This window comes from Miscanthus floridulus, chromosome 6 (genome assembly GCF_019320115.1).
Source record: "Miscanthus floridulus cultivar M001 chromosome 6, ASM1932011v1, whole genome shotgun sequence".
In the NCBI taxonomy this organism is placed as follows: Eukaryota; Viridiplantae; Streptophyta; class Magnoliopsida; order Poales; family Poaceae; genus Miscanthus; species Miscanthus floridulus.
Window position 1 is genome coordinate 72,954,564 of NC_089585.1, and position 72,089 is coordinate 73,026,652.

The 72,089-nt window shown below is 47.5% G+C and overlaps 2 pseudogenes; both read right to left on the bottom strand.

Moving 5' to 3' along the window:
• Positions 1 to 879: 879 nt before the first annotated feature.
• On the bottom strand, positions 880 to 30,804 carry LOC136456140 (rust resistance kinase Lr10-like; annotated as a pseudogene).
• A 4,767-nt stretch (positions 30,805 to 35,571) lies between these two features.
• On the bottom strand, positions 35,572 to 38,166 carry LOC136458382 (uncharacterized; annotated as a pseudogene).
• Positions 38,167 to 72,089: the final 33,923 nt, after the last annotated feature.

Below are 72,089 nucleotides of genomic sequence, written 5' to 3' on the forward strand. Positions count from 1 at the left end.
TTCTTGTTATTGCTTTGCAAAATGTCGTGTCAGTTGTGGTTAGACTCATGCCCATCCATTATACATCCATTCGCATTTTAGATCTGCAATGCCTGGGAATACAAATGACGTATTGACTACTTTATAGAATGCTACTCTTTGTTCTCCACCTTATTTTGAATTTTTGCCTCATTGAGTTGGAAAAGAACATGTACTGCAGAAAGGGCAGAACAGGATGGAACTAAATCATGGCAAGATCATTAGGAATTGAAGCAAAAGGACTCTTTAAACTATTACACACAAGCCAAGTCCAGTTTTTTTTTTTTTTTTTTGCGAGACCCGGTTACAAACGTAGACGCTCACATACATGAGCTTACACTCACCCCTATAAACACACGCATGCATACGTTACCCCTATGAGCACCTCCGAAGAATTGAGATGATCGACTGGCAGATCTCGAGATTAACGAAGGCACCGCAGACGCCTCGCTGTTGACCAGCACATCACCTACCATTGAAAGAATAGGGCCGTAAAATCCTGGAATAAATCCAGAAAAATACGAGCACCCATATTAAGTCGGGGACTTGAACTCAGATGGGCAGGTTCCACGGTAAGAAACCCAACCAGCTGAACTGCGCATAGTTCGCCAAGTCCACTTTAAATCTGATGCGTTGCAGATAAGTACGATGCGTTGCAGATAAGTAGCATACATAGCGACAAACCGACAAGTTACTATTAATGCAGCAGATACAGATACGGTGGAACAATCCAAATTTTCATGCAGGCACTATACACTACTCTGCAACACTGGAGGAGCCAAGTTTATGTCTCGAATATTCAGTACATAATGACGATGTATTCTCCATTTTTATGACACTGGATGACTTTCAGAATTCAGGTTAGACGAAAGGCTTTGGGGGCATCTGCAGATTCTCCAACCTCCCTATTAACATGTTCACCACTTTTGTCATTGAGGGTCGATTTCTTGGGTTCCACTGAATGCAGCATAGGGCCACCATGGCTAGCTGTCTCACCTTTTCTTTCTCTGCTCCAGCCATTTCCCTAGAAAGTACCAAGTCCTGCCCAGTGATTACTCTCTCAAAGATCCACTCTGGGAGGTAAACTTCAGTTTGGCTGACAACACTTGGGTCTGAGTTCCTCCGTCCACTTACCATTTCTAACACTAGCATGCCAAAACTGTCGCGGGGTTGAAACCGTGGCAAACATTGTTGTTCGAGTCGGTGTCAGAGTACAGGTCTCCGGTGGCTCGGGTAGACTCAAGAACACAAGAATCACAGAGAGGACGCAACGGTTTATCCTGGTTCGGCCAATCGGTGCTTTACGTCCAGCAGCTGATAATCCTTATACTCAAAAGCACCCAAAATCAGAGGGTTACAATAGGGTTGTAGAGAGAAGATTTGGTAGGGGTTAACTAGGTGCTAATCCTAAGGTTGCCTCGCCGCCGGTGGTGCCTTCCCCTCGTCGGAGAGGAGGAAGATGACGGGATACGGTGGAGGAGCTCTCGGTGGCCCTCTCTATGTTGCCTTGCTCTCGATGCTGACTAGAGGCCAAAGAATGAAGTGGAATGATCTGTCTTCTGATGATCACCCCCTCCCTAGGTCCGACCTTATCCCTTATATAACGAGATAGGTCGGGTACATAGTGGTTTGGGGGAACGAGTCTATGTTCTACATGCGTCGGAGTCCAGGAAGGCCTTGCGGCGACGCGTTGTGGACCGTGGCGGTGTTGTGGAGCCGAAGAAGCCTTGGGCGTCGTCTGGCTGCTCTGTTCGGACACTCTATGTGTCAAGCTGTGTCGGCTTGGACCGACCGCCCCTTGGTGGACCTTCTGGAGTCTTCTTTGCGGTGAAGGAGGTCGGCTCTAGGGGCCGACGCGCGGGCCCAGGAGCCTCTGAGCTCCTGGAGGCCACGGAAAAACTTTGTCTTCTTGTGTCACACCTCGTGTGTGACCTTATTGGGAAAGTGGCCAGCAATGCCGTGCCCAAGGAGTAGCGCCGGGGAGCCCCCGAGCCTCGGTAGCTCGGAACACGTCTTCTTGCGCCCGGGCCTTGACCGGCATCGTTGGCCGGGCAGGAGCCAAGGGTTGGCGTAGATTGGGAGCCTTAGGGCTCGGGCAAGCCCCCAAGCCCTAAGCGAATGCTGCGGCGTAGTCAGGCTCGGTAGGGTTCCTTCACTAGAGGGTGCGCATGAGCATACCTAATGGGTATAGCCCCCAAGCCCTCGGACGATCCTAGAGGCGTTGGTCGGGGGTCTTCTTCGTTTGGAAACCGTTGGACCCGAGGCTTAATATACCTGTATGTTAGGATCTCATCAGGAGCCCCCGAGCCCTTCGTGGCCTCACTTGGCATGATGGCGACAAAGGGCTAAATTCGATCTTCTATTGACCGAACCCTCCATGGTGGGCGTGGCTTCCACTGACAAGGGTGTTGTGCCCTGCTTAGGGCCTTCTTCTCCAATGTGATGGGTGTTGCTTGGCTGTCAAGGCCGAGCGATGATGGTGCTGATCCCTTCATGAGTCTATGTCACACAGGTCTTCGACTTGAGCGAGGGCTTGGCGAACTCGTCTAGGATTTGCTGTCCTTAGGCCCGGGGCGCCCTCCTTTTTGATCAGAGCCTGCCATGCGTTGGGTGATTGAGAGCATCTGGGCTCTAGCTTAGGGCCATCTGATCATCCAGAGCACCACGCCCTTCTGAGGGCTGTGGTAGTAGGTCCCAATCCTCTCGAGATGGCCTTTTGGGGCCGACCTTCTACGGCCATAGATTGGGGTGCGGGGAGTGCATCGAGCCTTGGACGGAGGCCCTCGTTGGGCCCACTACTCAGCGGCCTGCCCCAACTCCAAGGAGTTGGTTGTTTTTTGGGGTGCGTCACTCGAGGGCCCGTTGATCGGGGGGTTAGGTTGCTCCGTCTGGGGAGCTGGCGCATCCCCCGAGGCCATCGTGGGGCCTCCCTATCAGCGGGAGTGGTGGTTTCTAGGCATGTCCCTTCCGCTGACATCTTGAGCAGGCGATTGATAGCGTCTGGGCCATCGTGCCTAGCAGAGGAGTTATGGTGTGCACCCTAGCGCCGTCCCACTTTGTCTAGGAGATGGGATGTCGAGGCCACATGGAGCAGATCTAGCGGAGGAGGAGCCGCGACACTTGGTGCATGCAGCTCTAGGCCATCGATGATAGCCTATGGGCTCGAGGGGAGTCGGATCCCCTTGAGTCCCATGAGGAGGCGTGCATGGAGTGGGCGATGCACGTGGGTCGGCCCCACAGGGTTGGGCCGACAGGGAGGCGGTGGTTCACCTCCGCCTTAGGTCCGGCAACCACCGCCACGCTGTACAATCGCGCGTGGGATCATGGGAGCGTGGCAACAGCCGTTCGTGGAGTACTAAAGCGGAGACAGAAGAGGCAGAGAGGGGGAGTTACCTTCTAGTTTCGGCAAAACCTTTCCCTTCCAAAAAACCTCAGCTTTTGCCTGCCCTCGTACGCCTACTCGACGTCGCTTGCTTCTACTTGCCTCCTCCAATGGTGGAATGGGAGCCCGCGGAAGTGATCGAGGCGGAGATCCAAAGGATGGAGGAGGACAGGCTGGCCTCAAAGAATGCCCTTATGGTGGGCTGGTGCCCTCCCACCATCGAGGCACTGGCGCTGGCTCCTGGTGACTAGGAGATCGTCTCCTTCACCGACTTCCACCGGATGGGGCTCGGCCTTCCTCTGCACCCCTTCGCGTGGGGGCTTCTGTTCTTCAACATCCTCTATCTTTATGACCTGACGCCAGAGGGGATCCTCCACATCACGACCTTCATAATGTTGTGTGAGGCCTTCTTGGGGATCACCCCCCACTTTGCTTTGTGGAGGTGGGTGTTCTAGGTGGTGCCGTCATTCCCCGATGGCACATTCCCGGTGGCTGGGGGTGCTCAGATCTAGGTGCGTCCGCATGCTGCTAGCCGGTACCTTGCCCTCGCCCACTAGCTAGGGTTCGGTGGCCAAGTGCGCTAGCGGGAGAATTGGTTCTACCTCCCCAACTTGGTTCTAGTGCTGCCTTTGTTCACGGAGGAGAGGTCGGGAGGTGCTACTCTAGAGTCATGGTGGTTGTTCCCCCTAGCGGAGGAGGCCACGGACGTCCCTGCTCTCATAGGGGCTATCGAGGCCCTAAGGGCGCAGGTGCTGACCAGGCTAGTGGTGGTGCGCACATTCATCCATGACTGGATCCTCCCACTGAGGAAGCGGGTGCACCCATTGTGGTAGCACTAGGGGATCACTAACCCGATGATGGAGTTCCCCTATCCCATCTCGGGGGAGGGGATGCTCAGGGTGTTGATGATCGGAGCCATCGGTGTGGAGTACCCAACGGAGGGCATGGGGCCACCCCCTTCCACACTGAACACCCCCTCCCATGGGACATATGTTCGCCGAGATGGTGTCGGAGCCCCCTATTCTCCCTTCTAGGGTGGAGTGGATGTGGATGACGACGCCCCCAATGGGGACGCTGGACGTGCCTATGCTGGCGTTCGGTCCGCCTTCGGTGGCAGCTTTGGCTCCTATGGTGGTTCTAGCTACGGTGGTCCGCATGGTGGAGGTAGGTGGAGGGTCATGAAGGCGTCGAAGGAGTCCTGCTAGGCATGGGTGGAGTCCACCCCGCCCATCATCCCCTCAGAGGGATAGGTATGAGTCATCCTTGCTTTTCTTCTCTTTGTCACTGCTTCTGACGTAGGTGTCATTTCCACATGTGGGGGCTTTCCTAGGAGGACGTTCTTCGAGGTCGGTTCTTCGAGCGACGGTGAGCCTCCTCGACGCCAGGCCTGCCTGCTGCCACCCTTTTCGTCGGTGGCTGGATCAGATCGGCATGCTCCTTCACCGAGGGTGCTCTCCCATGGTGCCTCAGTCACATTCCCCGTGGTGGCGGTTGAGGCACTATGGAAGGAGCGGGAGGATGCCCTTAGGGCCACCAAGGACGCCAAGAGTGAGGTCGAGGAGGAGCGGTTGGCAACGGCAATGGTGGAGAATGTTCATGATGTGGTGCAGGCGGAGGTGGCCCGTCTGAGGATAGAGCTCAAAGGTATGGGTCATTCCCTTCCCCTCTTGCTTCCCACCGATGCTGCCCTGTGGGCCATGCTTCTAGTGTTTAGCTTTGATGCCACATGTCCTTGTTGATGCAGAGTTGAGGGAGGAGGTCCATCGCTTAACGGAGCAGCTTCGTGTTACCTAGGAGGAGGCAGGTAGGTTGTGAGCCCTCCTCGAGTCCTAGGGCATGAAGTCGAGGGAGCTTCATGTCGTGGTTCTAGGGGCTTGCCGCACCCTTTCCCCATAGGGCGTGCATGACAACACGACGAAGGTGAATGAGCATCTCCATGCCACACCGTTGTGCTTCTATGAGGCCGTGGAGGATGGCATTCAGTAGGGGGCGGACTCGACATTGGCCGTGGTACACTTTTGCTTCCCTAGCCTGGTGGACATCAGCGAAGTGGTGGAGGGACTCCCCGAAGGCACCAGGTATTCTGACATGGCGTTGCTGATGCCCCACCTAGAGGAGGCCACTAATGCCGTCCTAGCGATCACCCCGCTGGAGGTGGTCCTCCGTGGCCCTTTTCTGGATCACGAAGGGTGATGGTCACACGCGATGCCTCCTACATTCCTACGAGAGAAAAGAGATCGACCAGCCTGTGTTCTATGGTTGAACTGCGGGGTGCTATCCCCAGAACAATTTAATGTTTTTGTAAATACCTAGAGCATACCTTCGCTAAACTCTGAGCAAACGGCATCAAACTCAACCCCAAGAAATGCGTTTTTGGGGTCCCAAGGGGAATGCTACTGGGTTTTATCATCTCCGAGCGTGGCATCGAAGCCAACCCAGAGAATATCTCGGCCATCACGAGGATGGGTCCAATTCAGAACATAAAGAGGGTACAACGAGTTATAGGGTGCCTCGCCGCACTCAGCTACTTTATCTCATGCCTCAGTGAACAAGGTCTCCCCCTCTATCGACTTCTGAAGAAAGCCAACCGTTTTGAATGGACGCCTGAGGCCTAGGAGGCACTTGATAAGGTCAAGCAGCTCCTCACGAAGGCCTCGATCCTAGTCCCCTCGATCGATGGGGAACCATTTATGCTCTACATTGCAGGCACCACACAAGTGGTTAGTGCCACCCTGGTGGTAGAGCAGGAAGAAGAGGGAAACACACTCAAAGTATAGCGTCCCGTGTACTTCGTTAGCTAGGTCTTGTCTGACTCCAAGACTCGCTACCCCCAAATCCAAAAACTTTTGTACGCCGTCCTTATCGCCAAGAGGAAGTTGCGTCACTACTTCGAGTCGCACCCAGTGACGGTCGTGATGTCCTTCCCTCTCGGCGAGGTCATCCAAAATCGGGATGCCATAGGAAGAATCACGAAGGGGGCACTCGAGCTGATGGGTCAGGGCATTTCGTATGCCCCTCAGACGGCCATCAAGTCCTGAGTGCTGGTTGATTTTGTTGCAGAATGGACTGAGATCCAAATGCCACCAGCAGCCATCGACCAAGAGTATTAGACGACATACTTCGATGGATCACTGATGAAGAAAGGCACCAGCGTGGGGCTAGTCTTTGTTTTGCCCCTCGGAGTACGCATGAGGTGCATGGTTCGCATCCATTTTCCCACCTCCAATAATGTGGCCAAGTATGAGGCACTCATCAATGGCCTATGCATCGCTGTCGAGTTGGGCATTCGATGGCTTGATGTCTAGGGTGACTACCAGCTGGTCATCGACCAAGTCATGAAGGAGTCAAGCTGCCACAACGCTAAGATGGCTGCATATTACCGAGAAGTCCACCAGCTAGAGGACAAGTTCGACGGTCTCAAGCTCAACCACATCCTAAGGTGGCTCACTGAAGCAGCCGACATGCTAGCAAAGATGGTGTCCGACCGAGAGCTGGTGTCGATGGGCATCTTCACCAACGATCAGTATAAGCCCTCGGTCCGCTACGAGGAGACAGAATGAGCCAGTGATGGGCCGCCTGCCCTGGGCTCAGGGGCTAACCGACTATCGGCTCCTTCTAACCCTGAAGTCATGGAGCTTGATGGAGATCCAGCGGCAGAGCCCAACCCTCTAGCCGACTGGAGGACGCCTTACCTTGACTACCTCCTCTGTGAGGTGCTATCGATGGACAAAATAGAGGGGATGGTTCCAAAGTGGTCAGCGGTGTGTATCTATAGCTCCACGATGGGATGGTGGGCAAATACATTACTGTGCCGCTGAATACCTTGCTGAAGGGGTGGAATGCCAAGTGGTTTTATATGAAGCAAAGTCATCCTACCATCCTATGCGATGTTGACCAGATTCTAGAGAATTAGAGGAGCTGGTCAGAGAAACCGACCAGTGCCGATATGGAGCTGGTGAAGGAGCACCTCGAGCTAATAAGGGGCATGAAGATGAATGGAGTGGTGGTGGTAGTGAACTTCATAATGCATCGCGTCCAGCCCTACAAGGAGAGGGCTCATCTGGGCTTTGACTTCAAGGGAGATACTGACAGCACCCGAGAGAGGACAGAGAGACTAACGAAGGAAGCTTTGCTACACCGGGCCACTGAACTATTCACTCCAAATGTGTCGTACAGCGTGCCAGGGCAGCCGAAAACCTTCAACTACATGAACCTACCTCCTCAGGTAAAAATCTTGACTGTTGTTCCTGGTGCTTTTTATCCCGTGTCGATGCCGAGCAGTGGACTAATTCGCTTGTGGAAAGATCCATTTGTAGGAACGGGGGGGGGCATACTTCTCGAGCGTGTCGAGGAGTGATTGGCCCAAGGTAGTGGACGCCATGCCAACCACTCAGTCAGAGGAAGGTGCCATCAGCACCTTGTCCAAATCTAAAGGTGAAGGTGCTGGTCAGACGGAGAGTATCCCACTGGTATCGGAGAAAGTTTGGGGGAAAAGGGCGACAAAAGATGAGCTGGCCCAAAAGAAGAGAACAACGGTGAATGTAGCTCCCCGCAAGCTGGGCGGCATCTCACTTGGTGGTGATCGGACCCCTTGAATGCAGAGCACAACGATATCCAAGTGGTCGGACGATGACAAGGCTCCAGTAGCTCCCCCTCTGAGTGCTAAAGCGTCATCGCGCAAGACGTGCACGGAGGTGCAATCAGTGGGTGGGGAGGGAGTCCCCGAGCAGCAGGCGGAGAAGACACCAATGGTGGGGGCCATAAGACCTCTAGCCCAGGACATGCAGGTTGACCCCAGAGTAGTGGCTAGGTGCTTGAGGAGGCAGTGCCAGTTCAGAACCGTTTATCGGGAAGCTGATGTGTAAGTATCTTTGCCTTGGGATCGGTAGCTATCTGTTTTTATAGTTGCGGTGACCAATGAGCTGATCTAATGTAGAATGGGGCGTGCGGAGGATCTAAATCCTTTAGGCCAGACCAGCGAGTAGCCAGGGGCTGGTCCTAGGGTGGAGACATTGCGGACGGACTCTGTCCTAGAGTCCCTAGGCGCTCATCAGTCTACAGAGGAGTCGACCGTCGCTGCTAATGGAGTTGGAGGCGGAGAGCGGTTGGTGACAACGGTGAACGACTTGATGGAGATGGTGGGAGCAACGGCGAGAGCCATCGAATCTTTGGAGGTAGGAATGGGAGCTCCTGACGTCGTGCCAAAGTCTAGGGCGCAGAGGCCGACAGTGTCGGAGGAGCAAGTGGCATGCCTAGAGGTGCCATGGGGCATGGTTGGTCTCTCTATGCGGCCACCGAGCCCCCAGGGAGTGCCACTAGCTATGGAGGAATAGGACGTTATTGAGGGCGAGCTCTATAAGTGAAGCCACATCGGGATCCTACAGCGCCGCATCCCCATCAAACAAGGGAAGCAGTTGCTAAGAGATATCCATGGTGAGGTCTGTGGGCTCCATGACGCACCAAGGACCCTGGTCAGAAATACATTCTAACAGGGTTTCTACTAGCCGACCGTAGTAGCCGACGCTGAATAGATTGTGCGCACCTATGAAAGGTGTCAGTACTACGCTCGATAGACACACCTGCTGGCCCAAGCCCTCCAAATGATCCCCATCATGTGGCCATTCGTGGTCTGGGGGCTCGATATGGTCGGACCTCTCAAGAGAGTGCCCGAGGGCTATATGCACTTGCTTGTCACTGTAGACAAGTTTACGAAGTGGATAGAGGCTCGACCGATCTCTGTGATCAAGTCCGAGCAAGCTATGCTATTCTTCCTTGACATCGTCCATCGCTTTAGAGTCCCAAACTCCATTATCACGGACAACGGCATGCAGTCCACCAGAAAAAAGTTCCTTTGATTCTATGATGAATACCACATTCGTGTCAATGGGGCCACCATGGCACACCCCTGCACAAATGGGTAGGTCGAACGCGCGAATGACATGGTCCTACAAGGCCTTAAGCCTAGGATCTTCAACCGGTTGAACAAGTTTGGTGAACGATAGGTCACGGAGCTCCCCATGGTGCTCTGGATCTTGAGGATGACCCCTAGCCAGGTGACTGGCTACACACCCTTCTTCATGGTTTATGGTTCTGAGGTGGTCCTCCTGACCAACCTCGGCTATGGAGCGCCGAGGGTCAGGGCATACAATGAGCAGGGAGCCGAGGCGTCCCTCGAGGATGCCATGGATCAGCTCAATGAAGCACGCGGTGTTGCCCTCCTCTGCTCGGCCAAGTACCAGCAAACGTTGTGCTGGTACCACAGCCATCGGGTGCGGGGTCGGACCTTCAACATTGGGGTCCTGGTACTCCGCCTTGTCCAGAGCAACAAGAGCCACCACAAGCTCTCTCCGCCATGGGAGGGACCATACGTCATTGTGGAGGTGCTCCGACCAGGCACCAACAAGCTCAAGATCGTCGACGGTGAGGTCTTCATCAACGCCTAGAACATTGAGCAGCTACATCGCTTTTACCCCTAATCTATGCGTATTCTTATCAAAATTAAGAATGACATTTCTAAAATGAAAAACACTTTCTCTTATCAATTTTGCTATCGTCTCCTCGATCTTTAGTGACAACCGACCCCAGCAATGGCAAGGGGTTAGGCCCCACTCAGGGGCTGATAAGAGCATACCTATTCAGAAAACAACTGCTATGCCCGACCCTTTCTCACGTTAAGATCTAGAAGCAAGGGTTGCGGAAACAAACACTGAGTAAAACTGGTCGGACTGCAAGAAACCTAGGCCCCAGCGGCTATGGCGTTTTTGCTCACCTGCGTGATTAGAGTTTTTTTCACCAGCACCTTGAGCTTTACAACCTTAACAATGGAAAGGGTCGGAACACATTAACATTTTTATACATAAAAAGGGAGAAGAGCCAAAAGTCTATCCGGCCATAACAAAAGTTAAGAACTTGTCCACTTGTTACAAGTTCGCCGCCTGGCCTATCTAACTAACTAATTCTTCGGGGGGATGATCTCATCCTCTATCTTGGCAGATAAGTCCTGTGCTAGAGGGGCCACCTCCTTCTCAATGTCCTCCAGCTCGGCGTCGGAGTAGACACGCGCGAAGCCATGGCTCATCGTCGCTAGATCGATGTTCTCATAGTGAGAACGAGCGATCACAAATGATCGATGAATGCCAAAGCGAAGCGCGTCCCTCACGATTTCACATGCTCGATCCATAATCTGAACGGCGTGAACCGCGTACGAGCTCATCTCCACCTCTGGGGCCAGTTCAAGGTCATCAAAGACCACCTGGACGATGACACATAGGGCATTGTGCTTGTCGGTCTCCTTTAGGAGGGAAGCCTTCACCTCGTTGAGCTCCTTCTCTAGGCCATGGCTCTTCATCACCTCCTCCCCATGCTTGTCGTCGAGACCTATCCAAGTCACATACTGATCGTGTCAAAATGCCTACCACGAATTCTAGGAGAAAGACAACAAGGGAAACCGGAGGCTTACCGTCCACGTCCGCCCAAAGCTTGCGCACCTCATCGCGCCACCAGGTCACCTTAGCCTCTAGGCACCGGACCTCTTCCTGGCACTGCTCGCGCTGCCGGGTCACCTTAGCCTCTAGGTGCTAGACCTCTTCCTAGCGCTAACCAACCTCCATGGTGAGCCTGGTGGACACTCCCTCGACCACAACCTTCAGATCCCTCTCCCCTTCAAGCTCACCCTCGAGGAGGTTATTCCGCTGCTGGGCGTCTGCACGCTCCTAGTGAGCTAAGTCATGCTCTGTGTGGAGCCCCTCTATGGCCCAGAGCAAATCATCTTGCTCCTTCCATAGCCGCTCGGCCTCCACGACGTCCGTGCATGCCCTCTCAATCAGGGCCATGAGCTTCTCCCTAGCCTCGCAGGCATCGTCATGAGCATCATTCCCCCTAACTCAGAGGTTGGCCAGCTCCTGGGTGGCGGGGGTAAGCTCAGCCACCTCCTGATGGGCGGTAGTGAGCTGTGTGGCTAGCCCCTTGCTCCGCCATGCCTCCTCGGTGAGGAATTGGCACTTCTCCCGGCTGTGGACCAAAAGGGACTGCGGAGAGGATAAGACTTAGAGGCGAGGAAAGGGAAAATGAGGGTCAGAAGCAGGATCATATCATACCTGGCCAACTAGGGTGATAATGTCATGCAGCGAGCTTAGCACGGTGGTTAGGGCACGAACCATGGTCCCAACCTTCGTGTGGACGCTCCCCCCTTCCCTCTCCTCCACTGTATCATCAAGGGCAAAAAGCGTTGCCCTCGGGTCCCGCTGATCTACCCACCGGGTCTAGGATCCTTCCCACGCGTGCGAGTCACCGTCCATCTAGACCAGAGACCGGGATGGCTCCGCGTCGATCCCAAGCGGCACCAACCTCCCTTGTAGCAGCAACTCCTCCAAAGCGGACCCTCCGACGATAGAGGGGGAGGGTGACATGGATGTAGAGGCCTACCCCATTGCCACATCTACTAAGGAGACCTCGAGTGCACCCGCTTCCATCTGCCCCGCTGTAGGCGTGACCACCCGCACGGATGACGGCTTCAGCTATGCTGGCTCCGCCTATGATGTTGTGGCCATGCTCGGCTGAGCCATGGGTGCCCTAGAAGTGCCCTCCTCCATCTGCTCTCCTATGGACATAGCCATCGGCAGCGCCTCCTCGGTCGACGCCATGGCTACCTCTGCGCCACTCCCGCTTACCTTCGGCGTGGCGCCAGCCGGCTCCTGGTGCATCTGTTAGAGGAGGCTCTTCTTTGGCGCAAGCCTCAGGAGAGTCCCACATCCTCCGATGCTACAAAGGACATGGCGGTCAGTTTATGGCAAAAATTTGTTAGAAGAAAAGGACAAAAAAACTCTTGACTCACCTCGACGCCATCGGACGATGATGTTTTGGGGCCAGCCCGCCCGACCCGGATGCTCCTCATCGGCATGTTGCCGCTTCAAGCCCTCCCTCTACTCGGAGGGTCCAGATGGAGCGGAGAGGCTAGTTCCTGCCGATTCTAGGGGCGCCGTGAGATGCCTGGATGGAGCGGGGTGGCTTGATTCCACTAGCTTCGGGGGCGTGTCCTCACCCTCCTACCCTAGGACATGCCATGGGAAAGGCCTTGCCTACATCAGAGATGGATCCTCGTCCCCGCCGCCTAGATCATCCCATTGGATGAGCGACCCAAAACCATCCCCTCCATCTAGCTCATCCAATTGGACGGGCGACCCAGAACTATTGCCTTCTTCTTCTTCTTCTTCTTCTTCTTCTTCTTCTTCTTCTTCTTCTTCTTCTTCTTCTTCTTCTTCCTCCTCCTCCTCCTCCTCCTCCTCCTCTTCCTCTTCCTCCTTTGAACCTTGCCGCCGCTTTCCTTGGTTCAGCCTTGATCGCTGCTTCACCCATTGTCTCACCTCCTTGTCATCCTTATCCTTCTTCCTTTGCTCATCTGTGTCATAGTTCGCCACCCTCACGGCCGCGTGCTCTGGTAGCTCGATAAAGCCCGGCTCCGGCGGCATCATGGGATGTCCCGTGATTGGGAACACAGCGTCAGACTTGTTTGTCGCCTCCTTGATGCGCTGTGCGACCTCACCGTCATAGAGTGGCCCCTGGGTGAGCACTGTCCCATTGAGCTATGGGCCAGGTGTCATCCCATACAGCAGAAGGACGCGCGCCATCAGCAGCGCCACCCTCCTCGCATGGTATGCCCCGATGACACCGGCCCCGCAAAGGTCATGGCTCCTTAGGGATGTGACGGCCTCGAGGAGGTCATGCATCCTCTTCTTTTTCCTTGATGGGTTGCCCCCATGACCACATCGGCGGTGCCTCTTCGATCAGATGCTCGATGAAGACTGATAAGGGGGCGGTGGGGTCGTTCTTCAAGTAGAACCACTACGCGTGCCACCCCTTGTTGGATCTGGACAGCTGGCAGGGCATGTACTTGACCACCCGCTACCCCCAGAGGTGGATGCCCATGCATCCCATTGGCACTGGGATTTCCCTACCTCTGTACTTCTTCTTAAGAAGGAAGATGGAGAAGAAGTACCTCCATAGTTTGAAGTGGGGTTCGATACCTAGGAATCCCTCACACAGCGCAATGAAGGCCACGATGTGCTGGATCCCATTGGGGTTTAGATGCTGTAGCTCAATCTAGTTATGGTGCAACAGTCTCTAGAAGAACAAATGGGGATGAATCATGAATCTGTGCTCGTGGAAGGGCACGAAGGACACGACATAGCCATCAGGTAGCGCCAGCGTATCCTCATGACCGGGCTTGAGCCACTCCACCGTGTTGGTCCTCCCAAGGAGAAGGCCATGCTTGATGAGGCCCCACATGCATGCATGAGTAACATCGGAGTGGTACCATGACTCCATGGAAAGCGAAGACAGAGGAGCAAGGACTTTTTGGCGGTGGCGGAGAAGCGAAGGCTATGGATCTAGGGCGCTGGCAGTAGATTAGCAAGGACAACAGATCTGAACGATGGCAGCAAAAAGGTGGAGAAGGCAAGGTTGTGGCTTAGTATGTCGAAACATGAAGGGGGAGGCCACTATTTATATGGTGAGGTGAAGCGAGAGGCAAACCGTCCGCCTAAATCTACGCGCCCGCCGCGCCACGTCACATCGCCTCTCCGAAAAATGTCCGCACGCCACCTCTAGCTGCTCCCTTGAAGGACATGCTGGATGACAGTTCGTCCCATTTTGTGGGCTGAGAACCACCATAGGTAAGGAGGGATATGGAGCTAAAAATGCTCCCATAGCCCATTTAGGCCCAGGAGTTCGAAGGTTGGCCCACCGACGGGTTCATAACCGCTCTAGGGCACCTTTGGAGTGAGGGGTGGAAATGGATGGGCCCACTAGTGGCCAGTACCCAAGCATGTGAGCGTCACAGGCATCCCGGCCCATGTTCGAGTCTTGGTCGGTTCACAGTCCATGGTTTTCCCTTGAAGAAAGGCAGCGAGCCCTTAGGATCGGTCGAACAGACCCAGGAACTATATGGATTGGCCATCAAGAATCTGGAGTCGGTCACCAGCTGACCCATGCTAGACCCCCATAATGGGAAGCTAGGGCCCCACTTGGACTAGCCCATTAAAAGCTCACCAAGCACCATGATTCATCCATCGAGGAAAACATGGCACGGCTCAGCCCCTCTATTTTATCGAAAAAATGCTTGAGGGAGGACAATCACCAGATGAGCTGACCCCTTGACTAGACCTCTGTTATGCGCGGGGGCTCAAGGGAAGTTGGACTCGTAAGGAGAATGAATACATAGTCGTATGACGATGGTGGATCAATCGGATCCTAGGGAGAGATCAGAATCAAGAGAAATCTTTTCTGGCCCACCGAATTCAGTAGCTACATGTTCCTAAGGGTCCTATCACGATAGAAGGGAATCACAGCCCACCAAGGCATCCCACGGGTAGCAGAAGATCAAGGACCTTGAAGTCCCTGCATCCGAAAAAGCATACGAAGGAGTATCCCACTCCTCTGTAGGCTCGAGGGCTACTGTTGGGTATCAGTATTAGGGATACCCAAAGAGGAGATCTGAGGACTGTGGATGATAACTTACCTAGATAAATAAGGATGAATTTTAGTCTTGACCAACCCTAAAGGGACGGTCTCTGTCTTGCCTGACCCTAAGGGTAGGGGCCCCGTGTCACCCGACCCCTTAGGCATGGGCCCCATGTCACCCGACCACAAGGGTACGGGAGCCATCTTGCCCGACCCCTTGGGCACAGGCCCCATGTCACCCGACCCCTAGGGTATAGGAGCTGTCTTGCCCAACCCTGAGGGCACGGGCTCCACCTTGCCCGACCCCTAGGGCACGGGCTTCGTCTCGCCCGACGGGACCTGTACCACCTCCAACCACTACGAGTCTAAGGGTACAACCCTGGGGTCAAATTTCTAACACCGGGAGGGAAGTGGGCATGTCTCGATGTGACCTGTGGCCATGTCAGGCCACGCCTGGGGGTTCACATTGCCAATAGTGATGGGTGCGTGGCTACTGTGCTGCCTACTCCCCATACGACCGCTGACTGGCATGTCAGTTCACCATGCCGTCCGTCGAGACGGGATGGGACACCACGACTAGCTAATGATGCCGAGGCATGGCACCAGTGGTAAATAGGAGCCCGACGTTGAGCCATCCCCATCACCATCTACAGTGTCAGTGGGACCCACATGAAGGAGAAGAAGGACGTGGCGGCCTTAGAGGCCTTCTTCTCCCTTGCTTTTCTCCTTTCCTATCTTTGTAACCTACGCCTTCCCCTTTACCTATAAAAGGAGAAGTAGGAGGCCCCAAGAAGGGGCAATGAGCACACGGCTGATGAGCTCAACAAGACTCAACTTGGTTCTATCTTTTCATGAGAGACTTGGGAACTTCTCCCTCTCTCGCCCATTTGTAACCCCTACTACAAACTAGTGCCGGTAACATGAGCAACAGCAACAAACTAGATGTAGGAACATTCTGCCCGAACCAGTTTAAATCCTTGTGTCCTCCGAGCACACCTTCCGGGCTAGATGCGTAGATACAAATTTACTAGCTAATGATCTGAAACACCAATAGGTGGACTCAAGAACACAAGAATCACAGAGGGGACGCAACGGTTTATCCTGGTTTGGGCCAATCAGTGCCCTACATCCAGCAGCTGATGATCCTTATACTCAAAAGCACCTAAAATCAGGGGGTTACAATAGGGTTGTAGAGAGAGATTTGGTAGGGGGTTAGCTCAGTGCTAATCCTAAGGTTGCCTCACCGCCGGTGGAGCCTTCCCCTCATCAGAGAGGAAGAAGACTATGGGATGTGGTGGAGGAGCTCTCGGTGCCGCTCTCTAGGTTGCCTTGCTCTCGTTGCTAAGCAGAGGCCAAGGAATGGAGTGGAATGATCTGTATTCTAATGATCGCCCCTCTCTAGGTTTGACCTTATCCCTTATATAACGAGATAGGTCAGGTATAAGACGGTTTGGGGGAACTACATGCACTAGAGTCTAGGAAGGCCTTACAGCGATGCGCTGTGGACCGTGGCGGTGTCGTGGAGCCGAAGAAGCCTTGATCATCGTCCGGCTGCTCTGTTTGGACACTCTGCGTGTCAGGCTATGTCGGCTTGGACCGGCTTCCCCTAGGTGGACCTTCTAGAGTCTTCTTGGCGGTGAAGGAGGTCGGCTCTAGGGGCTAACGCATGGGCCTGGTGTCATGGGGGTCATCGAATTCATGACTTTGAGGCCCCTAGGAGCACACTAAGCAACTCCTATTCAGGATCAGGTTGAGTGGCACATAGTATTCCAATTATTAACCAACACTGGACCAGTAAATGAAACTTAGCTAATACAATTATATACAAATTAATTAGACTTCCTTACACAAGTTTTACATCCTAGTCCATCCAGTGGACACGGTCACTCTAGCCAACTGATGTTCATACTCAAGATCGCTCTATGAAGGAATCCAGAGTTAACCTGTAGCACGCTTGGAGTCACGCCCATTCCAGGTGCTACTATGCATTGGTGGTCAAGCAATTGCTCAATGCAGTCTATGCATACCTACAAAACAACTTAACGGCTGCACCGTGAGTACATTGCATACTCGTAGGACTTAATTCCAACATATAGTATTTGGTGGATGCATAGGGTAGTTATTAGACATTTGTATAAGTGCGGAAAGCAATGATGTTTATTAAGAGTATGACATGCTATGATCAACATTAGAATTAGAGTATACATCATTATAGCCAAAGTGCTCATAGTCCATCATTTAGTCTACCATGGGTATAGAAAGAAAGAACAACTAAATAGTTCCATCACAAAGGACTTTAGGCTTTGAAGGCTCTGTAGAGGTGTACAACTGTACCCACACAGAAATCGGTACTAACCACCACATCCGTGCCCGGGTAAGGGTTGTCTCACGCTTTCCAACCTTTCCCTAATCCGGCCCGAGTGTCCGACATAATGTTCAACTGGGTTCTCGATCAATGTCCCGGACATTCTCGACCGATGCCACCCCCCTTACTAGTTTCACGGATAAATAGGTCATAACTAGTTACTTGGCTTGTCGACCCCATCCGCGACATGTGGTCTATACGGGTGGTTACTTGGACTTACGTATCCCAATACACGGTCCTTACTACTGCACAAGCTATGTAGTCTGAGATCCCACACTCAAGATTATCACATTAGGGATATTATTCCTTAACTAGATTAGTAAGATGAGTCAAGTTGTACCCTCATTGGTTTTAGTAGTTAATTATCCAGGTGTAGCATCCTACACGCACGAATATGAGTTCCCTTCTCATGCTCGACTTCTACCGTTGCCCAAGCAACTAAGCAATAAGCTTTAAACGTTCTCATTCCTATTGTTAAGATGAGAGGCTTCTAACAAATTATTGAGCTACTCAAGGTGTAAGGTGTGGGAGATCATTATCCAACTCCACATGTCATGCATAACTCATAATGCAACTCAATAAGTATCCAAAGTAGGGTTCATAATATTGTAAAGTGAATGGAATTGATGAGGACATCACTACATCGTCACATACAAGCCAAGGAGAGGAGGAGGTCTAGCATGGGTGTCCAATTCATCTTTCTCATGGTGGAGGCTCAGTCCAACTGAAGTTGGAGCTCATCTTGGGTTCTAGGACCAGTCTATCATAAAACTGGTCACACAAGCGCATTCGGGCTCCGTTTTTGACGATCCACATATGGATGGAAAGCTAATTAGATAAGGAAGACAATGCAACAGGTCTCATGTCAAAAGCCCTTCGGAATCAATAGGAATCGTCGAAACAAGTCAGCGTCCAGAATCTGCCAGGGTGCTGCGACACCGTCTTTTGGTCCATTGGACCGTGTATCGTGTTTGGGCCCATTAGGGGGCGCTCCAGGGGGTGACGTCCAAGATTCTATAATTAGCAGCCGTCGCTCTCCTTAGGGTTTGGGTTTTGTTTAGTTCTTGATTTTCTCATGAAACAGACATCGTTTTGCTGCAACTGTGTCGCCAAGGCTACTTGCTGTGAACCAGGGCCCTAGTTCTTGATCTTGTTCACCTATGGTGATTAGTCCTTTTGAATAAAGACTTGAACTCCTACTTGTTTTCATAAGCCTCATATTTATTTGCAATTTCAGATTGTGTTTATCCCATTCTTGCTTGTGTTCTCGATTCGCTTGTAGGAAAGCCTTCTCAGCAAGGTCAATCGTGTTCGCGTGGTTGATAACCAATAGAGCAGTGGTGTAACAGTTGTAGGGGTCCAAATTAGTCTTGGTTCAAAGCCTATATCATGAATGTTGAGTCTCCACCAATCGACGCGATCATACCTTTTGGAAGATCGGGCCTTGTCTACATCAGGAATGAACAAAGATTTGGGAACAACTACTATTTCATTGATCTCTTTGGATTATATACAAGTGAAGGGTCATGTTGTACAGATGCCGTACAGACGTCATATGGATGTGACTGTTCAGGAAAAGGCAACTATTCACTAGAACAGTCTACTACCGAAGGGACGTGCCCCTTCGTAGTGCTAACTGCTTATACTAACTAACTACTAATTCTCTTCCTCTGTTGATGAGGTCACTGAGTATAAAGAGGTGTTTGTTAGGAACAGACACCGTTTCGTAACACTCCCCATTGATTGAATCTTCTTTGAGATCAATGCAGCTGTATGCTTGGATTCCTCGAAAAACCCTATGGGAAAAATATGAGGAATATGTATGTATAGATATGCTATAAAAACTCCTTTAAACCTTATAGGAAAATAAGGAGAAAATAGCATATATGAGTGTGATTTAAATAAATCACTATGTCATTGGTATCCCATTAAAAACCCTAGTGGGGAAAAATATTGGAGATACGACATATAGATTAGTCCCCCAAAAACCATTTCAAGAAAAATATGAGGAGCAATATAAAGTGATATGTCGCTAAAACTCCTGTAAAAACCCAGTGGAAAAATTAGGAGAAAATATGACGACATATTATTGGTATTGCCTCTTGGATAACTCACTTGAAAAACCTTTTCAGGGAAAAGCCATGGATGAGTTGTGAGGGCAATATGTGTCTTTGATATTTCCCACAAAAACCCCAGTGGGGAAAATAGGAAATATCACACATGCTTATGTTAATATTACCTCATTAAAAACTTTAACAAGAAACCTTGTGAGTAAAACTTATGAAAGAAAATAGTATAATATGATGCTGGTACAAGTTAACATTTAGGAGATATCTCCCCCCCTGATTCTGGCAAATCTCGAAGTCGCCGCATACCAATTCCATGTACCAATTTTTGAAACACAGAAGTTGGTAAGGACTTAGTAAATAGGTCAGCAAGATTATCACATGACTTGATTTGCAAGATGTTTATTTCCCCGCTTTCTTGTAATTCATGGGGATAAAATAGTTTAGAAACAATATGCTTAGTGGTATTGCTCTTTATGTAACCTGTTTGCATATGTGTAACACAAGCGGAATTATCTTCATAGATAATTGTAGGTGATTCAATTGAACCAATACCACATGACTGTTGTATGTGGTTAATCATTCTGCAAAACCATACACATTCTCGTGATGCCTCGTATAGAGCAATAATTTTAGAATGATTAGTAGAGGTCGCTGTCAGAGTCTGCTTAGAAGACTTCCATGAAATAGCTGTACTTCCATGTAGGAATGCAAATCCTCTTTGGGATTTTCTGTTATGAGGATCAAATAAGTAACCTGCATCAGTATAACCAATCATACTGGGATCATGATTTTTCTTGAAGAATAAACCAAGATCCTTTATGCCATTAAGGTATCTGAGGATACACTTCGCTCTCATCCAATGACGGTGAGTTGGGTCCGCACTATGCCTGGTCAATAAGTTCACTGCAAATGCGATATTAGGCCTGGTGCAACTTGCAAGATACATAAGTGCACCAATGACACTAAGATATGGGATTTCTGGTCCCAACATCTTTTCCCCAATATCTCATGGTCTAAATGGATCTTTCCCTATTTCTAAGGAACGAACAACCATCGGAGTTTTATTAGCGTATGATTTATCCATATTGAATTTCTCCAATATTTTCTGGATATAGGCTGATTGATGCACTAAAATCCCTGAAGGATGGTGCTCAAGTTGTAAGCCTAGACAATACTTGGTCTTACCCAAATCCTTCATCTCAAATTCCGTCTTTAGATGTTTGCGTGCTTCTTCTATATCCTTTGGGCTGCCAATGATATTTAAATCATCAACATACATAGATATAATACAAAATCCTATTCGAGATTTCTTAATGAAAACACATGGGCAATCATCATTGTTAGTGTATCCTTTCTTTAGAAGGAATTCACTCAGTCGGTTGTACCACATTCGTCCCGACTGCTTCAAGCCATATAATGACTTTTGTAGTTTTACACAATACATGTTGCGATTTGCGTTTGAATTCGGAATTTGGATTTCATTGGGAACCTTCATGTATATGTCCGAATCAAGTGACCCATATAGATATGCTGTCACCACATCCATCAACTGCATAGATAGATGATTTTGAACTGCCAATAATATTAAGTATCAGAAAGTAATTCCACTCATTACTGGAGAATAGGTTTCATTGTAATCAATACCGGGTCTCTGCGTGAACCCTTGTGCTACTAGCCTCGCTTTATATCGCACCACCTCATTGTTCTCATTCTGTTTCTGGATTAAAACCCATTTAAAGCCTACAGGAAAGACTTTGGAAGGTGTAGGTATTGTAGATGTGAATACCCCTCTTCTAGTAAGCGAGGCTATCTTAGCTTGAATTGCTTCTTTCCATTGAGCCTAGTCCGAGCACTTTTTGCACTCTGCCATGGTCTTGGGATCTGGATCATTGAGAAAGATTTCTACAAATGTTGCGGAGAAGTACATGTCGACAACAGTAGTCTTATGATCGTATGATTCTCTAAAATCTATGTAATTGATGGAAATTTCTTTCACCCCATTATTTGACACAACATTTCTCAAAACTATGGAGTCAGGGTGTTCTGATATCCCAGGATTAGAATTTGGATGCACCATTGATTTGGGTTGTGGATTTGGTCCTGATGTTGGATTTTTATCCACTATTGGGTGTCTACCAACTTGAGGTTGGCTTGGATTTACTGATTTGGAGGATTTAGCCCTCGATATCCTCGGATGCTTACTTGGAGCATTATTCGTAGGAGCGGCCATACTTCTCCCCCTCTTCTTTGGAAGTGGGAGTTGAATGGTTTTTATTGGTACCTCCACTCTTTCGGGCGCATTGCGAGCAGGATAAGAGGATTTAGTGACACTCTTATAATCAGTAAATGCTTCTGGCAGGTTATTTGCAATATGTTGCAAGTTTATGATTTTCTAAACTTGTTGTTCAGTCTCTAGAGTACGTGGATCTAAGGGGGGAATGACTTGGGCATTCCAGATGATTTCCTAGCATTCGTTTTGGTACTTGAAGTCTCCCCCTAATGCCAGGAAATGGTCCTAATTAAATATGCAGTCAGCGTATCGGGCTATGAATAAGTCCCCTGTAAGAGGCTCGAGGTATTTGATAATTGGAGATTGATATCCCACATAGATACCAAGTTTCCTATGTGGGCCCATAGAGGTACGCTTAGGCAGTGAGATCGGTACATATACATCGCAATCGAATTTTCGTAGATGGGAAATATTTGGCATATTCCCATGTACTAATTACAATGGGGAGACTGCGTGATATGCAGTTGGTCGCAATTGAATTAAGTCAGCAGCGTGTAAGATTGCATGACCCCAACATGAAGTTGGTAGTTTGCAATTTTATAATAACGGTCTTGTAATGAGTTTAATTCTCTTAATAAGAGATTCTGCTAAACCATTTTGTATATGGACATATGAGACAGAGTGTTGAACTTGAATTCCCAAAGCAATACAAAAATCGTTGAAAGCCTTTGAGGAAAATTCAGCAGCATTGTCCATTCGAATTGATTGAATTTGATGTTCAGGATTATGTGCTCTAAGTCTAATAACTTGAGCAATAATTTTTGTAAATGCATGGTTATGTGTGGACAAAAGACACACATGAGACCATCTAGTAGATGCATATATTAGAACCATGAAGTACCTGAACGATCCAGACGGTGGTTGTATGGAGCCATAAATATCTCCTTGAATGCGTTCAAGAAATTTTAGTGGCTCATTTTGAATCTTAACGGGCGATGGCCGTACGATCAATTTCCCTATAGCGCATGAAGTGCACATAAAATCTAAAGATTTGGGGAATTTAGCAGTATTTAACTCATGACCATTAGAATTGCTGATAATTTTTTCGCATCATCCCTATACCAGGATGGCCAAAGCGTTCATGCCAAGTTTTGAATGCGTCAACATCCTGAAAATTTACCTTATACGCAACATGCGGTATGGGTTTGATGTATGCGTAGTACAATCCAGATGGAAAAGAGGGAATTTTCTCAACAATTCATTTGCCATGTTCGCTATTTTTAGTAACAAGGAGAATTTCCTCATTATTGTCATCACGAGTTTCCATATGAAAACCATTTTGACGGATATCTCAATAACTTAACAAGGTACGCTTTGAATCGGGATACAATAATGCATCCTCAATTATAATTTGGGTACCCATGAGGAGTACAATAGTGGCACGACCAGAGCCAACTATTGTAGCATCGTGCCCGGCGATTGTCAAAACATTTCCTTATCTTTTTGTAAGAGTTTGGAATACTTTGTTTCTTTAAATATAGAATTAGTGGTACCACTGTCCACTAGGCATAATTCCTTCTCCATCAGATTGACCCCCGTCGAAACTATATATAAATAAAGAATTTGATATGAAACTCTTTGATGATATATATAATACATACTTTATTTATTGAATATCAAATGTGTACAATACATTTATTGGGTATTCAAACTAAATAGTGATGACATTATTAAATATTTACAACAAATAGGACATAAATTATTTTAACTATTATAATCACTAGGACATAAAGACATTAGAATCTAAGCGATTGGGAGCCTATTCAAAGTCTCCAAACATGTCGTTGGATGCATATTCCACGATCATATTCCCCGTATCAGCAAGATCCTCGCCACCTCGTATGTTGTTGTTGCTTGGTTCCATTGGAACTTTTTATGAACAACCAGCCTCATTCCTGGTGGTGTTAGATCGAATGTTGAAGTGGGCTTCATACTTCTGTCCTGGTGACGTATTGTAAAGTGAATGGAATGAACAAAGATTTGGGAACAACTACTGTTTCATTGATCTCTTTGGATTATATACAAGTGAAGGGTCGCGTCGTACGGACACCGTACGGACGTCATACGGATGTGACTGTTCGGGAAAAGGTAATTGTTCACTGGAACAGTCTACTACTGAAGGGACATGCCCCTCCATAGTGCTAACTGCTTATACTAACTAACTGCTAATTCTATTCCTCTTTTGATGAGATCACTAAGTATAAAGAGGTGTCTGTTAGGAACAGACACCGTTTCGTAACACATAATAGTGGGGTGCCTGTCTGTTAGTGCTGCCGATCCTGACGACTCCAAGCTAGCGGTGATGACTCGCACACGATCCTCACAAAATGAGATATCCGAACCTGAAAGGAGAGGATCCAAGGATTGGAGATGATCGCACGATAGATAGGAAGCTAGGAGTTCTACTTGGGATTTAGGAAGAGACATCTACTGTCGAACTATTGCTATAGGATATGATCTAGCATTGGTGACCCATTGGGTACACTTGCTGACTGATCCTCACATTCACTATGACTGATGGACACTCCGTCCTACTGATGGACCGCTGTACCAGGTGCCGAGGTGGGTTGCCTTTGGTTTAGCTCTATACTGATTGGTGGACGCTCCGTGGGAATCATGGAGACTCCAGTAGGAACTGGGTGCTCTCTGGTTCTTAGGTTTTGGGTCGCTATAATTCATCGGACACTCCGCCGTGGTGACGGACGCTCTGATGTTCTCACTCAGCAAGAGACTTAGACTGTTGGCGACTAGACTTTAGGTTTAGCAGACACTCTGTCCTACCGATGGACACTCTGTCAATCGGGCGACAGAACCTATGCTCTTGGGTTCTCGGGTGAAAGCTTGGGGATTCATGCCTATATCTTGGGTAAAGGCCTTCATGCATGTGCAAGGTATTTCTATGGTGACTTAGGTGACTTGCTAGACTCAAGGTAGCTAGGCTTGGCTTAGGTTAACTAGTGTACTAGTGATTCCTTAATTAAGAGAAATCCTAGAGATAAAGAGAGATTGAGATGTAGCATACTTGATCTTTACTCTTGGAGTACTTTTCCACCAAGCCATCCTCATGATCCATCCATGCAAGAGAGAATACTTAGATTAGGGTTGGAGGATTGATCTCAAGATAATGAGAAGCGAGAGCTCTTGAGCTAACCATGGGATGAGAGGTTGTTGAAGCTCAAGTGAGGAGAGGATGAGTGGAGTTGATGGTCTAGTGTTGGGAAATATCTCCCACTCGTGCTGACTTGTGGGCCATGCCCCATAGTGGATGACAACTCACTTCCCACTTCATCTGCTGTCTCTGCATGTTTATCGGATGGTCCGACACATGTAACGGATTGTCCGGTAGTTTCTGGATTTGCTTAACCAAGCTTAGAAACCTGATCTCGTGACTCTTGAGTCCATTTGAAACTTACGGTGTCCTGCTTGAGATTGTTAGGGAATTCCATTTAACAGGAACTTGGGTGACCAAAATGAGAGTATATGATGTATCGTAACTCGGGTCGTTACACCCGGGAGCCTCTGAGCCCCTGGAGGCCGCGGGGAAGCTTTGTCTTCTTATGTCACGCCCTGCGCGTGACCTTGTCGGGAAAGTGGCCAACAATGTCGTGCCCAAGGGGCAGCGCCGGGGAGCCCCTGAGCCTCGGTAGCTCGGGGCGCATCTTCTTGCGCCCTGGCCTTGGCCGGCGTCGTTGGCCGGGCAGGAGCCAAGTGCCGGGCAGGAGTGTTGGCGTAGATCGGGAACCTCAGGGCTCAGGCAAGCCCGCGAGCCCTAAGCGGAGGCTGCGGCGTAGTCAGGCTCGACAGGGTTCCTTCACCAGAGGGTGCGCGCGAGCGTACCCGATGGGTATAGCCCCCGAGCCCCCGGGCGATCCTGGAGGGGTCGGTCGGGGGGTCTTCTTCGTTCGAGAACCGTTGGACCCGAGGCTTAACATACCCGTATGTTAGGATCTCGTCAATACCCCACCAAAATTCCGAGAGTATAGCTCCGGTGCAATATACCCCATAGTGCCTCTTGCTGCTGTCAATGTAACAGTGCTTTGATCCCTTGCACATAATTTTGCGAGGCTAGAGTCTAAAATCTTTGGATTGAAGTTAAAGTCCAACAAGATGTTGTGAGGCTTCATGTCAAAGTGGAGGATGCGCTTGTTGCATCCTTGATGTAGGTACTCCATTCCTCTGGCAATGCCTAAAGCAACATCTACCATTTTGTTTGGTACTATGAGTTCTTGAGAGGTATTTGAATAACAAGAGAAAATATATTTCTCCAACGATTCATTAGGCATGTATTCGTAAATAAGGGCGCGCCTTGTTCCTTCAGAGCAAAAGCCCAATAGGTGCACAATATTTGCATGGTGAATGAGTCCTATGGTTGCAACTTCATTAATGAATTCTTCTCCCTCTCCAACAGAGTTCTCCAGCATTTTGACTGCCACAGACACTCCATTTCGTAGCTCACCTCTGTATACACTTCCAAATCCACCCTGGCCTATTTTTTTGCTTAAATCGCCTTGTTATCTTCTTCACTTCAGCGAAAGTGTATCTTGTGGGTTTTGAGGTGCCATATGTCTTAAGAAACATTTCGACCTTCAAGTGTATCTCCTCATTATATCTTGACTTAAGTGAAAAATAGAGTGCAGTGGCCACCATCAACGAAAGAACCAATAATGTAGCTGTAAGTAGAGAACAAGAAATCATCATAACGTGTATGGGTAGAAAGGTACCATTTGGTCTCGATGATGGTGATAAGATAACGTAAGTGCCAATAGTAGAGCAAACAAAGAATTGGATTGTAATTGATTAACTTTTTATTTTTGATACAAGGAATGCTTGATTAGCAGTAGTATCTGCAATCCTATCATATACTCTTATAAAGCTAAACCCCACTAGAGATTTCTCTTAACATGAAGCTATCTACATTAACAATCCACTAAAACTTGCAATTATAGCCAACTAGCACATATAATTATGATAGTTATCTCTTCATCTACTAAGATACATTTAGCCATCCATACCGATGTGTCAAACCATTCACCAAAATTAATTTAAGATAGTTTCATTCATATAACTATAAATATAAATAATCTAATTTCTTTTTAAATTATTTGGAATCCCGACAGCAACGCGGGGTATTCTCCTAGTTACTTTGACATGTGAACCTGCAAACACCAAAGAAGAAAATAAGACTATTGATGATTTAGTATGAAAAGGTGAATTGTTGAGAAAGAAAAGGTAAGATGCAATATTGTAGTACATGTAGCTACATGATGTGGCCTCAGCTCCGGGTGTATACAACAGTTCTATTCTTTTAGGAGTGGCTATGCTGTAATTGCATTAATATAAATGTAAAAGAGTAATGCTCCTAACATTTACATATTTTCAACATATATCCTAACATGCAAGCTTCTTTTAGAGAAAAAGTAAAATTCAGATGCATGTTGCTGCTATCTCTGGTACTTAACTGGGTCATAGTTTTCCTACTAGTGTGCATCTTTTTTCCCCAGCCAAACGTTCGCTGCTGTCTCCACTCTCGAGTCCCATTGTCCCAACACATGGAACTACCTGATTTGCTACTGACAATCAGTGCCACATAGATTACTTATGGGCAATGCTATAACTCCCATAACCTTCTAGGAGGTAATAGTTCAAAGCAATCTGAGTCATTGTTGATATATTATAGTTTTACTAGTTCAGTGTCCATACGTTGCTACGGGTAGAACATATGTAAAATCTCATGGCATCACAAATAATCAATACCAAAACACATAATTCAAACTGATAAATAGTGTTTCAAGATCGTGATCCTCCAGCCCATTACCAAGAGCCTCACAGTCATCATCGCTACAAAGAGGGACAACCACAGGGTCTCGCCGCCCAACAAGCTGTCAGAAGATAATGAAATTTCGTCTGCATCTTCATCAGGCTACCCAGGTTGTCGTGGATGGGTGACTGAGCTGGAGAAGCATGGCAACCTTTTGAAGGGGCCGGGAGCTTCAGCTTCATGATCGACACCGGCCTAACCAAGTGGCAGCAGCCAAGGCGGAGAGGGGGTAGCAGGACCACTAGAGCCAGGACACCAGTGTAGAGACATCGGCCCTTAAAAGAACCTCGTCAGGTTCACCTCCAGCTCCTTCGACCTCACAGCCTCACAGGCTTCTCAGCCTCGACCCTGCTAACCAAGCTGAGCACTACAGCACGTGGACTTGCGGCCTCTGAATCACCACCAGAAGCTGTAGAGCTCCTTGTTGATGGGGATGGCAGCAAGAGCTGACAATTTGGTATTTTCATTGAGGGTGGACTGTAATTTCTTTCTTTGATATGCTTCACAATATCTAATTCAAAAACTTCCAGATATCTAATTCTCTATTGGGGCCAAACCCCTAGCTAAATCTGCTAGGCCCTCCTGGAGTCTTTTTCTCCCCTCTTTTCTTCTCCCTTTGTTTCCAAACTTTTCTTACCTTCCATTAGTAGTGTACATTATGTACAATACATATAATAATACCACAGTAGTGGAAGCAACTACTGTATCTGTTTTCTGTTTCCACAACAATTAGAGCAATGAGAAAGAGCACTAAGAGAGTAAGGGAGTAGGCTAGTGGGTCTTACAGGTCTGAGCTTGTTGCCCAAGGGCACCATTGATGAAGGCAGTGTTGATATTGGATAGATTTGGATGTACATGGCAGAATTGAGAAAAAAAATCCTGCCTTAATCAATGAAAATAGCATTATCATGTGCTGTTTGACTAAAAGGAAAATACGGTGCTAACTGAAATACTGGATATGACACTCAATGTTTCTATTATTGTTGTTCTATAATGAAATGCAAGTCAGTGTAATCAACAATAATATTTAACTGATTCCCATCTGCCTTGAATTGTAAGTTATGTTAAACAAATATTTTTGGTCACTCTCCTCACCAATCGATGATGACGACCTTCTTGCGGTCTTAGACCTTGGCGTCCTCCCCGAACTCCTTGAAGATGTCGATGGTGCCAAGGCATCAAGCAACACCCTGTGGCAACCAGCAAGAAAATAAACAAAGAACATTCAGTAACGAATTTCTAATAACAGAGTTGTTGATGCATTTTTCCCACGTAATGATCAACTTGTACTTTGCATCTTTGCCTGAAAGACAAAGAAACATCAAGATCCAAAAATAATAATAATAATAAGAATGGACAGTTCAAAGATGCCCATAGGCCTACAAAATATGAAGCCTGGCAATCTCAGAATTTTATTTTATATCATCTGACACTGATAGAACAACAAAGGAAAAAGAAATTATCACACCTTGCTCCTGCAGAAGTTCTCAGGGTAGAAACGACGTGTCCATTCCTCTGATTTCATATATAGCCAAACGTCATTGTCAAGACGCGCATCCACGTCCGTGCTAGCAGCATGGCTGTCAAAGATGACAGTAGAAATATTCAAAAGAGTGAAATTTATGCAACACATATCATATATACGATAAATGTGTCAAACAAGGCATATAATTCAGAGGAAGGATTTCAAGAACAGGACTAAGCTAAAGAGGTGGAAACATACCAGAGCCTTCAAGAAAGAGACCAGGAAGGAAGTAAAAAGGAATAACAGTTCCTGCATGTGCAAGTTGGAGCCTTGTCTTTTCATACATACCATCAGGGCAGTTTTCTAAAAAAAGGGCGTACCCAGTGCAGAGAGCTCCCGCTCTGTGCGGGGTCTAGGGAAGGGTGTCAGTGACAAGCCTTACCCTCACAATGCGAGGAGACCGCGACTCGAACCCGGGACCTTTCGGTCACAGGCGGTAAGACTCTACCGCTTACACCAGGCCCGCCCTTTCTACAATACCAATAATTTTTAGAGCCTTGTTTTTCATCCTGCATTTAGAAACATTGAAAAGTTATTTACATCTAACTCTAGAGCCTAGTAGGCAGGGTATTTTCAGAAACATATGACAGAAAACTCCAGCTCCCTTTTTTATGTTTCACTCTTACCTGCTTACAAAGAAACCAGAGGGAAGAAACATACTTAGTTGTAAATTTGAGGTGATAACGATTGGCAAGTGCAGCTGTGACATCTGTAGAAGAGGTTCCTTTTGCTTCTTTCGATCAGGCTCCTTCCTTTTCATGTATGCTTGGAAATTGTCCCAAAGTTAATGTTCTTTACACAGCTACAACAAATAAATGGAGAAACACATGCTCATTTGTGCATGACCCTTCTAAACAGAAAATAATTTTTCAATATGTATGTATCCTTGCATAGTTATCAAGATCCGGGAAAAGCATGTGCACAGAGAATTCTTTAGCCAAAAATTCAGCTAGATCGTAAACAGAAGAGAATGAGCTTCCATTATTTTTCTAACCAATGGCACAACTAAGCCATCTTGCACTTGAACGCAGCTGCTCCATCGGCACAACTGACAGTCGAAGCCAAACCTAAAATTGCATGCCTGCTCATTTCATCGAACACCTGTTGCGCGTTACCTCATTGCCAATGCCCTTGTCCGATGAGCCAGTTCTGTACTGCCCTCACGGCCAGCGGCTGACCGCCGCACCCCACTACCACCAGCCACTCCCACCGTCGGCAAGCTGTACTCGCACGTCACGGACCCAAGCCCGTACGCCTCCGCCTGTTCAGCGTTAGGAGAGCGATGTGTCCTTGCCGATTGGATGGTGGACTGGAGTGGATGGGGCGGCGCCAGGTCGGCCTTGACGCGGGCGTCGGTGATGCGCCGGGTGCCGGGGCCAGTACAGGGGCGGCCTTCTGGGTCGGGGAGGGCCCCGGAGAGGAGGTCAGGGGAGGCGTCGCGGGAGGAGACGCCGGGGGCTGGTGCCGGGGCCGGACGAAAAGGCGGCGGCAGCAGCGGAGTCGCCGGAGGCTGCGCCCTGGGCGAGGGCGTGGGTGATTCGCCCAAGGTCGCGGCTCGCGAGCAAGTTCGCCGCCGCCATTGCTAGGCCGGCCGCGGCTCGCGACGGCGACGTTGACGGCGAGGGCAAGCGTTCCTGGATGCTCCGCGTGGGTGCTCCTGGGTGCGGGATGGCTGAGGGCAGCGGTAAGCCGCCGGCGTCAGTGGGGAGGGCTGGGAGGCACCAGGGCATGGCGCGTGGAGGAGGCATGTCGGCGTCGGCGTCGGGGGTAGGGCGGCGCGGCCGCGCGGGCAGGGCGAAGCCGCGCGAGTGGATCGAGGCGATAGGAGGCAACCGTCCGTTTTTTTTTCCTGCCGAGGCCACGCACGGGGTGATTAGTAGGGTGAGGGGGCGACTAGCGGTGCGGAGACCATAACATCCGGGTCTTTTTAACATCCGGGTCTTTTAGTTACCGGATGAGTGCGACATCCGGGTCTTTTAGTTACCGGATGAGTGCGTGGCAAGGAACATAAATTGAATGAGATGATTGGTAGTCAAATCAAAATAAAAAATATATTAATTTAATTTTCCACGTGTATTATACCATGATAATGTCTAAAAACACATTTATTATCGTAATGAATCTGAAATAAAAGCTAGGGCTAGAGCTTATTGTCTGAAAGTTATGATAAACGTCAGTTGCCTCAAAAGCTAAAAATTTATTGCTAGGCATCGAATTGAATTTATCCATGCTCTGCCTTATCAAAACATGTATACTCGGACTTACAATATCTTAACTCGCATGAGACATGGCAATAATTCATTTTTTGGAAAAAAAAGTATTTGTTGTCAACAAGCAACGCGAAGGACGACGAACGAGATTTGGATCACGATCATGATCATTGCACGGTGATATTCCAATAAATTCCTTTTCCCACAATTCTCTTTTCGTTTTATTCCATTTTATTTACTTCATTTCAGTGTTTCCATGCGGTGATTATTTGCCTGTCGGTGATTCTGTGAGTTTTATTCCATTTTTTTACTTGCCTTCCAGTGTCTCCATACGGTGATTATTTACCTGCCGGATATGGATCGTATGAGATGCGGTGATTATTTGCCTGTCGGATATAGATCGCATGAGTGTTTTAGTCCTGTCGAGTAGATGTTGACAATGTGTATGTTTTAGTCGTAGAGATAGATAGAGTAGATAGAGACAGAGAAGAGATAGAGATAAATGAATGAATTAAATAAATAATCTAAGAAAAAAAAAGAAAATATTCTAAAATCCCCTTAATCACTGGAATAACAAAAGAAGTGGGGGACCTTTCCCTCCGTGATTACATAGAAGCGATTAAGTGGCCTGGTCTCCTGTTTGGTGTGCACGCCAAATTTGTGCACCACGAACGTTATAATGAACACATACGTGACAACAAAAGCACCTGGCCTCTGTTTTTTTGTGCAAGCCAGCCGTCCTCCAATATAGTGCAGCACTTTCTAAATTAAAACATGTTATTACACGTATGCTAATGAACGTTGGCAACCAAACATTGTAGCACGTAGAGGTGAATGAAAAGCTACGTACCAACGTAGAGCTAATTAAATTATGTCATGTTTAAAGTTGCAAAATAAAAAGATTTATCATATCAAATAGATCACGTATAAATCGATTAGATCTAAAAGAAAGATTTTTATACCTAAATCTTCCCTTATTTATCCTATCTTACTAGAGCTACTAAATTAAAATTTAAATAAATATATATTTCAACTATACCTCCTAACAAGTAATAGATGATCTTAACCACCCAATCTCATTAAATGCCGATAAACATTTGAGAGTACCATAACAAAGCCCATTATTTATTTATTTCTTTTTTTATGCAATTGCAAGCATAATAAGTGGTTATTCTTTTTCTGCTCACACCCCTTTCATTCACTTGCTCACCTTATATTCATGTTCGCTTGTCTTTTCAGCCGTATTTTTCAGCGAATGAACAATATTTTTCTCTCACACCAAGTCAGCAAACGGTACTTTTTAGCTTATATTTTCAACGAAGCGAACAGGGCTAGGCGGTTCTTATCATGCAGTCGTATCACCTTTTACAAATGATGGAAATAGTGGACTATAGTGGCTGGAGCCCCTCCCCGCTACGCTTTTGCTCATTTTTAAGCTATGGCGCTCAGCGGCGTAGTGTGGCATCAAACAAAGGAGGGGCTAATTCATGTTGCAACAGAAGATGTGTAATCTATTTAAATGTTGTAGCCTTCTATTTTTAATATTGTTTTTTTACCACTCTTTATATTATATTGCCCTTCAACATGTTATACATCAATATGTTGGCTGTTATGGTGGCAATGATGTGGGGGTGGGCAGCTTGTTGGCGAAATCTGCTGATGGTGGCAATGCAATGATGTGTTGCTGCGACCGGTTGTGGCTAGATGTGCGCCTTTTTTGGGTTCTCTGTTGTCTCCATGTGTTTAGGTGCGCTATCTTGGACAACCGGGGTGGGATGATTGAGATCAGGCGAAAGCCTCGACAGTGATGCCTGCGGACGTGTCTTTCTCTTTGGAGGCGTCAACCTCGTCCTACCCTGCTAGTTTCCTTTGGGTGAAAACCGTGCCTATTAGTATTTGTGGGTTGGCTAGATGGTGTCATTAGTATCATGACCTTCCTGAAGGTGTTGTCATGATAGTTCGGTATCGTGTTCAACGCCCCTCGATCAGTGATGGCAACCTTTTGCTGCCTATGTAAAGTTGGAGCTGCTGTGTCGAGGCATCGACAAGCTCAACAACGATGTCTTGAAGCCGTGTTTGGTTGAAGCAATGGTCGGCAAGGAGAACTTATAGATTTTATCTTCTCTAGCCGTTTTTGGACTTAGTGACAGTTTGGTGCTTTGATGAGGCTTTGTCTCATAGCTTGAGACATGGCCGAGATTCGTTGATATGGTGTACAAGCTTGTAGCAACATAGCAGTCAATGAGATCCGTCACTTTAGTTAGTGCTACATGGTGTGTAGTTTGTAAGTAGTGTTTGTTTGGTTTTTAGGCATAGTTTATCTTATAAACCGAATCAATCTCTTTGTTATTAATATATGCCGGAATAATATGTTTTTGGATCTTTCATTCGTTAAAGAAATCCAATAACAACCCTATCAACATAAATTTCTTGGAGTTCTTTTGGGCGGCTGAAGTAAATTTGTAACGATGGAGGACCTCCTTTGCTTTTTCCGCTTAGTTTATACGTTTTCTAGTCTTACAAAGATGCTCGTGCAGCAATTTTTTTTGCATGTAAAAGTTTTGGTCGCGAATTGCATGAAGGTGCTCATGTGAATTGCCATATATATATATATATATATATATATATATATATATATATTCATCTGCCTATGGTTGCTAGACCAGTTGGTCAAGCCTCCGGGTGACCAGAGTTTGAATCCTTGGTCAGTAGACGAATTTCTAGTGGGCGGTGTAGAAAAAAAATCTCCTCACCTGTCCCGCGTTACCAAAGCACAGGTAACATGGACCGGCCCTCTCACCAGGTAATGAGCCCTATGTACAGGCAGGGCATGGGGTTCGAGGATTTTCTCGGGCTCGATGAGAAGTCCTCTACCTTAAGCTAAAATAGCTCAGGGTGTCTACCCCCAGTTTTTTTTATATATCTAGTCATCTTGGATTTGAAACTGCATTATCATAATTATCACAAAAAATATTACTAAAGAAACTTTTCTCTGTTTATTTTACATCTCGGCTTTACCAATTTAATTCATAATTTGTCTCCATTTCCTCTTAATTATTTGAAGCATCGTTTTATGGTTATTTTTTTGTATTAGTGCCGAACTTTCAATATGTACCGAAGGGCTAGGCTGCTACACTGCTAGTAGAAAAAGGGTCTGACTACTAGTATGTATGTATTCTCTGGGTCCCCAAAAAATCAACTACGTTTTAAGTCAAACCATTTTAAGTCTAGCTAAATTTAATTTATAAAAAAGAGCACCAATATTTATAAGACTATATTAGTACTGTCCCCGTCTTTGAATACGTCAATTCATAGATTTGTCTTTAATAAGTCATTTTTTTATGTTTTACTAAATTTATACAAAAGAACACATATTTTTCTGACACCACATGAGCATATTACAAAAATGTATTTTATGGCGTATCTAATAATACTAATTTAATTTAGTTTCATAAATATCTGCCCTCTTTTCTATAAACTCGATTAAATTTTAAAAATGTTTAACTATACTAGAAATTGATTTATTAAGGGACGAAGAAAGTATCATCTTTTTTAAAGGAGAGCTGCTGACTATTATTAAAATAGGAGAAAACCTAGACCAGGCCCGGCAAATACAAAAGAGGGAGTATCACTAGAAACATCATAAAATATATTTTTATAATATATTTATTTGATGTCAGATTCTTTTTGTTGGTCAAAACTAACATAGTTTGACTTTAAGTATGTACATATTCTCTGCCTTAGGCCCTATTCGCTTCCTGGGGATTGACCTCTAGGAATAGTTCTGGCCGGATCGTTAGTTTATATTTGTACTAGGTAGCGTGTCCGTGCGTTGCTACAAGATAGCTAACATTTTGTACTAAAAACACACGGATCGTACGATAAGATAACAATACTATAAAAATTAAATATCAACGTTAAAATTACAGTTAATCCAAAAGCAAAGTTTATGAAATTAACAGTCACAGAGAGCGCGACGTCTCAGACTTACAAACTCTACTTTATAGACCTTTCCGTGATGCGCCTAAGATAATGTTTTATATTGGCAGGAAGAAATCTCCGATATCTATTTCTTTCGTGCACCAATAAATCCACAAATAAGTTTTACCGTATCTCTATACCATCCTGTACACAGGCTCGAGTATATATGTCAATATTAGTGCCTGTCGCATGGGTAATACTGCGTTTCTTGAAAAATCTTCCATAAAAACTTAAAACAAAGTGTTATACTCACCATATAAATATGTGTGGCTTTTGGTCTATTCCACGTAGACACATACTGTAGAATAAGATATCCACTTAAGTGTCTGTGGCAAGATTCACGATCAGCGATATATAGAAATAGTTAAATCGTATGTATTATTATTGCAAGCCATAGTGACTCTGCGTTAGTTACCCATCTATGTCCTCTGCGATGTTTTCTTCCTGTCTGAATTTCTATTTGAAGATATCCTCATTACATCTAGGAATATGTACATTCACTGCGTCCGTGTACTGCAAGGTAAATCCAAGAGTGTACCTGGCATACATAAGCGCTGGTGTGTCTTTACACCAGTCTTCAATAGGTCTAGGATCAATCATGATAAGCATCTTCTCCTTCTGATCGAAAACATAAAGCATATACTTTCGAACGTGCAGCCATAGCAAAAGAAACTGCAAACATGGTAGTATTTAGAATAGTATATAGAAAACAAGTAATAAAAGCAGGAGCAAGCGACTTACATATCTGTATTGTGCTAAGTTGTATTCCATATCCTCACATACACCAATCGCAACAGTCATTTCTTTCTCAGTGTATTTTTTACGGTATTCTGATATTTTTGTTAAAGCACATATTTTCTGGAAGAGAAGGATATTGAGAGTCAGGATTAGTATAACTTGGCCTACTTTATACAATTAGGAGAACAACAAATAAGACAATATAATATAGCACGATAAGAATTTTAAAAATGTGCTTACACAGAATCTCAGGTCCATGTGATGCTTCATAATACTATTGTATTTTTTCATTGTATTGTACTCTCGAGCTGCCTGAAAACGAACACCTAAGTTGAAACAGTTCTCAGAGATGTCTCGATTGTTCATTAACAAGTCTTGTAGGTCCTTGACACTTAGGGCAATCATGGAGGGATGAAAACCTTTAACCCAAGGCTTCCTCCAAAGCATTAGACACAGATGATGGTTTTCGTCATATAAGATACCACACTATTATTAGTAAATAAAGTAATTAAAATAAGCATGTACCTTACTTCAACGTCGCTTTATCCTGAATTGCCATGACGTAGTCACACAGTAACTCAATCATCTCTTCCTTGTTTATTGGCATGTCTTTCATGGCCTCAAATACCCAAAACTCATCAGGGTCTTGGTTGGCATGGACTTGTGGGGATATTCTGAGTTTGTATGTGTTGAGGGGTGTCCGTTTGAACCACTAAGCATTCGGCCTCCTCATAATATTTTCTCTTTTTCATGGACACTTGATCAGCCATCTTTGGATTCTCTATTATGGCACAGTTACTTGGGCTTCCAATATTTTCATCCCTATCAAGATATGGAGCACCCTTTCGTTTGTTTAACTCTGACGATAGCAAGATCGCTGCAAGCTTCAATCCAAATTCTTTCATATCATCCTGCATGATAATATGAACCTAATTAATTATTAATTAAAAACCCACAGCTAGTGCACACTCATAACTTGTGGTAAGACGCATAGTTTACCTGATTGAACTCGTCTGACAAATCGTTCCCAGTCCAATACTTCATAAAGTTTATTAAGAATAAACCGCATGAAAAACTACATACAACATTAATAGAGGTTCAGGCTCACATTAGATAAAAAAAGGCAAAGACACATAAAATTCAACTTATATGACATGCCATTATTTCTGACGTACCCATCTGCTTGTAATAATTTACCGCGGAAAATCTCCCTAACCGGCCAGGTATTAACCTCAACATCTAGCCATTTGTGGTTTTTCGGGCCTGTCTCCTCCAATATGAAATCTATCTGTTTCCACAATCCACCTCGCTATTTGTTCATAGAAGAACGAATCAATCAGTATTTCTAAAATATAAAATGTGTACAAATAGCCGTGTTAGGAAATACCCATAATTTTATTGAGGTCAACACGTTCGAACATCTCGCCCAAAGAGTCTAGCACCTGAACCTCACGTTTGTCGGTATTTATAACAGCAAGGTACCAATGTGTATTTGTAACATTTATTGAAAGGAACACCTAACAAATCAAATAATAAACATTTTGCTAGGCATAAAAAATTAATAATGAAAGACCAATAGATCGTTTAAAAAATTACTACCATGTCATGCTTCAAGTAAGCTAGCACCCTTTGAACTAAACCAGGACGTCCTGTGAAGTGCCACGGTTAGGGTAATTGGCTTCAATGGTCTCATCTTTTTCTCCATCCCGCTTCATGATTGCAACTAAGCACGCAGTTTCAAGATAGACTGTACCTCCTGGCCTCTTTTTCAAACCCTCCTGGGCCTTCAACAGTTTAATATAAGCATCTATGACCTGCATACATTTCGCCATTAGACAGAAAGAGTATTGAAGTTGGCAATGTTTGATTGAGTATTATGACTTGCATCTGTTACCTCATCAGACAAGTATTTATATGGCTGAAAAAGACATTCCATGTGGTTTCTTGACACCAAAACATCATCTATGAGCACAAGCTCCTCATTCCCACGTGAAGATGGAATTTTTTTGACAGATTCAATTATGGGTCTATCAGTATCGGTACAAACATAATCTGAAAAAGAGGATTAAATTAAAGTATACAACAATAGTTAGCAGTTTTTCTAGGTTAATCCATCAAAGAGAAAATATCAATACTTTTTGGGGCAACCGGTGAAGACATAGATTTTTTGGGTTTATTTTGTACGATTATGATTTTCGAAAGTCCTTTTTCTCCCATCGGATCTACCCCAGTAGTTGATAGGGCCTTTTCATTATGGGTCGTGCTAAAGCCCTGGTCAACTGGTAGAGCTTCGTGGATAACTTCTGTACTCATGCTTTCTTGCAACTATCTAGAATCATCCATAGGCTCACTAGAATTTTCTGTTTGTACAATATCTTCTAAGGGGCCTCCATTTTTCTTCCAAACCTTTGCATTTGAACTATCCATCGAGACATAAAAGACGTACATATTAATTTTTTTTAAAATAATTAAGGTATATGAAACATGGATGTCATTAATTCAGAACTGAAATGATATATAGCTATATAAAATTGTATTGTCTTTGTTCTACTTTGTTTTTAAAAAATATTATACACTCTCAGTTTAGTTTTCTAAGCACTAATAATGAAATTATTTAGATTTGTTCTGTTCAATTCAATAACCAAACAAAAATAGCGATAATTATTTAGCTGATTTAATCAAACCCTAATTATGATGTATTTTTATATAGCTATATATCATTTCAGTGCTTACACCAGGCAGCTTTGCCTCGGTGTAAAGTAGACATTAGTTAGTCTAAATGTAATATACTATTATTCTATGGAGATTGGCAAGCAATTAAAGATTTAAAGTTGCCCGCGTGCTCTGTGCCTCTGAAATAACTACAATACCTATATTGTTAATTTGTTAGCATACATGACCGCAAATTTGATGCCCGTGCGCTGCAACGGGTACACATAATATCATGATAACATATGTATGAGCGTGTGTTATATTGTTATATAAAAAGGATACTGCAATTGTGATGTTTAGAACATTAATATTACACAAATATTTAAGAAATATAGATAATTATAATATAACTCCAAATTTTGATGAGAAACTGAAACATCAAGTTCATATTGTAAGAACCCATTGTATTACTTCATGTCTACTGCACTTCTTTAGGAATTAAATTTTTTCTAGAATTTCCTTTGTATACTAATAGTTGGATCATGAAGTCATTTCGTATTCTTGATGCGAACTGCGATTACAGAAGGATGATGAACTCACCTGTAGTTCGAGGCACGAGATGGAAAGAGCAGCCTTGAATCGATGATGGTGCAGTGACAAACTTGAAGGCGGGGTGGAACAACGATCCTGTGATGCAACAGAGAAACTTCCAGACTAAAACATAAGTTAATAGTAATAACACAGCAACACCAAACTGTAGCAGAGAAACTTCCAAACAGTGAAACCACCTAATAAGAGGGACTGAACTGACTGAAAATCACTAATCTGCATGAAGCAAGGAAGAAAATGTGCACAGGGTGACGTAAACAGCCAAATGGTGATCAATTTTGAAATTAATGCATTTTCCCCCGCGATCTCTCTGGATTACACTAACACACAGAGCCTTCCGTCGAGACATAGGTAGCGACGATAGGTTCAAAAAAAGCAGGGTTAAGTTCTCATCCCATTCGATCTTCGGTTGCTTTTGGTGACTTCACAATCGATCGGGGCATAGATAGAGATGAGATCATGGTAGACAGGACGAGACATTCTGGCCAATTGGGCTATTAGGAAAATGATGCGCCCCTGGCCATAGAGAGAGAGAGCCAAGCATCATAATGTCACTTAGGCTATTTGGCATACTGGCCGGCGGCACTCCCCGCGCAGTAGGACCCAAGCCAGTAAGGCGTTGCTGGATCATGAACAGTAGAGAGGGAGGGTGGCACTAAGGCATGTGGTAACTTGTTCCCCTGACCCTCTATCTATGTACAACTAAAAAATATACCAGCTCAGGGATCAAAGAAAATAAATTGTAGCATTAGCATAGCAAGTTAGCAACTCATATTCAATGAAAAAAACAGTCGCAACAATTTTTCGGTAATCACTATCAAAGAGCTGGATGATGAAACACTATCAGGCACTTGCATGAATATTTGATAGCATCCTAAGCAGCTTGTTCCTAAAAGTTATCGAACCTGAAGGTGAAGCTCAAGCATCTCTGCCATCTAGCTACAGTGCCTTAGGCCACAGATTACTGTAACAGAACCAACTACGAGCAGAGCAGCTGGTTCTCAAATCGATCTAAGCATTCAGCAGCAATGGCGTAACCAGGATTTATAATTAGGGTGGTTCATTGTTTAATTTTTTAAACCTCTATAAATAAAATACGTTGGTACACAACTCCATGCACGAATAGATTAAGGTAAATAGGACATACAAACATCATAATATAAAATAGATAAGCCTAGCTTGTTTAATGTAAAATTAAAAGATTATATACCATACCAATAATACAATGCTGCAAAAAAATATTACACTTAAAAAAAAATAATCCAGCATTGCACAAATTTTTTTTCCAATAACCCAATGTCATTCTAGATGTCTAGAACCTAAATCAGTTCAATTTACATATCATGTGACTTGTTGTCGGGTACCATAAAAAGGGGTCCCCTAAGCAAAAACCGAAAAAATCGCTTAGACTCATGTGACTTGTTGTCGGGTACCATAAAAAGGGATCCCCTAAGCAAAAACCGAAAAAATCGCTTAGACTCCGTCAAAATCAAAGCCAAGAGACAACTATTGGCTAACCCCCGGTCTTGTCCGAGGCCACCGACTCTCCGCCTCGCTCGAGGCCTTGCACGAGAGGCCTCGGATGGCCTACCGAATCTCCGCCTCGCTCGAGGCCTCGCACGAAAGGCCTCGGACGGGGAACCAATTCTCCGTCTCACTCGAGGCCACGCGCGTAAAGCCTCGGACGAGATGCCGATTCTCCGTCTCGCTCGAGGCCGGCTCGGTAATAACCCCGTCGCCCCTGCCTCGACCGATCTCCCCGACAGAGCATCGCGTCTAATTAATGCGACCAACCACTCCCGCGACATCAGCCGGACGACGGCTCGACGCAGCAGAGCGGCCGACGAGACGGGAAGTCGCATCAACACCGTACCGTCCGGGACAGGACAGGGCAGGGGTTACCGGCCGCTGTGCTCGGTACTGTGCCCACAACCGGCACCCACACTGCACTGTGCTACCTAACCCCTGCTCCAGGAACAACGTGGCATGGGGAGTCAAGTCCGGGTCACTATAGCCTAGGAATCAGTGTACAGGACCAACTGCTCCCTCCAAGCCTTGGCAATCTACTTCTGGGTCTCGGCAACGTCGGGATTTGCGCCCGCTGAGCCCCCCACGATGGCTCGGCCTCGGCACCAACTGAGCCTCGGCTCTTTACGCGGTCAACACACAGCGACCGGCACGTCGCCCGCCATGCCCTGCGTCAAGCTATCACTGGAGCTCCCACGTCGCACAGGATCGGGTGTGACCAGTGCGTCGCCCCAGTGCATCAAGGACAAGGACCGCTCCGTCGACCATGCCGCCACAGTGACAAGCTACAGGGCTCGGAAATGTCACCTCAGTTCATAGGAAACCGCGTAGCAAACGTATGTATCACCCCTGTCCCCCCTTCAACTATAAAAGGGAGGGACCGGGGCCGTTTCTAGGGACGGGTTCACGAGGTAGACGAACACACGCTTGACACTCTGTAACGCGCACGCTTCCCCGCCGCCTGAGATCAACATCTCAAGCAATCCACACCGCTTCACGCAGAGACTTGGGACTGGCTCCCTCTCTCGCCCTGCTTGTAACCCCCTACTACGAGCATTTCGGTGCAAGGAATACAAGATTGATCTCTCGGACTGGACGTAGGGCACCTCTTGCCTGAACCAGTATAAACCTTATGTCTCTTTGCATCACCATCCGGGATTAGGGGCACGCAATACATTTTTACTAGTTGGTTGAGGGCCCGCCGGTCCAAAACACTGACAGTTGGCGCGCCAGGTAGGGGCTCTACTGCGTGTCAGCTTCGTCGTCCCAACAAGTTCCGGATGGCAGACCTCGTACGACCACTGTGTCTCGGCACGGTTATCTGGTTCAGGAGCCTAGAGTTCATGTCTCTAGGATGTGAGTATGATATGGTACTCCTCACACCCCGAGCCCCACCGACCGACGATGACATCACACACCAGCAGCCCAGGCGTAGACGACGCCTGGGCGGCCACTCTCATCGTGCTCGCCAAGCACGACATGAGCGGGGCCACCCCGACACCACGCGAGCTTGGGGCGACGCACCGCGTTCTGCCGGTATCCCATGCCCGGCTATTGGTATGGAGTCCCTAGTTGGGGACCTGTCCAGCTTAAGCCTGGGCAAGGGATAGGCACCGGTGGCATGCAGCGACGACCCGTCGTCAAGCTCTGTCCTGCCACCCCCTGAGGAGTCGACTCCGACAGAGCAAAGCCCGGCGATAGCACCATCCCCGTACCCCTTCGGATTAAGGAACATCGCCACCACCTATGCTTCCGCCTACACTTCCGCACACGCGGAGCCCTCAGGACGCCGCCAATGCTTCACCTTCGACCTTGACTCCACAACCTCAACTCACACCCACGCTGACTCCTCGAAGGAGGACGAGGCGTGGTCCGGAGCAGACTTTTCCGGGCTTCGCGACCCTAAAGTTATGCGCCGCTTCTTGGCCGCAAGCGACTACTACTTCGGTTACTCCGACTCCGACAATGAAGACACTTACGACCCCACTCGCGAGTGTTTCCACATCGGGCTTGGGATGCCAAGAGCAAGCGATGAGGACGAAGGGGTAGGCAACTATTCCTCGCTTCGCCAGTGGGCAGGCGACGCCACACCTCCATGCGTTGTCCCACCGGCAGTGTGGAACGAGAACCTTGCCCCAGACAACTTCAACGCCTGGACCTGGAGCAGCTCCGTGAGCTTTAGGCTAAGGTCGAACAAGACCGACTCCTTCTGTAGTAGCTCCGAGACACTCTCGAGCAGGAGCAGCGAGGTCGCGGTGATGGCGGAGGAGCCCGGTGGAGGGCCCGCGACGTCCACCACCGCATCAACGACGACGAAGGGGGTGAGCAACCCCCAATCTTCAATCACGCTAGCCAGAACATCGTGGCTACGGCGATGCTAGTCTGAACGATGCTCGAGCCCTCTACCATGGAGGGGCGATGGGTCCGCGGTGAGCTCCGGGATCTCCTCGAGACCGCCGCGGTGCAGCAGGCCGAAAGTTCCGCCTCCCGACGACGCGGAGGCGCCTCAGAACTTCCCATGGTGCCGCCTCGGTAGGATAGGGGGGCCTCGGTTTGTCTTGAACCCGCTCGAGCACTGACAGCCAACAGGGTCCCCTCGGTGCACGACCGCCTCGGCAACCGACGAGAAGCGCAAGGCAACCACGAAGTGGTCAGCAGGCGACGGCGCCATGACAATGAGGGGCCCGCCCAGGGCTACCATCCGCACCAAGGTGGCCACTACGACAGTGGGGAGGACCGTAGTCCTTCGGAGCCGCTTGGCCCTCGAGTTTTTAGCAGAGCTATCCGCGTTGCTCATTTCCTAGCCCGGTTTCGGCCACCGACCAACCTCACGAAGTATAGCGGCAAGACCAATCCCAAACTTTGGCTGGCCGATTACCGCCTGGCTTGTCAGCTAGGTGGCACGAACAATGACCTGCTCATCATTCGCAACCTCCCATTGTTCCTGTCAGACTTGGCGCAAGCCTGGCTTGAACACCTCCCTCCCTCGCAGATCCACGACTGGCGCGACTTGGTAAGGGTTTTCATTGGGAACTTTCAGGGCATGTACGTGCGCCCTGGGAATTCCTGGGACCTCAAGAGTTGTCGCCAGGGCCCGAACAAGTCTCTCCGAGACTTCATCCGGCACTTCTTCAAGAAATGCACCGAGTTGCCAAGCGTCGGCAACTCAGAAATTGTCTAGGCTTTCCTCTTCGGCACCACCTGCTGAGACCTGGTCCGAGAGGTTGGCCAAAATGTGCCAACCTCGGCGGCCGCGCTCCTCGACATCACCACCAACTTTGCCTCAGGCGAAGAGGCCATTGGGGCCATCTTCCCCGACAACAATGCCAAGGGGAAGCGGAGGGACGAGGCCCTCGGGGCCTTGGCTCCCCACCTCCCCAAGAAAAAAAGAAGGGTCGCTAGGGGAAGCAAGACATCCTCGAGGCCGGCCTAGTCGTGGCCGTAGAGTGCAAGAATCCCCGAGGCCCCAGAGGCCCTGGGCTCTTCGACGATATGCTTAAGAAACCCTGCCCTTACCACCAGGGCCCGGTGAAGCATGCCCTTGAGGAGTGCACCATGCTCCGGCATTACTATGCCAAGCTTGGGCTCCCCGACAACGATGCTAAGAGGAGGGGCACCGGCAACAGGGACGACGACAAGGACGATGGGTTCCCTGAGGGGCACAACGCCTTCATGATCTTTGGCAGACCTTCAGCGCGCCTCACGGCACGCCAGCGGAAGAGGGAGCACCGGGAGGTCTTCTCGATGAAGGTGGCCGCTCCTCGGTACCTCAACTGGTCTCGGGAGGCAATCACCTTCGATCAGGATGACCACCCCGATTATGTCCCGAACCCCGGGTAGTATCCACTCATCGTCGACCCCATCATCGGCAACACCTGACTCACTAAGGTGTTGATGGATGGAGGCAGCGGCCTCAACATCCTCTACGCCAACACCTTGGAGCTCCTAGAGCTCGACCAGTCAGAGCTCCTAGAGCTCGACCAGTCACAGCTCCGGGGTGACGCCGCACCTTTCCACGGCATTGTGCCGGGGAAACGCACGTGGCCCCTCAGGCGCATCGACCTACCCATCTGCTTCGGTACTCCCTCCATCTACCGCAAGGAGGTCCTCACCTTTGAGGTGGTTGGGTTCAAGGGAACCTACCATGCCATCCTAGGGCGGCTGTGCTACACCAAGTTCATGGTGGTCCCCAACTACACGTACCTCAAGCTCAAGATGCCAGGCCCCAACGGCGTCATCACTATCGAGTCCATGTACGAGAATGCATACGACTACGACGTCGAGTGCATCGAGTATGCCGAGGCTATCATAGAGGCTGAGACCCTCATCATCAACCTCGACCGACTCGGTAGCGAGGCACCTGACTCCAAGCGCCATGCTGGGACTTTTGAGCCCATGGAGGCCGTCAAGCTCGTCTCGGTCGACCCCAATGGCTCCGATGACCGGGCGCTGAGGATCAGCGCCACCCTCAACATCAAATAGGAAGCCGTGCTCATCGACTTTCTTTGCGCGAATGCCGATGTATTCGTGTGGAGTCCCTTGGACATGCTGGCCATACCGAGGGAGGTCGCCGAGCACGCCTTGGACATCCAGGCCGGCTCCAGACCGGTGAATCAGCGCCTGAGCCGATTTGACGAGGAAAAGCGTAGGGCCATCGGCGAAGAGGTGCAGAAGCTTTTGGCGGCCAGATTCATCAAGGAAGTGTCCCATCCGGAGTGGTTAGCTAATCCTGTATTAGTTAAGAAGAAAAATGGGAAATGGAGAATGTGTGTAGACTACACCGGTCTAAACAAAGCATGTCCAAAGGTCCCTTTCCCATTACCTCAAATCGATCAAATCATTGACTCCACTATGGGATGTGAAACCCTATCCTTCCTTGATGCGTATTCTGGTTGCCATCAGATCAAGATGAAAGAGTCCGACCAGCTCGTGACTTCTTTCATCACATCATTTGGCATGTACTGCTATGTGACTATGCTGTTCGGCCTCAGAAACGTAGGGGCCACATACCAGCGGTGCATGACCCAGGTCTTTGGCGAGCACATCGGGTGAACCATCGAGGCCTACGTGGATGACATCATGGTCAAGTCCAGGAAGGCCAGTGATCTCATCAGCAACTTGGAAATAGCCTTCAGATGCCTCAGAGAAAAGGGCATCAAGCTCAACCCCGAGAAGTGTGTCTTCGAGGTCCCCCGAGGCATGCTCTTAGGATTCATAGTCTCAGAACGCGGCATCGAGGCCAACCCAGAGAAGGTCTTGGCCGTGACCAACATGGGGCCAATCCGAGACCTCAAGGGAGTACAGAGGGTTATGGGATGCCTTGCGGCCCTGGGCCACTTTATCTCGTGCCTTGGCAAAAAAGGTTTGCCTCTGTACCGCCTCTTGAGGAAATCAGAACGCTTTTCTTGGACCCCCGATGCCGAAGAAGCCCTCGCCAAGCTCAAGGCATTGCTCACCAATCCTCCCGTCCTAGTACCGCTAGCCAAGGGCGAGGCCCTCTTACTCTACATCACCGCAACGACCCAGGTGGTCGGTGTGGCCATAGTGGTCGAGAGGCAGGAAGAAGGGCATGCTCTACTCATCCAATGACCGGCTTACTTCATCAGCGAAGTGCTCTCTGAGACCAAGACACGCTACCCCCACATCTAGAAACTAATCTATGCCATAGTCTTGGCTCGACACAAGCTGCGTCACTACTTTGAGTCCCACTCGGTAACCGTGGTGTCGTCTTTCCCCCTAGGAGAGATAATCCATAATCGGGAGGCCTCGAGTAGGATAGCCAAGTGGGCCGTCGAACTCATGGGGGAAGCCTTGTCCTTCATGCCTCGAAAAGCAATTAAATCCCAGGTCTTGGCTGATTTTGTGGCTGAGTGGACCGACACCCAACTGCCGCCTGCTCAAATCCAGGCAAAATGCTGGGCCATGTACTTCGATGGGTCCCTGATGAAGACCGAGGTAGGCACGGGTCTGCTCTTCATCTCACCCCTTGGAGTGCACATGCGCTACATGATTCAGCTCCACTTCGCCGCCTCTAACAACGTAGCCAAATACAAAGCCCTCGTCAATGGCTTGCGGATCGCCATCGAACTTGGAGTACGGCGTCTCGATGTATGGGGCAATTCGCAGCTCGTTGTCGATCAAGTGATGAAGGAGTCGAACTGCCATGACCCCAAAATGGAGGCGTACTGTAAGCTAGTATGTCACCTTGAAGACAAGTTCGACGGTCTCGAACTCAACCACATCACGCGTAAATTCAACGAGGCCGCAGACAAACTGGCAAAGATGGCGTCGGCATGGGCCCCGGTCCCCCCGAACATCTTCGCCAGAGACCTCCACAAGCCTTCCATCGACTACGCCTTGGCAGCAGAAGAGGGCCCAGCGATCGAGCCCCCCGCAGGGCTCGAGACCCCCTCTATCACCAAGACCCCTTCGGCCGAGCCCGAGGTCATGGAAGTCAACACAGAGCCTCCCAAGGCCAACCAAGGCACGGACTGGCGAGTCCCATTCCTTGATTGCCTCATCCGAGGAGAGCTTCCCGTAGACAAGACCAAAGCCCGATAGCTTGCTCGACAGGCCAAGACATACGTCCTCAGCAACGGCGAGTTGTACAGGTAAAGCCCATCCGACGTCCTCCAATGATGCATCACCACTGAGGCAGGTCAAGCCCTACTTTGGGACTTGCATGTGGGAGCCTACGGGCACCATGTAGCGCCTCGGACACTCGTCGGAAGTGCTTTCCACCAAGGGTTCTACTGGCCAACGGCTGTTGCTGACGCCACCAAGCTCATACGCTCCTGCGAAGGATGCCAATACTACGCACGGCAGACGCATCTCCTAGCCCAAGCCCTCCAAACCATCCCCATCACATGGCCATTCGTCGTATGGGGGCTCAACATGGTTGGGCCTCTGCAGAAGGACCCCAGGGGCTACACCCACCAGCTGGTAGCAATCGATAAGTTCTCCAAGTGGATCGAGGCTCGTCCGATCAATCGAATCAAGTCCGAGCAAGCGGTGCTGTTCTTCACTGATATCATCCACAGGTTCAAGGTTCCAAACACCATGATCACCGATAATGGGACGTAGTTCACCGGCCACAAATTCCTAATGTTCTGTGATGACCACCACATCCGTGTGGCCTCGTCAGCCATGGGACATCCTAGGACAAACGGCCAAGTAGAGTGTGCCAACGGCATGATCCTACAAGGCCTCAAGCCAAGAATATACAACCGGTTGAAGAAATTTAGCAAGAAATGGCTTGCCAAACTCCCATCGGTCATCTGGAGCCTGAGGAACACCCCGAGCAGAGCCACGGGGTTTACACTGTTCTTCCTAGTCTATGGAGCCGAGGCCATCCTCCCCACTGACTTGGAGTACGGTTTCCCGAGGCTGCAGGCCTACAACGAGCAAAGCAACCATACTGCCCGTGAGGACACCCTCGACCAATTGGAGGAAGCCCGAGATGTTGCGCTTCTTCATTCGGCCAAGTACCAGCAAGCCCTACGACGCTATCAAGCCCGGCGCATTCGAAGCCGAGACCTAAAAGTGGGCGACCTGGTGCTGAGGCTAAGGCAGAGCAACCAGGGCCGCCACAAGCTGACCCCACCATGGGAAGGACCGTACATCGTTGCCCAAGTGCTGAAGCCCAGGACCTACAAGCTAGCCAACGAGAAGGGCGAAATCCTCACCAACGCTTGGAACATAGAACAACTATGTCGCTTTTACCCTTAAATTTCCAAGCATTGTATACATTGTTTCTCGAAATACAATTAAGAAGCGTTCTTTAGTTGTTCTAATTTTTCAAGAAACCCCCCGGGCCCATCAAGGGCCTCAGCAATATGATAACTCCATTAGGGAGACACGGCTCTGCCTCTACAAAACCGAGCCTCCCTTGGGGTCTAGAAGGGGGGACTCCCCCCTAAGTCCCACGCACCATTTTTTAGTCGTTTTTTGAAAAATATTCTACGCCAAACTCTCTAGCACGCTCTGACAAATCAATTGTAAAAGACCTAAGGACCGAAAGTCTGTCTTAGGGCCAAAAGGCTGGCCGAGTCATGAGACGGCCAATGCCTCCGGGCTACGGCACTCCCTCACCACCTTTTTGCCCTAGGGACAGCTTAGGCTCTGAGGAAGTTTTTTGCAAGTGATATGTTCAGAAACAAGATAGAGGGCAGAGGCTCGGAAATACAATAAAAAACGATTAAGAAGCGTAGACGCACAAGTACTTTAAAAAAGGCCTCAATGGCCACCAGTGTTATGATATGGTAATGTAATCCCTAATTTATTTACATGGCCTCTTGGGCCCAGGTCAAGGCTCAGGGTCTCCAGCATCGTCGAACGGTGTGGGAGGGGCCACCTCCTCTTCGAACAGCTTGGCCAGCGCCGTGCTGGGGCCCTCAGCCACCTCCATCAGCTTCGTGACCTCCTCATCGGCCTCCTTGTCATCCCCGGCCAAGACATAGCCGTCACTAATGGCCTCGAGGTCGACGCCGGCATAGTGCGAGGAGACGATGGCTAGGGCGCGCTTGACACCCATGTGCAGCGCTCTCCGGAGTCGCTCGTGCACCTGGCCATTCAACATGATCAAGCGACTCCTAAGGTAGCTGCCCAATTGGACCCCCTCAACCTCTAGGACCTCGTAGATGGTACAGGCGGCGCTCTGCAGCGCATCGTGCTCCCCGATCTTGGCCTCGAGCACCACCTGTACTATGACAGAGGCCTCAGCTACCCGGGAGACCTCCTTCTCCAACCCTGCGCCGAGACAACCAGGATAGGGTTAGGTGCAAAAGAAAATAAGCCAAACAGGGGCAAAGGACTATAGGACTCACCCTCGGCTTTCTCCTTCTAGCCCTGGACCTCGACTCAAGAAGCCTCAGCTGCCCTAGAAGCCTCTTTCTCTAGCTCTGCATCACACCAGGAAGTTAGGGGTCGAACATAAGAAAAACAAATAAAACAAGGAGAATAGGACTTACCCTCGACCTTTCCCTTCCAGACCACAACCTCGGTCCAGGAGGCCTCGGCCACCTTGAGGGCCTCTGCCAGGGCGCCTTTTGTCAGCAGGTGCGCACCCCGCTCTGCCCCCAGCTGTCCAGCGAGGGCCTTGGTAGAGGCCGTCGCTTCTTCAGCCCGAGACCTAAAGATGTCCCGATCGCCGGCCACCCAGGTCAGCTCTTCCTCTAGCTCCTTGACCCGCGCCGCCAAAGGGGCGACCTGCTCCTGAGCCGTGGCCGCCTCGGCCTTCATATCAGCACAGCGAAGGCGGAGGTCCTCCACCTCTGCGCTGCACGCCAACAGAAGCTCGTTGGCATCGGTGAGCAAGCCCTTCTGCCGTTGGAGCTGGTCCTAGACCTCCCTCTCCTACTAGAGGAATGGCGACTTCCTGAGGGACCGGGCCTTGAGCTCCTGATAGGAAGAACAAACGTCAAGCGCTGCGAGAAAACTCAGGAAAAAGGCGACACCACACGAAAAAAGAAGGCGTGTACCTGGGCGACCTCGGGCAGATCATCAGCCACGACGGACAGCGCTATCCGCAGCGACTGCTCCGCTAGACGGTGGTATTGCTCGAAGGTGTCCCAGCGCCCCCCCCTCAGCGCCGCATCCTCGAGGGCGAACAGAGGCTCCCCCTTAGGGTCATCCTGGCTCTGCCACAAGACACGTGGGTGAACCCACCCATGGGGCTCGGGTCGTACCCGCACAAGGGCCGAGCTTCCCTCGCTAGAGGTCGGAGCCGGCTGCTCCATGGTGCCGGCCGCCTCAGCACCGACCAGCTCCTTTGCTCGAGAAGTATCGTTGGAGGAGATCGAATGGACCTCCACTTCCTGGGCGCTCTCCTGCAACGGCAGCGGGCCTTGGACCAGCGGCGGTATTGAGGCTTGCCCCGCCTCTGCCTCCACTTCCTGGGCCGCCGGCTTCGTCGCGCTCATGCTAGCCCCCGTCACCCTGGCCATGGTGGTCTCGAGGGCTCCGGTCCCCACCACTTCGGCCTCGGTGGTCCTAGGCACCCAAGCCCCTGTCGCCTCAGCCTTGGAAGTCTGAGGGGCCTCTGTCTCACCCTCGGTGGCCTCAACAACTGAGGGCGCCTTGGCCCCATCTGACTCGTGGGCCTCAGCCTTGCGGGGCATAGGCGTTTGCTCCCCCGCTCGCTCCATGGCCGCCCCGGTAGCCTCCCCTTAGGCGACCAGCTCCTTTGGATCGGCCCTCGCTGATGCCACGCCACGCTGTACGGCGGCCTGTGCCTCCACCACCCATTGAGCGGTGGAGCCCGTGCTCACCTTGAGCGACTTACGCGGTGCCAGGGTAGACACCTCCACCGGACGCTTCTGGTTGAAGGCAAGACAACCACTTGATCAGCATATGACCATAAAGCAAGCGGGAGACGATACGAACTCCACTGAAAAAACACTCACCTCGAGCGGGGATGCAACCGCTTCGGCACTATGACCCTCCTCTGCAACGACGGTGGCGGCGGCGGTGGCATGGCCTCCATATCTGCTGGTGTTGGCCGGCCCTCGCCGGACTTCGGCGCCCCCTCGATCCTCTGCGGGGGCAGTTGCGTCGCCCCCGCCGCCACCTGCTCCACCTCTGTCATCAAGCCCACTGGGCTGACGGCGTGCTTCCCTAACGCCTATGCCTCGAGCGTGTTGGCCTCGGCCCCAGGGCGGGTGATCACTGGCCTCGAGGCGCCCTCCCCTCCTCCTCCTAGGAACGCTGGGCCACTCCCTGATGCCTCGACATCAGGGAGATGGTCTAGGGGACCTCGCCCCACCTCGCTCTCGTCCTCTTCGCCCAAAGAATCTGTCAACAGTGATGGCGATGGAGACGCCTCCATTGGGAGACCGTCCTACCTCTGCTGCCTGCGGCGCTTCTCCAGCTCCTCATGCTCAAGAATCTTCCTCTTGTGCTTTGCCTCCTCGTCATCCTTCCGCTTCTTCTACGCCTCGGCGTGTGCCTGGTTCACCACCCGCCGCTCTACGTCCTCGGGAACGAGCGGCGGGCAGGCTCGCACGTCTCTCATCCCCTGTAGGAACGGCAAACACAAATAAGGGAACGAGAAACGGTGAGGAACGAGGAGGCCTCGGGGGCCGCAGCAGCGTGTGACTTATCAGAGAAAGGTACCCCCATGATGGGAGCATCGCGAACGGGGTCAGACCACTGATCTTCAGCCACACCTCCACCGTCTCCCTCACCTGTCGTAGAATCTCCTCATCGGAGAGGGTGAAGGCAGACATCCGGATGCCCTCAATCGGCTCACCTGGTGTCATCTCGAACAGGCGCCGCCGCTGAGCCATCAGCGACAGCACCCTCCGGCGGTGGAAGGTAGCCACGACCATAGCCACTGTAAGGCTGTGGTTCCATAGCCTCTCTAGCCCCTCCAAGAGCGGCTATAGCTTGGGCTAGTCGGCCAGCGGGACGCCATACCTCCACTTCTCTGGATAGTTCTCAACGATCCGCCCGGTGTAGGGGGGAAGTCCGCCATTGTCGTTGCGGAGGTAGAACCAGCTGGTGTACCAGCGGCGATTGGTTGACGCGAGCTGGGCTAGGATGTAAAGGTGCTACCGGTCTTGGTGCACTTGGAGAGTACAGCCACCGGCCCTCATCGCCTTCCTCGTACCCATCGTGCCCGTTGGCTTGGTGGTATGCCCCACCCGGAAGAGGTGGAGCCACAGCTCCCAATGGGGGGCAATGCCCAAGTACCCCTCGTAGACGGCAACGAAGATGGCCGCCTATGCGATGGAGTTGGGGTTGAAGTTGTGAAGCTCCACGCCATAGTAATGCGGGAGCGCTCGCATGAACCGGTCTGCCAGTAGGCCAAGACCACGCTCGTGAAAAGACACGAAGCTCATGATGTACCCGTCATGTGGCCTCGGCTCTGGCTCGCCTGATGGAGCAATCCACTCTGGCCTATTAGGGTCAGTAACCGGGCGGAGAAGGCCATCGTCAACGAGCAACTGCAGTGTCTCCGCAGACACGTCGGACAGACCCCAAGGATCCACCGGGAGGATGACAGGGCCACCAGCCATTGTGCGGTGGAGAATATGGCTACAGCGGTAAACCTCGCTCTGCCTCTCCCCCCTCTCTCTCTCTCTCCCTCGCCCTTCTCCCATCTTCTCCCCGGTGCTCTCTGTTCCTAGCAATGGCTTGAGGGCAGCAAAGGCAAATGCAGGCAAGGTAAGGAGGGGAGGGGCGAGGCTTGTTGCGTATTTCTACAGGAAGGGGACAAAATGGATGGGCGACAAAATCGGAGAAGTTTCCCTCAAATCTGATACAGTTAATCCAGATCCGATTTTGCCACCCACATACCCACCTTTTCCTTATTAATCACGTGAACAGTTATGTCCCATCCGCTGACACATCGTCGCGTCTGACCACAGCAGCGCCCGGTGCTATTCCGCCTCCCCGAGAAAATTGCCTCAAAAGGCGCTCCTGCCATTGTCAGCCGATGGGGGGGAATATCCCCCACCCGATTCCTTTCAGACGAAGGAACTGGGAACCGAGCCCGTTACGGTCTAGGGGTTCGAAGGCTGGGCCCCTGAGGGTTTTGATAGCCACCCTAGGGCAATAGAGTCAGGGACGACTATGGGCGAGCCCATACATGGCTGAGGCCCAAGCAAGCGAAATGCTTGGGATGCCCTAAGTCGTGTCCGAGACTGGTAGGGAGGTCTCCGAATGGGATCCCACCGTAGGGAGGCATCGAGCCCTGGGGGCCCATTGAACGGCCCTGGGACCCACTAGAGAAGCCCTCTAGTACTTTTGGAGCACGTCTCTGGACCACTAGCTGACCCCTATCGAATGGGGCACGGGCCTCCACTCGGACTTATCCGATAACAGCTCACCAGAAGTGTCACCGCTCGTGCACACCGAGGGTAGCCTAGCATATTCCACCCCTCCTCTAAACAAAAAGGATGCACGAGGGTCGCACAAAAAGCCAGGGGAACTCCTGATTGCCCTCTCTCTCCGTGTAGAGGCTCGGGGGCGCTTCCTGCAACCTTGCTGAGACCCAGCGACCCAGGCTCACACTCGAGGGCTCGACAAACAACCCCTCCTTCCAAATGAAAAGGATGTGCGAGGGTCGCACAAAAAGCTAGGGGAACTCCTGACCGCCTTCTCGCTTTGTGTAGAGGCTAGGGAGCTCTTTTTGCAACCTTGCCGAGATCCAGTGACCCAGGCTCGCACTCGAGGGCTCGGTAAACAACCCCTCCTTTCGAACAAAAAGGATGCGCGAGGGTCACACAAAAAGCCAGGGGAACTCCTGACTGCCCTCTCGCTCCGTGCAGAGGCTAGGGAGCTCTTCCTGCAACCTTGCCGAGACCTAGCGACCTAGGCTCGCACTCGAGGGCTCGGTAAACAACCCCTCTGTCTGAACGAAAAGGACACACGAGGGTCGCACGAAAAGCTAGGGGAACCCCTAATTGCCCTCTCGCTCTGTGTAGAGGCTCGGGGGCTCTTCCTGCACCCAGGACGAAGACAAGCTCGCACTTGGAGGCTCGAAAAAATGCGATAAAGGGCATCGAGCCCCTTACGGTCCAGGGGTTCGAAGGTTGGGCCCTCCAAGGTTTTGACAGCCGCCCTAAGGCAACAGAGTCAGGGACAACTATGGGCGAGCCCGAACATGGCCAAGGCCCGAGCAAGCGATCGCTCAGGACGCCCTAAGTCGTGTCCGAGACCAGCAGGGAGGTCTCCAAATGGGATCCCACCGTAGGGAGGCATCGAGCCACCAGGGCCCATTGAACGACCCTGGGACCCACTAGAGAAGCCCTCTTGTACTTTTGGAGCGCGTCTCTGGACCGCTAGCCGACCCCTATCGAATGGGGCACGGGCCTCCACTCGGACTTACCCGCTAACAGCTCACCGGAGGTGTTACTGCTCGTGCCCACCGAGGGTAGCATGGCATTCTCCACCCCTCCTTCCAAACGAAAAGGATGCGTGAGGGCCGCACAAAAAAGACAGGGAAGCTCCTGATCACCCTCTTGCTCTGTGTAGAGGCTCGGGGGCTCTTCCTGCACCCAAGCCGAAGACTCAGCGACTCAAACTCGCACTCACGGGCTCGGCAAACGCAATAAAACCCCTCGCACGACGTAAGAAAAGCCCCTGGAGGAATAAATCCACTCCTCCAGGGCCTCGGGGGCTACACCCGGTGGGTGCGCTCGTGCGCACCCACCGAGGCCTCGAGTACAAAATACCATCCTGCCAGGCGCTGTCGCGAGCCGAGTCTCGTCAAAACCTTAGGGAGAGCGCTCACACTCCCCCTGAGGCTCAGGGGCTACTGTTGGGTACCATAAAAAGGGGTCCCCTAAGTGAAAACCGAAAAAATCGCTTAGACCCCATCAAACTCAAAGCCAAGAGATAACTATTGGCTAACCCCCGGTCTTGTCTGAGGCCACCGACTCTCCGCCTCACTCGAGGCCTCGCACGAGAGGCCTCGGACGGCCTACCGAATCTCCGGCTCGCTCGAGGCCTCACACGAAAGGCCTTGGATGGGGAACCAATTCTCCGTCTCGCTCGAGGCCCAGCACATAAAGCCTCAGATGAGATGCCGATTCTCCGTCTCGCTCGAGGCCGGCTCGGCAATAACCTTGTCGCCCCTACCTTGACCGATCTCCTCGACAGAGCGTCGTCTCCAATTAATGCGACCAACCACTCCTGCAACATCAGCCGGATGACAGCTCGACACAGCAGAGTGACCGATAAGACGGGAAGTTGCATCAACACCATACCATCCGGGACAGGACAGGGCAGGGGTTACCGGCCGCTGTGCTCGGTACTATGCCCATGACCAGCGCCCACACTGCACTGTGCTGCCTAACCCCTGCTCCAGGAACAACACGGCGTGGGGAGTCAAGTCTGGGTCACTATAGCCTAGGAATTAGTGTACAGGACCAACTACTCCCTCCAAGCCTTGGCAATCTACTTCAGGGTCTCGGCAACCTCGAGATTCGCGCCCATCAAGCCCCCCACGATGGCTCAGCCTCAGCACCAACTGAGCCTCGGCTCTTTACGCGGTCAACACACAGCGACCGACACATCACCCACCATGCCCTGCGTCAAGCTATCACTGGAGCTCCCACGTCGCACAGGATTGGGTGTGACCAGTGCGTCGCCCCAATGCATCAAGGACAAGGACCGCTCTATCGACCATGCCGCCACAGTGACAAGCTATAGGGCTCGGAAACGCCACCTCCGTTCATAGGAAACCGCGTAGTAAACGTATGTATCACCCCTGTCCCCCTTCAACTATAAAAGGGAGGGACCGGGGCCGTTTCTAGGGACGGGTTCATGAGGTAGACGAACACACGCTCGACACTCTATAACACGCACGCTTCCCTGCCGCCTAAGATCAACATCTCAAGTAATCCACACCACTTCACGCAGAGACCTAGGACTGGCTCCCTCTCTCGCCCTGCTTGTAACCCCCTACTACGAGCATTTCGGTGCAAGGAATACAAGATCGATCTCTCGGACTGGACGTAGGGCACCTCTTGCCTGAACCAGTTTAAACCTTGTGTCTCTTTGCATCACCATCCAGGATTAGGGGCACGCAGTACATTTTCACTAGTTGGTTGAGGGCCCGCCGGTCTAAAACACCGACACTTGCACTTTTGTTGTATGTTTCTATTGGCGATCACCGGCCGCTAGCAGCGTCTAATCTATTGCCTATGCTTGAATCTAATTTGCTTAATGAGAAACAGATTAAGATCATAGCGAAGAAGCTGAAGAAAGGAACCATGATTAAGGGCAGCCGGTTGATTGAGTGATTGCTTGATTTTGATTATCTTATTATTTTACTAATTGCAGTTGGAGACGATGAAATAAACGTACCTGCCTGCTAGTCTATTCCGCTGCTGCTCGATGGCTCAGTGCTCGGCCACTCATAGGTAGCAAACACTGGTCGCTGGTGGTAGCTCACAAGTCACAGACACCGGTGGCTGTGCCTGCCGTCGCAGCGCTCCTACCGTCGTGTCGTCATCCAAGTTCCGATCGCACGTGAGAAATGACGAATGGGCATGGCAGCGCGGCACCACACGGAAGACCGGTGCCTTGTTACTGCCCTTATTTGTGGACTGCGGACGTGATCTGTGGCAAGCCGGCCACAAATGACGCACTACACAGGCACTGCCTTCTGATAACAACAGCAATGAGGGGTAATAAACTAATCATGGATACGTAGTTTCCTTCTTGCTCTTGCATAAGATTGGCTCACACGCATGCAAGGTATGAATCACGATCAGTTCTTTTGCATAAAATGGAAGGGAAAAAAAGAAAATCTCAACCAATGTGATAGATAATCATGTTCGGTTCTTTTACCTACGAGAACAATCACATCCGCTTGATGAAAACAATTTTGCTTTTTATAATATTTGATTGATTGATAGAGTAGTTTCCTTGCTCTTGTATGCACTCTGGCGCGGTGGAGGGCGTGTAGTGATTTTCGCACGGGCCAGGTCCACCGCACGCGCGTGCGAGTGAGGGAAATGCCGGCCGAGCGATGCGCGAACAAGCATGTGAAACCGCCGTGTTGACGATTCCTCTTCGTATGTTTTAGGACGTCCGTTCATATACATAAAATAAGTCATGAACACCACTATTAACTTTAGCATGTGGAATAACCGGTTGTCATCCTGGGAACTGGCGGATAAGCAAGAAAATAATATAGTTGGGTGATTGTAGATGTCCCTCACAAGCTCATTCTATGGACGATTTTACTTGGAAACAATCAATATGGACTCAACTCCGCTTCCTATGAAGTTTCCTATAAGTGTTCATTCTAGAGTGGTCCACTTACTTGTAACACCTCGGGTGTTTAAATACTAAAACATGCCATGTCATCATATGCATAGCACATCATTTATGTGTTAGTAAAAATTTTGATATGCATACACTAAAACAAGTTTACCTTTATGTTACATGTGTTGACTTGAATGGCTTGAATTGAGTTAAAATTCTTTGTATTGAATTGAATTTCCGAAAACTCTGATTTTCAGTATTTAAATTCTACCCTGAAAACTCATTTCAAAATCTAAGCATATTTTGGGGTTGAGCCCAAAAGCAAAAGTGTAGAGCATGACAAGTTATACAAAGTTTTTTTTGGAGTTTTCAAAGTTGTTATGAAAAATTTGAAGTAATTTGAAAAGGCGAGATTCTTTAAATGTTCCCTTTTTGAATTCAAATTTGCATTTCAAAATGTAGACCAAATTAGGGGGGTGGTTATAAAAGCAAAGTTGTAGAACTTTAAATTTGGAGCAACTTTTATTTTTGGAGATTTTTGAGTTGTTACATAAATTTGGGAGTAATTTGGATTTTTAAATCGAATGGCAGTTTTGGTAATTTTGATGAACAGTAACCGCGGAAGCCAACTCACCGTCCCCGATCTTCCTTCTGCTTCCAGACGCGACGGTGGCCGCCCTTGGCTTCTCGCTGGCACGGGAAAGGCTCCTGCGTGGCTTCTCCTTGCTTCTGAGCCGCTCTATAAGGACTTCACCGTCGCCGTTTTTCACCACTCTCCTCTATTTTTCCAGTCGCCATCGCCGCTTCTCCGTTGTGCGTTTGCCGTCGCCGTAGTGCCTCCACCGTTTCAGCAAAGCTTGTTCCAGCTCCACCTACTCCTTGCGCACCTAGCCAACTGAGTCTTGGTGCCTGATTCCACCGGGAACCCGCTGTGCGCGCCTATCTTCCTCGCGGCCGGCAAGCTCACCGTCGTGCTTGCGCCGTCGTGGCCAGCGCTCTCCGATGAGTCGTTGCTCTTGCTTAGTGTATCTCCAGCTTCGCCTTGATGCCGTGGTGCTTAATACCTTGTTGCTTGATAGTTTTGACCACTGCAGTCGTCGGAGCACTGCCACCGTCGACATTTTGCTCCGCCGTGGTTGCTCGGATCGTCGACCTGCTTCACCGTTGCTTCTCCGGCCCCGTTCTTTGCTCCATTGAGCTTGGGGTGAGCTACTGGTGCTTCCTGTGCACGTCAAACCACTCATTCGTTGTTCTTCCGATCCAGCTTTATGCTCTAGTGCGTTCGGGGTGAGCTCCTGGTTCTTTCCGAGTTGTTTGTGTGAGCTCCTGGTTCTTTCCAAGTTGTTTGTGTGAGCTCCTGGTTCTTTTCGAGTTGTTTGTGTGAGCTCCTGGTTCTTTCCGAGTTGTTTGTGTGAGCTCCTGGTTCTTTCCGAGTTGTTTGTGTGAGCTCCTGGTTCTTTCCGAGTTGTTTGTGTGAGCTCTTGGTTCTTTCCGAGTTGTTTGTGTGAGCTCCTGGTTCTTCCCGAGTTGTTTGTGTGAGCGGGTGTGTTGAAAATGAATTTTTCCTTTTTTAGAAATGATTGAATAGTGCTATAATTTATTATTTTTGTGTAGATTTATTTAGAGCTCCAAAAATTATGAAAATTTTTGTGTGACCTCTCTGTAATGAATATTATTTAGTAAAAATATGAAATATTGATTTATAGTACTTTTTGAATGTAATGAAAATTGCTCAATTAATTAATAAATGGATTTCCATGATTTTTCTAGGCTTAATTAATTATCCAAAAAATTATGAGATTTGTTTTGCCACTTAGTTATCATGTGATGAACATTTACAAAAATTTTGAGGTCAATTGGAACAAGTTGATTTATTTCATAATTCTTAATTAAATAATTAATTCATAAAAGCAAATAGTAACTTTTAATGATTTTGGTTTTGATTGAATTTTTTATTGAGTGATGTCCTTGGGTCATTAGTTGGTAATGATCTTTGGCAATTGATATAAGTAGTACGAAAAAGAATTGGTTAGTTTGACTTGTAACCATACCACGAAGGAAAGTTGTATTCGAATTATTAATTTTTGCATCCATCATCGAGCATCATGTTTCGTATTCCGCATCATGTTAAACATGGCATTGTTACTACGTGTAGTGAACGAAGGTGAACACGTGGTAGTTAATCAAGTTGTGGAGGAGGTTAATCCGTCTGTTGAGGTCGAATCGAATACTTGTGTAATGTCGCAGGAACCGGACTTTTCCATCAACGAAGGCAAGCCCCGGATGCATACAACCCTACCTTGTGTTTTAGAAATTATTTTCGCTTTTGCTTTTCTTTACTGCATTAAGTGATTAGGAGATAAGTAAAAGCCTAATTGGTGCACTACCAACATTGTTTTTCCATATCTACCTTGTTACCAGATTTATTTCATAAATGACTAGTTATGCTTAGTCATGCTTAGCCGGGTGATTACCTGTCACCTGAGAATTTTAAATGGATCTTTGGTTACTTATGTTATCATGAGATACGAGCATGAGAAGAAAAATAAATCTAGACCGAGCGAACTCGATGTGTGAGAGCCACAAGACATGGAGGTCTTATGAGCGGCTTCTTTTCGCCTGTGTCGATTAAGGCCCGTACCGTTGTTGAATTGCATGAGGTGAGACTTTGTAGTACTAACCACATACTCCGGTAAGCCTTAACTCGGTTATTCTATTATGAGAATGGCTACTCGCGCACTGGGAGTGGAGAGATAGCGAGAGTAGCATGTACCCACATGGCCATGGGCTGGATTGGTGGAGTACTGTATTCTCGGGTGGCGCGGACCCGTTCTTATTTTAGAGGATCTAAGTGTAGGTTGATATATGTAGGTCGAGGACCTGCATATGTCGTGTGGTCAGGAATTCTCAGCTGGGTTTATAATCGGTTCGAATCGTCGTTGCTCCTCGATTATGGAGACTCAACTCACTATTCATCATCGTAGTTTAATAATTGGAACTTGAGTAAGGTTTGAGAAGATGTTTGATATGAAGCTCATGATCTCATTACAGATCATGGCAGATTCATATGTGGTACTTATAAAGTTTTACATGTTAAAGTAAAGAATTTTGTTAAAGAGCTTTTACGCAAAAGAACTTTGATTATTGCTAAATCCATACCTTGAATCCCTGAGCCTGCATTTCTGAGTCTTCTCAGTGTTATTTCGGTTAAGTCTTGTTGAGTACTTTTGTACTCAGGGTTCGTTGACCCTTGTTGCAGGTGAGCCTCATGAATAGATCTATTTTGGATCGTGCTGCATGACTATTGTTCGATCTGACGATGAGAAGTAAATGTGTGGTCCTTGGGCAGGGCAGTTTTATTGTGTGTTTTGTATTATGTAATAATGCCACTCCACTACTAATATGGTTTGTAATAATTATAGAACTTAGTTTGTAAGGTTTGAAACAACTGGGTTGTAAACTAAGTTATCGTAAGACTTCCGCTATTTTACTCTGATGTATATATTTGAATAAATGTTGTAATACTGCAAAGACTCTGTAATGTGATCCTGCTCGGAAATCGTGGATGATTCGGGGTTCCCCGAGAACACCCGACAGACTTCTTAAGTTACCAGGAACATATGCATAATTGTCAAAGGTCGTCGGACAGTGACAAGTGCATGTGGGTCCTATAAATTAGGAGGTTCTGTCACAGAATGGTATCAAAGCGATCGTTACAAGGTTTTTGTTGTATTGTTTTACAAAAACTTCAAAATGATTTGGGATGACTAAATTTAACTTGATAATTTGGTCCAAATTGCTTCTGACTTATCTTATTTCTTTCTCACCATTCCTTATTTGATTAAAAAGGTTTTGTGTGGTGGAGTAGTAATCTTACTATGCCCTATATAAAAAAAACAAATGTTGTTTATGTGCATTATAGGCTTTAAGTATTTTGTTCGTAAGAACGATTCATGCATCATGATTAATTCACTTGTTACTTCCTTCACCTCTGAGTCTAGAGTTGAGTAGTGAGTCTGGTTTGAGTAATGTAATCCATCCTAGCTGCTCTTTAGACTTTGATCAAATGGTCTTACTTGGAATAAATTGGCCTCCTACAATATGGCTCGTACCAAGATGACGCCCCATAAGTCCACTGGACCCAAAGGAGTTCCTCGTCACCAACTTGCCCCTAGAAATGACGGTGCTAGCAGTAGCAGCTCTAGGCCTGATCCCCAGGCAGAGATACAGAGGATTTCTATAGAGTTAGCACAAGCTACTCGAGATAGGGCTGTTGATGCTTTCCAGGTAGGAGAACTACAGGATCAATTGAGACGTCTCACCACCGCGCACAGGAACTGCGAATGTATGTTAGTTCATACGGTGGAAGGAAGAAATGAAGCCTGGCATAGAGAAAATGTAGCTAGAGCTAGAACTCAAGAGCTAGAATTCTATGTCGAAGATTTAGAAGAACATAATACTTATCTACATGAGGAAGTTCATAGGCTAAGCAATCTCCTAGATCCAAATCATGAACCCCAAGCTGATGCCATGGACCCCAGTGTCATCCTTGCCGATGATGACGAATCAGAAGAAGAAGAAGATCCTGAAGAATTAGTAATGATCGATGAAAGTGATAATGAAGGCAGTAATATTTCTGAAATGGATACCGAGCCTGAAGTTTGAAGTAATCGAGGAAAGGAGTAGAGTTGTATAATAGTTAGTTCTAGTTAAGTAGTTTTGTTTAGGTTCATATGGGTTTGTGTTTATTTTAGTAAACTCTATGTAATGTGTCTGGAGTAAGCTTTTGTGCAATTCAATAAAGACTTGTGAGTAAAGTTTGGTTTGTTATGAGCAGATGCGTCGTACGCGGGGTTCATATATTCTGGGAACTTCACAAGATGAGGACGGTATTCTAGATCCGCCACCAGTTCCAACAAATCTGGCTGATGCTATAACCGCACTTGTCAATGTGACGGCCGAAAATTCTCGTTTGCTTCATGAGATAGCTCAGAGTAATCAGAATTAGATGCACGGAAACCGTGGTCGCCACCATAATAGATAGGAGGCTACATATGTTGATTTTACAGACACAAGACCACTGGTGTTCACCAAGGCAGATGAACCATTGGAGGCTGATGACTGGCTTCGAACCATGGAGCAGAAATTTGATCTTATTCCATGCACGGAGTATCAGAAACCTGCGTTTGCCGCCCAGCAACTTCGAGGAGCAGCAAGTGCTTGGTGGGCAAACTTAGTGGCTATGCAACCAGCTAGCATTCCAATAACTTGGGCTGAGTTCTGTACTGCCTTCAGAGCCCATTATATCCCTAAAGGAGTTATGGCTATGAAGCTGGATGAATTCCTTGCTTTGAAGCAAGGGGATCAAACCGTGATGCAGTATGTGGGAAGATTTAATCACCTGTCACAATATGCATCTGAACATGTCAATACTGATACCAAGAAGAAGAGGTGGTTTATGAGAGGCCTGAATACCAAATTGCAGACTATCATGACCACTTGTACCAATGTCACTTACCATGAGGCAGTAAATATTGCAATTGCTTTAGAGGCAAAGTATCGGCAACATAAGGAGCTCAAGAAGAAAAAGAGTACACCGTCTGGATCTTTTGGGGGAAATCAGAAGAGACAGAGGGTGATTTATCATCCAGCACATCATAATCGTCCTCCTTATCGTCCGCCGCAGTCTCAAACTGGGCAACAGTCAAATGTCCGTCCTGCTATAACCTACCCAAATTCTCAATAGACCAATGCTCCTGGTGGCAATGCTCCAACGTCCCAGGGTCACAATTATCCGTGTTATAATTGTGGAAGGACTGGTTATTTCTCCAAGGAATGTCTGTATCCTAAGCAGGCTAATCAAAATTATCAAAAGACCCCTGCCAATCAACAACAGGGTCAGGCACCAAACAAGAACCCCAATCAGAATGCTTAGAAGGGCAAAGATGAGAGGAAGACAGGACGGGCGTTCTATATTCAAACTAGAGAAATTCCAGAAGGGGAGCCAGTGATGATGGGTATGTTTCCTGTTGCCAATCACCCTGCAGTTATACTTTTTGATTCTGGCGCATCGCATTCATTCATCAATAGAACATTTATCGTGAAGTATGAAATTTCAATTGGAGCAACAAAGGAAAGTTTCTTTATATAGTCACCCAGGGGATGTCTGTGTACTAAGGAGATGGTATACTAGGTACCTGTAAACCTGGGTGGGCGTATTTTTCCCACTACCATGATTATCCTTAAGGATCAGGATATAGATGTAATCTTGGGAATGAATTGGATGTATCAGCATAAGGCTGTTATAGATGCTTTGAATAGAACTATAAGGGTGTGTTTGCCAGATAGTAATTCTCAACTTCTCATCCAACTTCCCACCTTAAGAAGATCAGTGGGCAAGATTTGTGCAACTGCTGTCAAAGAGATTAGAGATATCCTGGTAGTGTGTGAATTTCCGGATGTGTTTCCTAAAGATTTACCCGGTCTACCACCTGATAGGGATGTACAGTTTAACATAGAGTTGCAACCTGGAACAGCTCTGATTTCTCGGAGAGCTTATAGGATGCCACCTAAGGAATTGGCCGAGTCGAAGACTCAGTTGCAAGAATTGATTGAGAAGGGGTTTATCCAACCTAGTTCATCACCTTGGGGATGTCCGACAATTTTTGTGAAAAAGAAAGATGAGACCCTGAGGTTATGTGTCGACTATCGTCCGTTGAATGAAGTGACCATCAAGAATAAGTATCCATTACCTTGGATAGATTTACTTTTTGATCAATTGGCTGAAGCCAAAGTTTTCTCCAAGATAGATTTGAGGTCAGGATATCACCAAATCAAGATAAAGCCGGAAGATATTCCCAAAACGGCATTTACCACGAGATATGGATTATATGAATACTTGGTAATGTCTTTTCATTTGACAAATGCTCCAGCTCATTTCATGTATCTGATGAATTCAGTATTCATGCCTAAGCTAGATAAGTTTGTAGTGGTGTTTATTGATGACATTCTAGTATATTCCAAGAATAAGAAAGAACATGTGGAACATCTCAGAATTGTTCTGACCCATTTGTGAGAACATCAACTATATGCCAAGTTCAGCAAGTGTGATTTTTGGCTTAAGGAAGTACAATTTCTTGGACATGTCTTGTCAGCTGAAGGAGTTGCAGTTGATCCCAGCAAAGTGAGGGATGTGCTTGATTGGAAACCGCCAACCACAGTTCATCAAGTTCGGAGTTTTCTGGGTTTGGCAGGGTATTACCGTCGATTTATTCCAGATTTCTCTAAAGTATCAAAGTCCATAACTGAATTGTTGAAGAACCAAGTCAAGTTTGTCTGGTCATCAGATTGTGAAGAGGCTTTCTAGACTTTGAAGAGACTATTGACTACTGCACCAGTATTAGCCCAACCTGATATCGAGAAGCCGTTTGATGTTTATTGTGATGCTTCAGGTATTGGTATTGGATGCGTGTTGATGCAAGAAGGCCGAGTCATTGCCTATGCATCCAAGCAACTTAAGCAACATGAAGAACACTATTCGACTCATGATCTGGAGTTAGCAGCTGTGGTCCATGCTCTGAAGATTTGGCGACATTACCTGCTCGGTAATACGTGCCATATTTATACAGACCACAAGAGCTTAAAGTATATCTTTACTCAGTCAGAGTTGAACATGCGACAAAGAAGATGGTTAGAACTGATTAAAGATTATGACTTGGAAGTACATTATCACCCCGGTAAAGCAAATGTGGTTGCAGATGCCCTCAGTCGCAAAAGTTATTGCAATTGTCTGGTAGTAAGAACAATGGGTTTGACTTTATGTCAAGAAATGGAGAAGTTGAATGTAGAAGTAATTCAACAAGGTAGTTTGACCAACATAATTGTTGAAGCCACTATTCGAGATCAAGTTATTGTTGCTCAGAAGAAAAACAAGGGTATAGCCCATATCAAGGAAAGAGTCAAGAATGGAAAAGCGGAATGCTTCAGCATAGATGATGAAGGTGTGTTATGGTTCAAGGATCACCTGGTGGTAGCAAAGGTTCCTGAGTTGCGGCAGTCAATTCTAGAAGAGGCACATGCTACTAGGTTATCTATCCATTCGGGAAGCAACAAGATGTACCATGACTAGAAGCAAAGATTCTGGTGGACTAAAATGAAAATAGAGATTGCTAGATATATAGCAAAGTGTGATACTTGTCAAAAGGTGAAAGCTATACATTTGAGGTCTGCTGGTGAATTACAACCATTACCTATTCCATCTTGGAAGTGGGAGGACATAAGTATGGATTTTATTGTTGGTCTACCCAAGACATCAAAAGGATTTGACTCAGTATGGGTTATTGTAGATTGACTCACTAAGTCAGCACATTTTCTTCCTGTCAAGACTATATATCCTACGATCCAATATGCCAAGATGTATTTAGCAAGAATCATGAGCTTACATGGAGTACCAAAGACCATAGTGTCAGATAGGGGTACACAGTTTGTCTCCAGCTTTTGGAAACACTTACATGCTTTGTTAGGTACCAAACTCCTGTATAGTATAGCTTATCATCCCTAGACTGATGGTCAGACTGAAAGGGTCAATCAAGTGCTTAAAGATATGTTAAGGTGTTGTGTCCTTAACTATTCCAATAAGTGGGATGAATGCTTACCTTTGGCTAAGTTCTCATACAACAATAGTTATCAGGAAAGCATTAGAATGGTTCCATTTGAAGCACTCTATGGTCGTAGATGCAGAACATCGTTGAGTTGGTCTGAGCCTGGAGAAAGAAGGTTCTTTGGGGTTGACCTTGTGAAAGAAACAGAAGACAAGGTTAGGCAAATACAAAGTAATTTGAAGATAGCTCAGTCCCAGCAAAAGAGTTATGCGGATAAACGACGTAGACCATTGACATTTAACAAGGGGGATTTTATATATTTGAAAGTATCACCAATGAAGGGAGTTACTCATTTTGGTGTTAAAGGCAAGTTGGCACCTCGATATATTGGACCATTTCAAATTTTGGAGAGGTATGGAAAAGTGGCATATCGCTTGAAATTACCAGAACATTTATCAGATGTACATGATGTGTTCCATGTTTCTCAATTGAAGAAGTGTCTCCGAGTGCCTTAGCAGAATGTTGAGGTTGAAGGAGTGGAACTTGAACCAGATTTGACTTATTCCGAATATCCTATCCGAGTTTTGGATTAGAAAGATTGTGTTACTCGAAGGAGGACAATCAAGTTCTACAAGATACAATGGAATCAACATTCAGAAGAAGAAGCTACTTGGGAATCAGAAGATTACTTGTTAGAAAAATTTCCAGAGTTTCTTGCGTTGATATAGCATAATGTTAGTTTGCTCTATTGTGGCGAACCCTGTTTGTAAAGGAACCTCAGCTGTTTTATGAACAAGTTGTGAATGTTTTTGGATTGACACATTTTTTTTCCATTACTTACCCTTGGACTTTGAATCTCGGGACGAGATTTCTTTTAGGGGGAAGGATTGTAACACCTCGGGTGTTTAAATACTAAAACATGCCATGCCATCATATGCATAGCACATCATTTATGTGTTAGTAAAAATTTTGATATGCATACACTAAAACAAGTTTACCTTTATGTTACATGTGTTGACTTGAATGGCTTGAATTGAGTTAAAATTCTTTGTATTGAATTGAATTTCCGAAAACTCTGATTTTCAGTATTTAAATTCTACCCTGAAAACTCATTTCAAAATCTAAGCATATTTTGGGGTTGAGCCCAAAAGCAAAAGTGTAGAGCTTGACAAGTTATACAAAGTTTGTTTTTGGAGTTTTCAAAGTTGTTATGAAAAATTTGAAGTAATTTGAAAAGGCGAGATTCTTTAAATGTTCCCTTTTTGAATTCAAATTTGCATTTCAAAATGTAGACCGAATTAGGGGGTGGTTATAAAAGCAAAGTTGTAGAACTTTAAATTTGGAGCAACTTTTATTTTTGGAGATTTTTGAGTTGTTACATAAATTTGGGAGTAATTTGTATTTTTAAATCGAATGGCAGTTTTGGTAATTTTGATGAACAGTAACCGCGGAAGCCAACGCACCGTCCCCGATCTTCCTTCTGCTTCCAGACGCGACGGTGGCCGCCCTTGGCTTCTCGCTGGCACGGGAAAGGCTCCTGCGTGGCTTCTCCTTGCTTCTGAGCCGCTCTATAAGGACTTCACCGTCGCCGTTTTTCACCACTCTCCTCTATTTTTCCAGTCGCCATCGTCGCTTCTCCGTTGTGCGTTTGCCGTCGCCGTAGTGCCTCCACCGTTTCAGCAAAGCTTGTTCCAGCTCCGCCTACTCCTTGCGCACCTAGCCAACTGAGTCTTGGTGCCTGATTCCACCGGGAACCCGCTGTGCGCGCCTATCTTCCTCGCGGCCGGCAACCTCACCGTCGTGCTTGCGCCGTCGTGGCCAGCGCTCTCCGATGAGTCGTTGCTCTTGCTCAGTGTATCTCCAGCTTCGCCTTGATGCCATGGTGCTTAATACCTTGTTGCTTGATAGTTTGGACCACTGCAGTCGTCGGAGCACTGCCACCGTCGACATTTTGCTCCGCCGTGGTTGCTCGGATCGTCGACCTGCTTCACCGTTGCTTCTCCAGCCCCGTTCTTTGCTCCATTGAGCTTGGGGTGAGCTACTGGTGCTTCCTGTGCACGTCAAACCACTCATTCGTTGTTCTTCCGATCCAGCTTTATGCTCTAGTGCGTTCGGGGTGAGCTCCTGGTTCTTTCCGAGTTGTTTGTGTGAGCTCCTGGTTCTTTCCAAGTTGTTTGTGTGAGCTCCTAGTTCTTTCCGAGTTGTTTGTGTGAGCTCCTGGTTCTTTCCGAGTTGTTTGTGTGAGCTCCTAGTTCTTTCCGAGTTGTTTGTGTGAGCTCTTGGTTCTTTCCAAGTTGTTTGTGTGAGCTCCTGGTTCTTCCCGAGTTGTTTGTGTGAGCGGGTGTGTTGAAAATGAATTTTTCTTTTTTCAGAAATGATTGAATAGTGCTATAATTTATTATTTTTGTGTAGATTTATTTAGAGCTCCAAAAATTATGAAAATTTTTGTGTGACCTCTCTGTAATGAATATTCTTTAGTAAAAATATGAAATATTGATTTACAGTACTTTTTGAATGTAATGAAAATTGCTCAATTAGTTAATAAATGGATTTCCATGATTTTTCTAGGCTTAATTAATTATCCAAAAAATTATGAGATTTGTTTGCCACTTAGTTATCATGTGATGAACATTTACAAAAATTTTGAGGTCAATTGGAACAAGTTGATTTATTTCATAATTCTTAATTAAATAATTAATTCATAAAAGCAAATAGTAACTTTTAATGATTTAGGTTTTGATTGAATTTTTTATTGAGTGATGTCCTTGGGTCATTAGTTGGTAATGATCTTTGGCAATTGATATAAGTAGTACGAAAAAGAATTGGTTAGTTTGACTTGTAACCGTACCGCGAAGGAAAGTTGTATTCGAATTGTTAATTTTTGCATCCATCATCGAGCATCATGTTTCGTATTCCGCATCATGTTAAACATGGCATTGTTACTACGTGTAGTGAACGAAGGTGAACACGTGGTAGTTAATCAAGTTGTGGAGGAGGTTAATCCGTCTGTTGAGGTCGGATCGAATACTTGTGTAACATCGCAGGAACCGGATTTTTCCGTCAACGAAGGCAAGCCCCGGATGCATACAACCCTACCTTATGTTTTAGAAATTAATTTCGCTTTTGCTTTTCTTTACTGCATTAAGTGATTAGGAGTTAAGTAAAAGCCTAATTGGTGCATTACCAACATTGTTTTTCCATATCTACCTTGTTACCAGATTTATTTCATAAATGACTAGTTATGCTTAGTCATGCTTAGCCGAGTGATTACCTGTCACCTGAGAATTTTAAATGGATCTTTGGTTACTTATGTTATCATGAGATATGAGCATGGGAAAAAATAAATCTAGACCGGGCAGACTCGGTGTGTGAGAGCCACAAGACATGGAAAACTTGTGAGCGACTTCTTTCCGCCTGTATCGATTAAGGCCCATACCGTTGTTGAATTATATGAGGTGAGACTTTGTAGTACTAACCACATACTCCGGTAAGCCTTAACTCGGCTATTCTATTATGAGAATGGCTACTCGCGCACTGGGAGTGGAGAGATGGCGAGACTAGCATGTACCCACGTGGCCATGGGCCGGATTGGTGGAGTACTGTATTCTCGGGTGGCGCGGACCCGTTCTTGTTTTAGAGGATCTGAGTGTAGGTTGATATATGTAGGTTAGGGACCTGCATATGTCGTGTGGTCTGGAATTCCCAGCTGGGTTTATAATCGGTTCGAATCGTCGTTGCTCCTCGGTTATGGAGACTTAACTCACTGTTCATCATCGTAGTTTAATAACTGGAACTTGAGTAAGGTTTGAGAAGATGTTGGATATGAAGCTCATGATCTCATTACAGATCATGGCAGATTCATATGTGGTACTTATAAAGTTTTACATGTTAAAGTAAAGAATTTTGTTAAAGAGCTTTTACGCAAAAGAACTTTGATTATTGCTAAATCCATACCTTGAATCCCTGAGCCTGCATTCCTAAGTCTTCTCAGTGTTATTTCGGTTAAGTCTTGTTGAGTACTTTTGTACACAGGGTTCGTTGACCCTTGTTGCAGGTGAGCCTCATGAGCAGGTCTGTTTTGGATCGTGCTGCATGACTATTGTTTGATCTGATGATGAGAAGTAAATGTGTGGTCCTTGGGCAGGGCAGTTTTATTGTGTGTTTTGTATTATGTAATAATGCCACTCCACTACTAATATGGTTTGTAATAATTATCGAACTTAGTTTGTAAGGTTTGAAACAACTGGGTTGTAAACTAAGTTATCGTAAGACTTTCGCTATTTTACTCTGATGTATATATTTGAATAAATGTTGTAATACTGCAAAGACTCTGTAATGTGATCCTGCTCGGAAATCGTGGATGATTCAGGGTTCCCCGAGGACACCCGACAGACTTCTTAAGTTACCAGGAACATATGCATAATTGTCAAAGGTCGTCGGACAATGACAAGTGCATGTGGGTCCTATAAATTAGGAGGTTCTACCACATTACTTTAGCCCCCCAATCAGCTTTTCCAAATGACCATGAGCAAACTTAGTGTCTTAAGCGTAGCCCCACATAGCATGCCTGCCTATACAACAGTGTCAAAAAAAATATAAGTAAATCTTGTTATGACACTCCATCAAATAGTTCTTAGAACTAGTAAATCTTCAACCAATTGATGAAGATCCAAGCAGGAAACAACCAAACGAAGAAGTATCAATGTTTTTCCTTTCGCTAAGACATAGCTTCCAAATTACAACCATGAGTATATGATGGCCACAAGTTTTCTACAATATAACTAAGAAATTTTACATGCATCTTTAGTTAATGGTCATTTGCTTTTGTCCAAACATTTCATTAATCACATGTTCTGCAAATAAACATATGAATCAGCAAAACAGGCTTCAATCATATTTTATTTGCAATCCTTAAAAGTCCAGTAATAATGTAAAAATGTCACATCAAACAGAATGGCCATCATATGTTGTATTTTACCTCCATGTGTTATATTTGTAAGGTACCCCAAAGGTAGGCCTTGGCGTGTCCATAACACTACCTGTCACTTTTAGTAATGTTGTGCCTGTGAAATAATATGCCCAATAAATCTCATTATTGCCAAAAAAAAGTTAAATAGGTCGATAATATGCAACCTGAACGAACTGAATAACACTACGAATAAAGCTAGAGTATGCACAATGGAAAATATGGTCATGAACGAATCACCAAGACCAATAGGCCACATAGATTGCCATCAATGTATTCAAAGTGCACATATGAAAAATGAATCTTGATTTCATACTACATTCACAATTATCCTTGCAAGATAGCATGTTCACATTTTCATAGTACACGTCATGTATAAATTCAGAAAATGTGGAATGACACATTGCTAAGAAAAGCATACTATCAGCCTGTGCATCCACCAATTTATTTACAATATATGCCAAGCACTCAAGAAGAATAGTAAAGTGGCTACAACTGCAGGGCCAAGCTACTAAAAAATCATCAGGACCTACCAAGTGACTACTGAAAGTTTCACTATGTTTCAGTGTTTCTGCCCTAGTCTCTCATTCAGGTAACATCAATTATCAGAACAGTTACTTTAGTACAAAACCTTGATACGGTTGATCTAAATGATTTGAACTGAAAGCATGCACAATTAAACCTTTTTTAAGTTCACAATTGCTTACTCGATTCACTAGAAATCAAAATCTTTTGTTTACAAAATTTATTTTGGCTATACTCTGAAACATTCTCCTAACAGCATGATCAATCAAATCAATAAAATAAAACCATGAGGCAGTATCGCAAATACCTCCCTGATCTCATCTACAGTGTGACGAATAAAAAAACTGCACCGGTAAAATCATTACTAATGAATCAACTATGAAACAAATGTGTGACGAATAAAAAAGAACTTACTATTTCTGTTGCAAGCCACCTAAAAGGATGGCAATAACATAAAAATTAAAAATTAGGAAGTAGAAGGATGATAATCAGACACATAAGTACATAACTATATGCGTCAGGGTAAGATATGTGGCATCTGTAGAGGCGATAATTGCCACAAAATAGGAGACCAGATCACACCATTATTCACTTGGTTCAGCGATAACTATGTGCTATATAGGCAGGACTAACGTGCG